Source organism: Arachis hypogaea, chromosome 20 (assembly GCF_003086295.3).
Source record: "Arachis hypogaea cultivar Tifrunner chromosome 20, arahy.Tifrunner.gnm2.J5K5, whole genome shotgun sequence".
Classification (NCBI taxonomy): Eukaryota; Viridiplantae; Streptophyta; class Magnoliopsida; order Fabales; family Fabaceae; genus Arachis; species Arachis hypogaea.
Genome location: NC_092055.1, coordinates 1,414,154 through 1,475,101, shown reverse-complemented (window position 1 = coordinate 1,475,101; position 60,948 = coordinate 1,414,154). Strand labels below are relative to the sequence as shown.

At 33.9% G+C, this 60,948-nt stretch overlaps 6 protein-coding genes across 13 annotated transcripts; 3 read left to right on the top strand and 3 right to left on the bottom strand.

Annotated features, from left to right (window-relative positions):
* Positions 1-6,376: 6,376 nt before the first annotated feature.
* LOC112784041 (uncharacterized) lies at positions 6,377-7,795 on the top strand. The gene has a single exon (XM_025827131.3). The coding sequence runs from the start codon at positions 6,734-6,736 to the stop codon at positions 7,793-7,795; it is 1,062 nt and encodes a 353-aa protein (XP_025682916.1). The 5' UTR covers positions 6,377-6,733.
* Positions 7,796-13,006: 5,211 nt separating this feature from the next.
* On the top strand, positions 13,007-19,225 carry LOC112784942 (anaphase-promoting complex subunit 7). 2 transcript variants are annotated; one of them, XM_025828314.3, is made up of 18 exons: positions 13,007-13,167; positions 13,286-13,354; positions 13,470-13,520; positions 13,927-14,061; positions 14,172-14,234; positions 14,512-14,627; positions 14,897-14,981; positions 15,778-15,837; positions 16,036-16,081; positions 16,381-16,454; positions 16,833-16,883; positions 17,013-17,213; positions 17,295-17,339; positions 17,454-17,547; positions 17,664-17,809; positions 17,888-18,117; positions 18,469-18,529; positions 18,857-19,225. In XM_025828314.3, the coding sequence occupies exons 1-18, from the start codon at positions 13,099-13,101 to the stop codon at positions 18,941-18,943; spliced, it is 1,683 nt and encodes a 560-aa protein (XP_025684099.1). In that variant the 5' UTR covers positions 13,007-13,098; the 3' UTR covers positions 18,944-19,225. The 2 variants fall into 2 exon arrangements, with proteins under 2 accessions (XP_025684099.1, XP_072086475.1); XM_072230374.1 differs by lacking the exon at positions 13,286-13,354.
* Positions 19,226-19,464: 239 nt separating this feature from the next.
* Positions 19,465-24,979, bottom strand: LOC112784941 (uncharacterized). Of its 6 annotated transcripts, none has more exons than XM_025828312.3 (17): positions 24,522-24,979; positions 24,193-24,266; positions 23,987-24,068; positions 23,603-23,752; positions 23,443-23,520; positions 23,239-23,343; positions 23,016-23,082; positions 22,871-22,932; positions 22,397-22,536; positions 22,184-22,310; positions 21,958-22,072; positions 21,649-21,737; positions 21,249-21,332; positions 20,824-21,177; positions 20,218-20,727; positions 20,063-20,122; positions 19,465-19,789 (listed from the first exon to the last, which is right to left on the bottom strand). In XM_025828312.3, exons 2-17 carry the CDS (start codon positions 24,228-24,230, stop codon positions 19,709-19,711), a joined length of 2,142 nt encoding a protein of 713 aa, XP_025684097.1. In that variant the 5' UTR covers positions 24,231-24,266; positions 24,522-24,979; the 3' UTR covers positions 19,465-19,708. The 6 variants fall into 6 exon arrangements, with proteins under 6 accessions (XP_025684097.1, XP_025684098.1, XP_029152542.1 ...); XM_025828313.3 differs by having other exon boundaries at positions 23,987-24,065; positions 24,522-24,944; XM_029296709.2 differs by having other exon boundaries at positions 23,987-24,065; positions 24,193-24,273; positions 24,522-24,921.
* A 14,104-nt stretch (positions 24,980-39,083) lies between these two features.
* LOC112783968 (monothiol glutaredoxin-S2-like) lies at positions 39,084-39,905 on the bottom strand. The gene has a single exon (XM_025827058.3). The coding sequence runs from the start codon at positions 39,587-39,589 to the stop codon at positions 39,281-39,283; it is 309 nt and encodes a 102-aa protein (XP_025682843.1). The 5' UTR covers positions 39,590-39,905; the 3' UTR covers positions 39,084-39,280.
* Positions 39,906-47,140: 7,235 nt separating this feature from the next.
* LOC112783453 (uncharacterized) lies at positions 47,141-49,500 on the top strand. Its single transcript, XM_025826410.1, has 2 exons — positions 47,141-47,501; positions 47,678-49,500. Exons 1-2 carry the CDS (start codon positions 47,141-47,143, stop codon positions 49,498-49,500), a joined length of 2,184 nt encoding a protein of 727 aa, XP_025682195.1.
* Positions 49,501-49,700: 200 nt separating this feature from the next.
* On the bottom strand, positions 49,701-53,960 carry LOC112782393 (uncharacterized). Of its 2 annotated transcripts, XM_072230208.1 has the most exons (7): positions 53,273-53,960; positions 52,364-52,447; positions 51,492-52,204; positions 51,323-51,413; positions 51,012-51,231; positions 50,055-50,930; positions 49,701-49,950 (listed from the first exon to the last, which is right to left on the bottom strand). In XM_072230208.1, exons 2-7 carry the CDS (start codon positions 52,427-52,429, stop codon positions 49,802-49,804), a joined length of 2,115 nt encoding a protein of 704 aa, XP_072086309.1. In that variant the 5' UTR covers positions 52,430-52,447; positions 53,273-53,960; the 3' UTR covers positions 49,701-49,801. The 2 variants fall into 2 exon arrangements, with proteins under 2 accessions (XP_072086309.1, XP_072086308.1); XM_072230207.1 differs by having other exon boundaries at positions 50,055-51,231.
* Positions 53,961-60,948: the final 6,988 nt, after the last annotated feature.

Genomic DNA, 60,948 nt, shown 5'->3' with positions numbered 1-60,948 from the left:
GCTTCGATCATTAATTAACAAACAAAGAAAAAGCTTTTGGGTTGCCTTTTCTTGACTACGTTTTTTGTCTAGTGGCATTTGAAGATAAGTAATATATAACTATATCTCTGATTATCATATTGTTGAAAATTGCTCAAAGGTGATTGAATACCTACATGCCAACTTGCAGGGAGTGAGAGCATCTATGCCACGGTTTTTTTTTTTTTAATCTATTTATTGAGTACATTCAATGTCTTTCTAAGTCTAGAATTATAAATGTAATTCTAGACTACTAGGTTGCGTTTGTTTTTAGAGATAGAACAGAACATGACACTGAAACGGAGACAATAGGACAGAGACACTAAAAGATAAAAGATAATTTTTAGTGTCTCCGTCCTATTGTCTCTGTTTCAGTGTCATGTTCTGTCCTGTCTTTAAAAACAAACACAGCCCTATAGAATCGAAGACACAAGTCCTAAATGAGATTATGTAACACCCTAATACTTTTAAACTGAGATTAACTTTATCTGGATTATATTTAGTAGGTGATATTCTGAAATCTATGTGAAATTTTGTTTCTTTTTAAAACAAATATGAAATAATTTATATAAAAAAATTTGAATAACTAGTCTTTATTAGAAGAGTTACTAGTTGAAAAATATACGTGAATCTAAGAATACTAACATGAAAAACCAGTGTGCTAAACTATGAAGGCACAACAATGACAAGCTTTACTCATACCAAATAAAAAAGAAAACATCATAGTTACAATTGCAATCAGTCAAAAAGGATAAAACAAAACACATACCTAATTCTCTTATTTTGTTTAACTATGGCTAAAACAATCGCATATTCTTCCTTCTTAAAGTAAACGTTTAATGTTTTGTATCTACATCCTCGGTAGCTTGCTCCTACTAGTGCACCTGTCTTTTCACCTCAACTGTATTGCTTCGTACTGCATCGTTCCTGAAGATGGTACGGATAGAGGGGTGAGAAACAAAAGTTTCTCAGTAGTTTTTATCTATATGGTGTCATCGTATCCATCCCCAGCCACTCCGAGTTTTTAAAATAAAAACAGTGATGATGCAATGTTGTTCAATTATTATTTTCAAAAGTCTTGATTAGTCAGAGTGGTGTGACTTTTAGATGCTTCTCATTTACTTATGTTATGACATGTGTAATGCATACAAAATGCCTATAGCGTCAAAACATATAAATGTAAACTCACAAACCTTGGTATGATGTTCTCATAGACCATAAAGCAAGGCAAAATAAATAATAAACAAGAGAACAATAGTAACATTGGCATAGAAAGTCAAATAGAATAGATCTTAATAAAATAAAGACATTAACGAATATCATAGATTTCAAAAAGGAACTTTGGATAAAAGAATGATCTTTGAATGCATTAATAAACATAATCATAAATCAAAAAAAGATAAAAGAAGAACAATCATGATCACACTTTTCATTGTACTTTTCATTACTTTTTCTCGTAGCTTTTATGGAAGGTATTGAGCTCAAACCGGTATAAAAAGTGGGAGTCCCCTTCCCTTACCGAAGGTTCTTATCCCAAACGTTTTGGCGATCACCTTCCCTTACCGAAGGATCATCTCGATCGATCACCTTCCCTTACCGAAGGATCATATCGATATCTTGTCTTTGGGGGTCACCTTCCCTTACCGAAGGATCATTCCCTCAGTTCAATTTACAATCAATATTATTTAGACATACACAAGAAAAGAGTTATATCAACAAATATATCTTATTATATAAAATTGATGGGAGTCCCCTTCCCTTACCGAAGGTTCCCAAAAGTTTGCCGATCACCTTCCCTTACCGAAGGATCATCTCGATTCGATCACCTTCCCTTATCGAAGGATCATCTCGATTATCTTGTCTTTGGGGGTCACCTTCCCTTACCGAAGGATCATTCCCTCAGTTCTTTAATGCACATAAGATTGTTATTATAATACATAATGCATATGAAGGAAAGAGACATTCTACCATGACATGCAAATAAAGCTAACATCTATGTTCGAAAACATTTAAAACATGACATATAAAAATTAGCACAAAAACCCCCTACCTCGAGTGAAGTTCCGCTAGGTATTCCGATGCAAATAGATGCGCTTTGTTAGTGAAGAGAGACTTGTTTCATGGCTATACTTTGTGTATACTAGAATGTTTTGTATAGAAAAAGGGTATAGAATGAGAAAGGAAGGATCAAATAGCTCTCGGGCATGTGCAGATTATGTTAGGAGGCATATAGGTGAAATCTTCAATCTAGATCGTCACTTTGTGAGCCCTATAACTTTTTCTACGTTTGGAATTTGGAATTAGCTATTAGAGACAAATTTATAGAGAATTGAATGAGCTTTAAAAAGAATCTTAAACGAAGTAAATCGGATAACCACAGCTTGAAATATTCCCGAAATACTGTTAGTATATCAGGCTGGCTGATAAGAGCGCGATTTTCTACTCTGAACTCGTAACCGATTTATCTATCTAATTTAATTTGAATTTGATTTTATACTGAACTTAAGGAATAGAGCTAGTATTCTTATCTTTTCATATAACTAAATATCATTCAAATCTAATAAATGTAGAATTAGTTACGACTACGTTTAAAAAGGTTGTTTACTGTCAGTTAGAGATTTACTACTAGTGCTTTCATATCTTTAAATTTGAAATTCAAATTTTAAATCATTACCATTTTAATTAATTAATTAGTTATTAAATAATAATTTGATTCAAAAATTTGGGATGTTACAGATTAGGCTTGCCTGAGATAAATTAAAGGTGCTTATAAATTATAATAGATTGAATGAAGAATTCACATCTTTGGCACTCTTATGACTGAACCAGCATCGATCAGACTATGATCATTTATGCACAACATAAAAGATAAAACCCAGCCATATAGTGCTATACATAGCCTTCTAGCTAGAATTAACATTATTCTATATGATTGACATGTGAAAAAACACACACACACATGTATAGTAGTGAAATTTATATTTTATGGTGATTATCACATTACAATGAACATATAAGTGTTAAAATTAATTTCATATTTTTTATATATTTTATAGTATTTTTTAAATAAAAAAAGTATTGTTAAATAAATATTAAAAAATATTATTTTAGTTTTAATAATAAATTTTAAAATATCATAATCACTATAATTATCCTACCATCATAATTAATATATTGTGTGTGTTGATTACTATAGTGTTTAAAAGTATTGTCTAAGTTATTAAAAAATTTAAAAAATAATATTTAATTTTAAAAGTATAAAAATAAATAATTTTTAAATATTTAAAATTTATCCCAAAAAATAAGTTAGGCTGTGAGAGAGAGAAACAAAATAAAAAATTTGACAAAAGGTGCTCTTCATGAGAACGAAGATAAGATTTTTATTATTTTTAATTTCTTTGCGTTAGTATATTTGAGAGGTTTGTTTCCGTGACACAAGACAGGGAGAGATTCATGTAATTCATGGAAAATTTTGTGTGTGGTCAGAGACAAAAGCAAACTGCTCCCTTTGAAATTTATGAAGCAAACAAAGAGCTCACAATGTAAACGGTTGATTATTTTGCATAAGAGGATTCACATGTGTGCATTCTATATGAATTGAATGGCATGTATATGTTAAAGATAATGAGTTGTTCTTCCAAATTCAATGGTTTAGACAAACCCATGCACTTGCTTTCCTCTTATATATGGTCTTCCCTGCAATTAATAATAACTTCAACTTCTCATTAACAACAAGTGTTGCATCACATTAGTTATACAGGCCATTTTATACGAAATAATGAAATATAATATTGTATGTAAATCCATTCAAGAGTTATATAGATATGGCCAATGACTTATAGCTTAAATGGCATAGTCTTCTCATACTCAATTAAGAGGTTGTGGGTTCGAATCTCCTATCTTTGATAAAAAAAAAAAAAAAGAGTTATATAGATATGAACTTTATAAAAATTCTATTCAACAATGGATAATAAATAGATCAATGTGATATCTCCTAAAAATAAATATAGAATATATATATATATTTTACTTGTATTTGTACTATTATCCATGACGAAACATATTAGACATATTTATTCATTTCCACTATGATAAGTAGCCAAATTAACTCACCCAAAAAAAAAAAAAAAAACAAGAATAGGGAATTTTTTTTCAATAAAATAAAATAATAAAGTGGGTAAATTTTTTTTTTTTTTTTACGAGAAAGAAACGATATGTATAAGATCGAAAATGTCAAAAGAAGATTTAAGAGTAAGAAAATTCTATCTGAACATTAAAAATTAATCATAATATATTTATATATATGTATATTATTTTATATTTTTAATATTTATTTCGTATTTTAGTATGAATTTTATTACAATTGATTGATTTAATAACTGAATTTTAATATATTTATATCATCAATAACGAATCTTTGTAGTAGAGACAATAAGAGATCGTAGTTCCCAAAAATATTTTATAAAATTATTAGTGTAGTTGTTAATTAATTGATGTGATTGGTTCAATAATTGGACCTAGAATTTTTTTTATATATAAATTAAAATGTTATGTGTTCAAGTCTTACTTTTTTTATTTACTCAATATATTTTTTTTATTTCAAATAAATAACAACTAGTTAATTGAAGATCAACAAAGCCAACTGTCAATGAAATAATTATTTTAAAGCTAATGTAGACAAGTTTCAATTATGAAAAAATGGTGTATTTTTTATGAATATGGAAATATTTTTTTTTTTAAAATTGAAATTCATAAATCGAAAGCTCAAATTTATTTTTGGAAACAAAACTTAAGGTTAAATTTGCGATAATAGAAAAATCTGAGCCTCAGAATTTGTGTGCGTTGAAGTTTTTTTTAAGGGATAAGCAAATCGGTAAGTTTTATAAAAAAAAAAATTTTAAATGACAAATCTAACCCTTAGATTTGTATTTTTTATTTGATTCTCAGATTTATAGTTTCAAAATAAAAAAAAAAAATTAAAATCCACAAAATTGTGCCTCAAATTTGTGATCATCTATACAAAAAAAATACACCAATTTTTTATATTATTTAAAAACACCACCACAATTTCAATAATAAAAATAAAAAGTGGTCTTTTAACGTTTATATACTTTTAAAGTAATTCTAATATTTTATTTGATTAAATTTTATTTTTAATATTTTTTATTTATATCAAAATTATTCTTAAATATTTTTAATTTTGTCTTTAATATTTTAGATAAAATTAATATTCTGTAATAATTTTGACACAAATTAAACGTATTAAACATAAAATTAAATATTAAGATATTTTAGAAAAAAAAAAGGACATAGAATAGTAAGCTCGCTCTACTATAAGTTGATCTAATTTACCATTTTCAGAAGAAATATGATAGAATCAAAGTAATTATAAAGTGAAGTGAATCATTATTTCTTCGCTGCTGCTCATTTGTTAGTCTTTAACGGTGATGATGATTTCTGTTATTTGAACACTACTCCTTTTTGACAATTTGTAGTTACTCTTCTTTAATCTAGATACTGACCTAACATATATATATATATATATATATATATATTTTCTATTATTAAATTAGAGTATGTGTTTTTACTCGTATAATATAGCAAAAACAGTATATTTATTTAGATAATATTTTTAAGAATGTCCAAAAAGAATTCACAAGTATACATTAGACCGGCATGCTTTTCACTAAATGGATGAAGGATGATTAGGACTTTTGAGATTTAATAATAAATTAATATATAGAAACAACCCAAAAAACAAAACAAAAGTGGGTGGAAAGGAAAGAACAGTCTATATACTACATATAGTGTTTGAAAGCTAAGAATGAATGACATCTGTAGAATAATGTCCAAGTCCCTTTAATTTATTTATAAACAGTTGGTATTTAATTGTAAAAAAAGTTAAATAATTAATATTTAATTTAAAAATATAAAAAATTAATAATTTTTAAGTATTTAAAATTTGTCAATTAAACAAAAGATAGATAACAGATAGAGGTAGGGGTGAGCACGGGTGGATTTGGTTCGGGTTTATGGTAAAATTAGAATTGAACCATCAAAATATAATTGGTTCGGTTTGGTTCAGATTTGCATTTTTTTGTACATGTACCCGAACCAAACCAAATTGATTAACAACGGATTGGTTTGGTTCGAGTAATTGGGTACCCAATGACTTTGAAATTCATAAAAAAAAACCAAATTTTTATCTTAAAAATTCAACAAGTACAATAAACATATAATATCAATAGAAATAATTCAAACATATTACACACTAAATACATTAAAAATTAAACTCATTAAAATCCAAACATATTAATAATAAATAATCATTGTCTAATAGAAAAGCCATATATATTTTTTATTTTTTTTATTTAATTAATATATGATCGGGTTTGCGGATTGGTTCAGATTCCGTACCCCCAAAACCGATACCCAAACCAATCACTAACAAAAGCCATCAGTTTGGTTCGAATTGAACTTGATTACCCATTAATTTCAGAACCAATTTAATTAGTTCGGTTCGGATTCGGACGAATAATTGGGTACCCGCTACCCGTGCTCTCCCTAGGTAGAAGAAACATAAAATCAGCCTTTATAAATAGCCCTCACAACTTCAATTCGATCATAATCGTTAACCTTATTATACACTCAATACTTCACTTGTGTCAATATTCAACACACATATTTTGTGTTGCCACTTGTCTTTCCTATAGCCATGTCCACCTCCTCTGGAACCTCACAGACTTACCTCAAAGGACATGAAGAACACATGAATAATTCTTCATCATCAACTCTTATTATTCTACAACGCAACACTTCATCTTCTTGTGGCACTGAGAGAAGAGGCAGAAGAAAGCAGCAATCAGCAGAACCAGGAAGATTTCTTGGTGTGAGAAGACGGCCATGGGGAAGATATGCTGCTGAGATCAGAGACCCTACAACCAAAGAGAGACACTGGCTTGGAACCTTTGACACTGCTCATGAAGCTGCTCTTGCTTATGATAGAGCTGCTCTTTCCATCAAAGGTGGCTTAGCAAGAACAAACTTCATCTACACAACCACACAAAACAACACCATCAATGGTAATAATCTTCTCAACTCTATGGATAATAATCCTCATCATCATCATCAACAAGTTATTTTGCCACCTTCACAAGATTATTTCCTCAACAACACTCATCAGAATTGCATCATGTCTCACCAACTTGATGATGATATTACTTCCCTTGTCCACGATGAGAACCCTTCAAAGTTGGTGATGAAGGGCGATGAGAATTTGTTCTTCTTCTCAGCCACTGATTCCACAAATTCTGGCTATCTGGAATGCATTGTTCCAGAGAACTGTTTCAGACCTATTTCTTCTAGTACTCCCACCAACAACAATAATACCTCAAACTCCTCCATGAGTGCTGCTTCAGCTCCTAGTGACCAAAATGTTGTTAGCAGCATTAACACAAACACCATGGAGGCATTGAAGCATTACTATGGTGGTGAAGAACTTGACGGTCAAGGAATATTCTGGAACAATCAGGATGAGCAACAATCATCTTGGGATTGCAATAATAAGAGTAATAATTATGGTGAACTTTCAGCTATATTTGACAAACAAGAAGGTTGCATGATGAATGCATTGTGTCCCATCATGAATGAGACTAGTCCAAGCTATGGAGTAGTAGTGACTACTCGTGAGGCTGCTATTCCTATTCCTTCAACTACTTCTCCATCAATTCCTTCTTTGGGGGATGTCTACTTAGGAATGACCTACTCGCTCTTCTAGTTCTTTTATTTTTCCTTCTATATCTATTTATTATGTATTCATTGTTTTATTATTATAGAATAAAATGTTATTCTTAGTTAAACTAAGAATTTAACTTTATTCTATATAATAATAAATATGAATACACAATAGATACAAAAAATTCAAGTCAATTATTAGTTTATTTTTACTACAGCGTTGAGGTGTCCTTATGATGATTGACCAAGGGCGGTAAGCTACACTTTATGTACTTTGCATGTACCTTGTACGTTTCGTAGCGCCCCTCATCTCCTTTTTTTTTTTCTATTTTTTTTTTCTTGTTAATGTAATCTCAAAATTATGATGTGTGCTCCTTTTGTTCTAAAATTTCCCCAAAATAATGATAATAATAGGTTAAATTGTCAGTACTTTGTTGCGACAAAAATATTATTTGTACACCAAAATCAGCCACTAAAATCAACCACTAATATATTTATATATAAATATATGTGTAATTTAATTTATTTTTAATATATAATTATATTCTAACATATATTTTATAATAATGACTGATTTTGGTGTCTATTAGCATTACTCTTTGTTGTGACGTTCACAACTTCACATCAACTAAAAGTCATTGGAGTTGCACTTTAGAATAAGGAGAAAGCTTTAAGAAAATTTAATGCATTGAAAGAAGAGTGCTTTAATTTGCAATTAATATTTTTAATTAAAAATTAATATATATGTATTCATATCCTGACTTAAAATATAAGAGTGGTTCAATCAAAATAAGAGGCCTAATCTAAAAGATTGGCCTCTGCCACTCGTTCGACTTCTTTAAAGAAGTCATCGGGATTAACGCAAGTAAGCAATTATCACTTATCCAAGTGAGTAACTACCTCCTTAAATTTCTCACCACTTTTAGAAGAAAGATCTCAATAACCCTAAGATAAAGGGACGATTATCCACTATCAGAAGCAGAACTACTGTAACGGTGGTTATTAGTTCATCTCCTATAAATACATTGACACACTCAAGTAAATTTAAGTCCAATATACTTCAACCTGCTTAACCTCTTTCCTAATTTAGGCATCAGAATGTCTTGCAGATACCACTTTCATCCATTCAAACATACAACTCAAACGGCAGTTCCTTGACATAGGACAAGTCGGAGACCTCATCCTTAAACGTTTGGACCTCCCATTTAAGCCTAAGAATATGATTTCAGGTAAACCCCGAAACGATACACATTAAAGTTAATTATTATATATATTTTAATATATATTTTATATTAATAATTAATAATTAATTTAATATTAATTTTTAGTGTACACTTGATATAATTATTTTAATTTAAGCTCAGGTGGTAGGGCTCGGATAATTTAACTGGAAATACTAGATTCAAGCTCTATATAGGTAGTCTAACTTAGCATAACAAATTTGGAAATTCAGAAATGAGCAAATCTTCAAATTTGTCTTTCCATTTTTTCTTCTTAAAGAATATCTATTTCTTTTTAAATTTTGCTAGGAAATCAATAAAAAAAACTTGTCAATGTATATAATGGGTTGATTATTTAGCCCAATAGAGATAAATAATAAAAATAATTTCACAGATTATCTAAATTCAAAACCTCTCCTTTAATTATTTCATATCAAATTTCAAATTTTAAATTTCAAACTTTTAAAAAATTCAGTTAGTTATTTCAAAAAAATGACCATCTGAAATTCTAATTTATTAAAACATTTCACTCTAATACTCTCTTCTTTTTCAACCGACGGCCACCCCCACCTTCATCAATAATCATCTCATTTCACCGTCGCTGCTTAGTTTGCCACACGCCACTCACCCATAGTAAAAATAATCATCCACTTAAGGATAAAAATAATTATCTGCATACCTAATGAATTGAACATCTTACATAATTTAATTATATATAATTAAACCCAATCCAAGCAAAATAATCATCTACATAAAATTAAAATAACCATCCACATACCTACTAAAATGAACATCCTAAATTGACCATTAAAATAAAAGAAGATGAATAAACAGAAGAAACAACCATAATCATCCAACAATTTAATTTTTATTAATATATATATATATATATATATATATATATATATATATATAATTTGACACATGAGTCTTATGATTTGATGTAACCATAAAATTGGAGAACCAAAAAATAGGAAAAAAAAAAGTTTGAACAGATGAGGAGACATGAGTGAGAATCAAAAGTGAGCAATTGAGTATTTGATTTGATATTGTCTTCAAGCACGTGTATGTTACATCTACCATACTCACATGGTTAATTCAAACAGCGGTGTCGTTGAACTTTTGGCGGCGTATGCAGGAACCCGTGGCGGTGTCGGCTGGAGTCTGCGGCAATGTCGGCGACATGATTACGTGAGGGGAAGGAAAGAGTTATATTCGCAGTGAGGCTCCGATGACAGAGGCGGCAGCGCGGCGCTGGGAGGACGGGACATCGCTGACCAGTCCCCCCTTCCTCTTTTAAACATGGCATTCACCAACATAAAAGGGAGGTCAATGTAAAGCATGACAAGTCAATATGTGTAATTTGTGATATCATCTAAACCCTGGGGAGGTAAATATAGTTTACCATTACAACAACGAGTTGATGCCAATGTCCAAATTACAGGATAAATTTGAACAAAATGGCAATGGTATGAATACAGAAGCATAGAGCCCTCTCGCTTTGAATGTTATAGGTACCATTATGTTTATGTATGAATGTTCTAGAAAAAGATTATCCACTTCATAACAGAGGAAACTAGGGTATTCAACAAGATTACTGAGGAGCAAATGAAAACAGCAAGGATACTTTCTCTTTACCTAAGGCACCATTGCAGCACACATCATAAAAGCAACAAGTATTCGCACACCATGTCAATTTATTCGTACAAATATTCATTTTTTGAAACTCATGATGAATGTTCTGGTGACTTAATTTACTGTAACATTTTTTGATAGCCAAAACTAATATTTTTATAGAGTATAATTCGATAATTTTTTAAAGATTAAAACTAATTGCTACCTTAAAATTTATTTCTATGCAAACATTCACGTATTCAAGATTTAGAGTCAAATTTAAATTCAATAAAATATTCTAAAATTTTACCAAAATCATTCTATAGCTATCTAAACTTGTACTATAACAAACTAAAACTTTATTTTTATGGTCTCTTAACCTACTTTTCTAAGTCATCTAACCATTATTCTTTGTAACAGAACCATCGAAATTAAACTTAATAAAAAATTTGGAGGATCTAATTGATCTATTTTTTAGCAAAACATCCCATCTTTTTTTTCATTCGAGCTATCTTCTCATGTGCTGAATTAAATTCTTTATCTTCATCTAATGCATTGTCCTTTTAAAATATATGTTTATTACGATGATATTAAAGAAAGAATAGCATAGTAGTAACACAATATAGGCCAAGAAACATTTTGATAATGTAATTGAGATGATAAGTATTTTAACTGCTAAAGAAGTAGGAGTTGATTAAAGAAAATACTTGAATTCAGTCCTGATAGGGAGTGGATTATTTGTACAATGTATACCATGGGCAGCCACTTATCCTAAAAGTTTAACCTGGAGTTTACCAAATATTGAACTCTTAACCTTTCGAATCTCAAGCTCTAATACCATGTCATGATACCACTCATCCCAAAAGCTTCAGCTGATAGAAAAAGGTAACACTAATGGTTATATTTCTAATACTCTCTAAACCTTCATTATACACATTGTACAAATATTCCATTGCCTCTCTATACTTTCTCAACTATAAATATAAGTAACCTTTTGAATAATGTGTCTATTGACTTTAACCTCATTTGTCAAGAGGGTTTCATTAACAACTATCATATATTAGTAGTTGAGTAAAATTATATAGAGTAAAGTATCGTTTTTGTCCCAACGTTTGGGGTAAGTTCTATTTGTGTCTCTAACGTTTAAATCGTCTTATTTGTATCCTTAACGTTTATAAAAGTGATTCAATGTTATCCTACTATCAATTATACTAACAAATCAGATTATATTTTTCAATTATTCTAATTTGGATGTATTCATTCTCAATTAGGTCTCACTTGGATGTGTTCGATTTTAATATTATACCCACTATTTATGTTTAGATTCAATGATGTCCCTAGAAAAGTGAATTATGTAAATGTTTTAGGAATTAGTTTCAACATTTGATGAGCTATTTTTCGGAGTAGATAATCGATTTTATCCCAAATATTTGTATTCTAACTTAAAGAAGAGATTTTTAAAACTCAAACTAAAGCACTCATGATGTGTAATTGATGGCAGGATAACATTGAATCACTTTTACAAACGTTAGGGACACAAATAGGATTTACCCCAAACGTTGGGAACAAAAATGATACTTTACTCAATTATATAATAATATCTCAGAAATACTTGTGAATATTTTTTACAATAATACGCATATTTCATTTACACTATAAACGAGATATATTTTTTTCAAATTCTATATATCTTGTTTGTAAACGAGATAAAATCAAATAAGATAACGGAATATATTTTTTTTAATTTTATATATCTCGTTTGTAAACGAGATAAAATCAAATAAAATCGTAACGTATCTCGTTTAAACGATAAATAAGATACATTCATAATTATTTTATTTGAAGTATAAATAAGATAAATAATATTACATAAATTAATAAATATTTCTCAAATTAAAATTATATATATTAATAAATAAAACATTTAATTTATTTATATAAAAAAATTAGTCATAAAATAAAATATACAATAAATATTTTTAAAATTTTAAAAAATTAGAAAATTAAAGATATATTTATAAAATAAATAAAAAATTTTGCTAATTTATGTCTTAATAGCATAAGTTAAAAATACCATAACAATATTTTATAAAAATTATTAAAAAATAAATATTTTTATATTTTTAATATATTAAATGCATAAAAAATTATTATTATATTTTTAAAATACACTTTTAGAGATATAATTAACTAAATTCAAAAATAAAATAAAAAAAAATTATACGACAAATTAATATCGAGTCGGATATTGATTTTTAATTAATTATTTTATAATAACACAAAATTAAATATGAGAAATATTTAAAAGTTAATAAAATTATTATTTTTAATTAACTATTTTTTTTTGTTTAATAATTTAACAGCATATTTTTAATCAATATTTTAAAATATTATTTAGTTATTTACATTGAATCAAACCCTTTAGCGAGTAAAAGAAAAAGAGACTTCAAAAACAAGAGCGCGTTGAGTTGAGGCTCGCTACCACTGACGAAATCGAGCTCAGATCACAACAATGGAAGTTCCGAAGGATCAAATCGCCACTCTCCTCGACTATGGCCTCCATAACTCTGCTCAGATGCTTGTAAAATTTCTTTCCCGTCGTCCTCCCCCCCTTAGAAATTTGCATATAAAAGTGGTTACTTTTTTCATATTTTGATTTCTGTCTCGACGTTGTAATCCGAAGTTGGTGTTTTGAACAGAGTTGTTTTCTTGTTTCTTCACCCGCTGCAAATACTGAATCCGCCCCCCACCTCAAAGCTGAGAGCTTGGTCTCTGCAAATTTCAAGTTTTCTAATTTTTTTTTCTCTCCATATAGTTATTAAGTTTTCAATCTTCTAAAACGTTTATTGAAGTTGTTTACTTGCTTTCTTATCCATTTTTCAGGTGCTACTTGGTGATTCATTCTTCCGTGAGAGGGAGTATCGTAGAGCTATTGTAAGAGACGCTTTCCTATATCAATCCCGCCACTTTACCAACAGCATTTCTACCAACATCTGCCAACTTTTATTTATAACTGTTTAATGGAAGTGTCTTTGTGGATGTGTCTAATAAAAATATCTTTTTATGGGTGTGTTTAATAGAAGTGTTTTTATAGATATATTCTCTGGATGTGTCTCTTTATATATGTGTTTAAAATATAATAATTAATTATTGTTGGCAATAAGTTGGTAAATAATATGTTGGTACCCTATCCTTTTCTTTCCTATATATATCTTTCTTCGTTTTTTGTGTGTGGTTAGATGTTGGAAGTTGAAACCATTTCTTGTTGATTGTTTCTATTCAAAGCATTTTAGAAATGGAGGGAAGTTGTGAACTCAAAATCTATTATGTTGATGAACAGCATAGCTACAAGCAAGCTTTGCAATACAACAAGATGGTTCCCAAACAGAACGTGCAACTATCCCGGAGTTCAATACCATCAAACAGGTCGCCGTCTCCAAATTCTTGCAATGCATCAGGAATCAACGAGAATGAGGTGAGGCAGAGTGCAAAAACCACCCCCCCCCCCCCGGCCTGTGGCCATGCATGTTGATTTTGCTTTTGACTTTTGCATGTAGATTATTTATGGAGTTTTATTTTCAACAGGTGAAATTCAAAATTGCATCTTGCCACTGTTTCCTGAATGAGAACAAAGCAGCTCTAGTTGAGGTTTGTTTGTTCTCTAACTCTGTCCTTTCTACAAACTTTGTGTATGAGTTGCTCACTAAAAAATCCTGTTTGAGGTGAAGGAATGTCTGTTTTCAATTTATGGAGGGATTTACTACGTAGATAATGTCCGTTAAATTACTATACTACTTTGTATATTTTGTCGTCTCTGAATCTGGCATTTTTCATTCAGAAACAAGGCATATGAAATTCTGCATTAGATAATAGTTTGTTTTCAATTTTTTTGAATCCTTATTATTGGTTTTGTCACACATTACAGATGGAAGGAATTCCGTGCAAAGCTAGAAATCTGCCAATGAATTTGTTATTAGGGAAGCTTTATCGAGTATCTAGACATAGTAGAGCTGCTGTTGCTATTTACAAAGAATGTCTAAGGTCTGTAAATTAAGTTCCATACAGAATGAATGGGACGAGGTTTGTGTGTTCTCTTAAAGCTCATGTATCATTTGCGTTTCGAATCTCCTTTGTAATTTGTGTTTTAACATGAAGTAAGCTAGTGATTGAAAGCATTTGTGATATTGTAGCATTTCCTACTTTTTAAAAATTTTTGCTTCCTCTATGAGCATTTTCATCTTTTATATGATGTATAATTAATTCAATACTGCATATTAGATTGATCTTCTTTGTTATTGTCCTTTTGACAGACATTGCCCTTATATGCTTGAGGCTATTACAGCTTTGTCAGAATTGGGATCTTCTGCAAAGGACATCATTTCATTGTTTCCTCAGGTTTGTTTATGAAAGAAGAAAGTTCATGTAGCTTAAGCTAAATACAGATTTAGCACTTGACCATATTGTTTTTATATTTATTTTGTGGTAAAGAGATGGGAAAACTGCTAATCTAAATTTGAGCAATATCCTATGTATTCCAGTAAGTGCTCTTTGATTGTTAATTTTATGTCATGGTGACCTTTATAGATTCTTATTTTTGTGCATCTAAGAATGAGTTACTTGGAGCTAACTACTCTCATTTGACTACCTTAACTAGCAGGATGACATTTCTTCTGTATGTTTACTTGTAGCAGATTTATTGATTAAGTAATACTATATGTTGTTTTACCATACGAAATTATGGCATTAAACTTACAGCTTCCTTGCTGGTAGACAAAGCTGATTTGGAATTATCTTTCATTCCACGGCATAACTTGTATCTATGCTTCATATTCATCTAGAGTTTGCTCCCTTGGTTGGATCCTGTCCAATTTTTTCGGTTGCTAGACCCATTGTTAAAAAAGCCTACTTTCTTATGATTACGAGATTTATTCGAATATGAAATCCAATCCGCTGATCCAACTTGATTGTTATTCATTGTTGTTACCATATACCTTATGGTCTCTTTTAAAATATGAAAAGATGTTGGTCGATCTATAAAATTTCATTTTATTTACAATTTGAGAACCTTCAAATATTATGATTAATTTGGAAACATTTTTCAGAATCTTAGTAGAAGTGGAAGAATGCCATTTCATTTTATTTACAATTTGAGAACCTTCAAATATTATGATTAATTTGGAACATTTTTCAGAATCTTAATAGAAGTGGAAGAATGCCATTTGATCATATTGACTCAACTCGTTGGCTTCAAGTAAGTTGTACAATGTTAGCTCAAATCCTTATTTGGTACTGCACTTCAATGTTCTTGCTGCCATGTAACAGTATATAGGGATTCCATTTTATTATAAGCCTCTAAATTTAATAAAAGGAGTTCTTGTTGACTAACGAGATGAATGCTAGTGAGTCTAGACCAAATTAAATTTGTTTTCTTCTCTATTCATTCTTGCAGCGGTATGTTGAAGCTCAGTGTTGCATGGCTTCAAACGATTACAAAGGTGTGCTATTTTATTTTATCCTTTTATGAAATTTTGATTCATGCTTCCATGTTGGAGCTGAAGGGTCTCATGTTTCACAATATAAACTTTGGCCCAGTTTATGTAACCCAAAATAATAAACTTGTGTCTATACTGTTTTCTTGTATAGAAACTCAATGCAATGGCTTTTATGTTTTCTTGTCTTGATCAAACCTGTTATACAAAAGGGAAAATTCATATATGTTTATAGTTTAGTTCTCGGCTTTTACATGTGATTTCTGTCTCATGCTTGCAGTTTTACTTTGTTCCCAATGTTGCAGGTGGCTTGGAAATCTTTGCAGATCTTTTACAGCGTTTCCCAAATAATACACACTTACTGCTTGAGATGGCAAAGGTTAGATTTGCTGCATTCTATAGCCTTTCTACCCTGCAGATTATGCATCTTTTTTCACTTTTTTACTTTTTAGGTTCTATTTTTGGAAAGAGTGGCTTTCCAAAATGACATGTAAAGACAGTTCTTCCTTTAATAACTTGACAAAAAGAAAAAAAAGGCCACTGTGGTGCACAAGCATCTAACATTGTCTAGGAAAAGGCCACACCCAACGGGTGTACAGCCTAACCCTCACAGCTTGAACCTATGATGTTGAGTTCACATAAAGGCAACTCAACTATTACTCCAAGGCTCTGCTTCCCTTCCTTAACTTAATTTTACGTAATATATACTTGAATTGATCACTTGACATGTAAATTCTAATGTATATTGTATATGAAGGTTGAAGCTATTATTGGAAAGAATGAAGAGGCCATTTTGAATTTTGAGAAGGTGAATATCGAATTGTAGTTTATGATCCTGATTTAACACCACTGATTTTTTCCTTGCTTCCCAACCTCCTTATTACATGCATTTTCTAGCTGTAATTATTAATTTATATTGACTATTTTGTGATCACAGGCCCGCTCAATTGATCCATACATCGTAACATACATGGATGAGTATGCAATGCTTCTAAAGCTAAGGTCTGATTATTCAAAGTTGAACAAGTTAGTACATGATTTATTGAATATTGATCCTGCAAGACCAGAGGTTTTTGTAGCTCTATCTGTTTTATGGGAAAGGAAAGATGAGAAAAAAGCTTTATCATATGCTGAGCAGGTGAGTAGTTCTTTCCAAGTGCGGAGGACTGAATTTATCTATTACAATATTGCTTACAATCCACTGGTTTTTTGTAATCAGAGTATTCGGATTGATGAGAGGCACATAACAGGGTATATAATGAAGGTACTAAAATGGTTCTGCATTAGATCAGTTGGGGATCTATTGACCTTATCTATGCTTGTAGAACTTAATTACATCAATTTTACCAATTTGAGTTAACACACTGAGTTTATGCAGGGGAATCTATTATTAACAATGAAACGGGCAGAAGCAGCTGTGTCTGCCTTCCGGGGAGCTCAAGAATTAAGACCTGATATTCGCTCATATCAAGGTTTATTTTATAATCTGAAATATTAAAAGCTGCATGATGCATTTCTTGCCTGCAATGAGACTGCAAAGTGCCAATTATGGAAATACAAACTTTACATGCTTTGACTTGATTTCTAGGTTTGGTTCACACATATTTGGCTCTGTCTAAAATCAAAGAGGCTTTATATGCTTCCAGAGAAGCAATGAAGGCAATGCCTCAATCAGCAAAGGCTTTAAAGTTAGTAGGCGATGTGCATGCCAGTAACACTGGTGGCAGAGAAAAAGTAAGTTATCAGCTCTTTTAATTTAAAGTCTCTGGATACTACTATATCAATATCTTTGTGACATTTAATGTGATATAGGCAAAAAAGTTCTACGAGTCTGCTTTAAGGCTGGAACCTGGTTACCTTGGAGCTGCACTAGCATTGGCTGAACTCCATGTTATTGAGGGCCGGAATGGAGATGCCGTATCTCTGCTTGAGCGATACCTTAAAGACTGGGCAGATGACTCTCTTCACGTGAAACTGGCTCAAGTTTTTGCTGCCACTAATATGCTGCAGGAGGCGTTGTCACATTATCAGGCTGCATTAAGGTTTGTTTCGTCCTAAATGCATAGGTCAATATGTAAATTCTGCATTTTATTTCTTGTTTTTTCTTTTTAGATGGCGCTTTAATGTTGTAACAACGGTGGGATAACTGGGAGAAGTGTGCTGTGATTTTTCTTAATGATATATGGATTTGGATTGTGATGTTCCTTGATACATAAATTTGGCATTTTAACAAACTCTTCCTCCCCATGCTTAACATTGCAGGTTCTCTATAGTTGACAATTGATGCTATGACGCTATTTTCGGATATTTATAATGATTGATTGTGATGCATGCCTTTTTCATCATGATTAAATTTGATTAAATTGTTCTTCTTACCTTCACATATTTGGCAGGTTAAACCCTCAGAACGAAGCAGCAAAACGAGGTTTAGAGCGTTTAGAGAAGCAGATGAAGGTTTTCTTTTATTATTATTATTATTATTATTATTATCTGTAAATAGTCTCACTAATCACTATTAACATGATATATAATAGGACACAGTGGTTTTGTTTGGTCCATGTAACTGACTTTATTTAGTGAGATAAGACTTTTTTGTTGTTGATTCTTTTGTTCATTATATATCTCTACTAATTACACACAGCTTTGAAAATCATTCCTGCTGCATTGTGTTAGTTTTTATATCTGAAATAGATGCATGTTCTAATCCAGAATTATATTAATCTGAAGATATTTTAAGGGTCTGAATGAAGTTAAAATTTGTAATTCTGCATCCTTTTGTAGGGAGTAGATCCCGATGCACCAGAAGATGATGAAGACAATGATGTCGAAGATGCAGATGGAGATCAAGATGATGCTGAACTTCTGTGAGGACCAGTGTCCAAAGGAAGTCAATTATGGTGAGAAAAAGTACCCTTGGAAATATAGTTTAATGTAGAGAGTTGCATGGAACCAAGTCTTTCACATCAGAACACACAGCATGAATACACTCTAAATTATGTGGTGCAATTCTATGTCAATGATGTCTCTGATGGAAGCTTATTGTGTTATACCTCATTGTAAAATCATTTCTGTCCCGTCGCATTATTCTGTATCTATATTGTTTTATTCACAAATCATAGTGAGAGTAACATCTTTATTCATTGGTGCCCATTATTGTCTCCTCTCCTCTATACTCTTAGTATTAAATTAAACACTTCAATCTTATTTTTTAATGTTTTTAGCTGAATAAAAAAAATAGAATATAATCCATGAAAATTAAATTCCCTCTTCAACGTAGTTATCAATGACTTATTTAATTTTTCCGATTAACTTTTTTCTCCACCTTCTAGAAGTTAAATATTCCTAATAATGATTAAAGTAAATAAAATAGCCAGAAATAAAAGAAGAGATGACACATGCAACTTTTCCATGATATTTTTTCTTCGGCTCTAGTGTTAACAAAAATCTGTTCCTATAAAGGACTGTGGAAGATGAATTCACCAAGTCAAACATGTACAAATCCAATCTTAGGAGCCGAATTCTAATTCTTCCATTAACTGCGCCTTTGCTGGGGCTCAAGTCTCATGCATACCTTTATAAGATGCACCTTTCCTGAAATTCATTACCAACATTAAACACCAAATTACCTTTTCACTACACATGGAAAGGTTTCCTAGGAGTCGGTGCTCGATTTTCCATTGATTGCAGTCTCTGCTTGAGATGAAAAACTTCAACCTGTGTAGTTCGAAACAAGGTGGTGACATGTTTGAACAAGACCAAGGAAGAATGATGAAATATTTTAAAGCATAATGGCACTGGGAACTTCAGTACCATCAGCAGCTTAACTCCCTAAATTATACTTTCTCCACTCATTTTTATCTGTTATTGTAACATTTTGCATCCAGATATGCTAATTTGATGTACCAAAAAGAGATGGAATATTTCTGAAAACAGAATAATAAGTTTATCAAATGAAAGTGGTAGTGCTAATCAGTTGCAAGGATGTACCTGTAATTGGAATGCCCTGGCTCTTTCTCCTTGAAGAACTCCTCTTGTTGAGTGCAACTCCTAATAAAAATAAATAATAAAACAAAATAAAAATTCAAAAAATAAAAGACAGTTGCATACAGCACTTCCATCAAATAAAGCTCTTCCATATATACCTTCTGTGTATCATCTAAAACAGCTTTGAGGAAAGCTACATCATGCTCAAGCCTTACATTATCAGAGTGAACAATGTTGGAGAGGCTATTAGCCTCTTCATGGGCTAACTCTACACTAGCCAGCTTCTCTCTCAGTAATTCCATCTCCTTCAGTGTATCAGATAATTTCTTATCCATCTCCTGCCGGCTTTTGAGAGCTGATGCTAAACTTTTATCAATAGCTTCTTTGCTCGCCAATGCAGCTGCTAATTGTCCCTCTAGAATACCATTTTTCCTTATTAAGGTGGCCACTTTAGCTTCGTAATAATTATAGATGTTTGGAGGAGTGCACAGCGATCCGGATTTGCTGTTTTCAGTGACCGACACATCATCACTTTCTAAGATAAGGTTCCCAAAGATTTGATTCGGTTGATTTGAACTTCCAGATACCATCACATGTTCATCCATATTGACCTTCATGCCACTTATCTGATTTCCATGGTCATTTTGATTTTTCCTGTGTTCTGCTGCCTTTAAGTGTATAACAAAATTGAAATTGAAATAGTTATTATACAAGCTGCATTATACAAGCTAAAATATTCTCCAAGTCAAAATATCTTTTTTCACCTGAGGAAATGGACTTTCATCTTCAGAATTCTTGTCAATCCTAACATCTGCATTGTATTCTTCGTCATGATCGAATTGCCTGCGAAGGGAAATGTTGGTTGGGATAGAATTTGAATCTTGTACAAGCAAGGATTCTGAAAGGGATTTCCTTCCAGAACCATGTTCAATTGCAGATGCCAGATTTTGTCGAGCAACAGAATCAATCAGAAGATGAGAAGGATCATTCTTATGCTGTGAGGCCAATCCGATGGATGATGACCGCTTTCCCGGTAGTATAGAACCTGGACCTTTAGCAGGAACAGAGCGTTTTGCCAAGGTAGTTGCTTCATTCTTTTCTGTTATCAGCACTTCCACCTGTCGTAATCATGGATAAGTTAGTTGAACCACAATTAACTTGACAGTAAACATTCGCGTTTTTGTCATACCTGATTTGATGGCTCTTTTTTAGATCCTCCAAATGCAACAAGAAAATCCTTTTCCTTATGCTGCACCAGTACCAGGCTAAAACCCTGATAATGTAACATATATCATAAACACTCTTTCATATTTAATCACTATATCTCAGGATATGCACTATATTCCACCACATTGAAACAAATTTGTTATAGCCACAAATAGCTAAATTTAACAAATTAAGCAAAACCACAGTTAAATCACTAGTCAAACAAAAAAAAACAGTAAATTTAAACTCAAAGGTTATAGTTGAAAATCATGGATGTTTTTCCTATCTATACATAGTTACCAGTGATCAATGTACTCATACAAATAAATAATTCAAAAATTATACAGAGAAATACGACTGTGACAAGAAAAAAGAAAGCTCGCCTTATTGATAGTGATAGAAGATGGCGGTGATGCAATTGCCACAGACCATTCAGATTTTATAACATCATATATCAGAGTCTCACCATGCCCTACAGAATATAAAGGGAAAATAGAAATTTGACATGAAATAGAATAAGAGAATTTTCTACAGCAAATATAAAGCAGGAAAAGAAGTAGTATGAGCAATGAAGTAAAACTAATTGCAGAAAGCAAATATGCCGTGATATCTAAATCTACTCAGAATGCAGTGATATATAAATCAACTGAGAATGCTTACTTCCCAGAGTGACCTAAAAGATTAAAACTTACGTTTCTTCCTGCTTCCACCCCCTGTGATATACCATTTACTGCCACAAAGAACGCCACAGCAACCAGCTCTAGGTGTTGGATGGAAACCACGTATCTTTATTCTTGACCATGCCATCTGAGGGAAGAAGAAGAACATATATTTTCATCAAACTGTATGAATATTATAAACATCCCAGGAATCAGGAAGTTCGGCTACATAATAATGCCATATAGAAAGCTCACGTACTGTTTCGAAGTCAAGTGAATATAAGTCATTCAATGTCCTGGATTTTGATGTTCCTCCAAATACCAAAAGATTTTTTCCATCATGAAGAGCTGCAACATGGTTGAATCTCGGAGAAGGTGCTGTTCCCCTGGAAGTAGTCACATTAGTCTAAATTTTCTTTTCAAACTGCATTGTTACCAGAAGAAACTCATAATGAAGCCTAAACACACTTACGTGCAATGAAGTGGAAGCCATGTCAAGGACTTGAGATCAAACATATGTAGATCATTCAGTTTCCTCCTTTTTGTATCTTCTCCTCCAAACAATATTAAGGCACCGCTTGCCCTGACAACAGTGTGGCCACTGCGAGCACACTGCAAAAAGTTGAATTAATCAGTACTTCACTACTTCCTAGAGATATTTCAGTGTAAGAAAAATTATTTTTACATACTTTCATTAAATTTTATTTCTAAACTTTAATGTGAAATTGTTTAATCTCATGTTTTCCCATACAATTTTGTGTAAACCTGATAATTAAACAAAGGCATTCTTCCACTAAGTTGCAATTCAAAATTAGAATGATTTTCATAACAGATTTAATTGATACAGATGTATTATCACGATTCATTATGTGGTAATGTGATGAGCAAGATTTTTAGATTGTAATTTGGTAGCAAGACCAAACAAAGACCAAGTGTAACTTTCTACCGGTATGTCTCCCTTTGCTTCCATGAGCGACCAGCACTCCGTCTCGGTATCAAATGCCCATACTACAAAAAGTAAAAGAATAATCAGAAAATTTCCACAACATGAACCAGGAGAAAGGTATACAAGTTAAAAGGATATGCTGTACCGGAAATTTTGTCACTTCCAGGGTCAGTTTTCCCTCCAATGAGGAGTGCCTTTTTCCCCCAAGAAACCTGATCAAATTATCATCAACCACAAAAAAGGTGAGAGAATAACCAAATCATTGTCAATCATTTTTAAAAGACTTAAAAGTGAAGCATTAATATAAAAACAAAGTGAAGCTCAACCAGAAAAGCATAAAGCAGTAATAACAGGTTAGAGTAAAGTACCAAACTATGACCCTTGCATGCTGGAATCTTCAGTGGGAGACTACTTGGTGACAAGTAGAGCTTTGATGATGCTGTTGTCCATGAAAATCTATCAAAATTTAGCACCTGAAAATAAAATGAACTTTGCACGATGAACTAACCAACAATTGATTTATGCCAACACTGATCCTATCCATTTCCAAAACAAGAAAAAATTTCCCGTACCTGCACATCATCTAACAATCCGCTTCCAGATTCACCACCAACCACTATCATCTTATTCTCAATCACAGCTGCCGCATGCTATTCACAAGAAAAAGAACATTTCAATTGTTTGCTACAAAATAGAAGTCATAAAATTGAAACAAGAAACAAAATTACATACATAAGATCTAGGAGTGGGCTTATCCCCTGCAATTGACAACACCATCCAGTTCTCTGAACTGGCTGATGTACAAGTACTCATCTCGGGTGCAGCAGATGGCGAAAACTCAGTTTCCTCAGCATGACCAAGTGTCCCTGCAACCCCATCACCCTGAAAAGAAGCTGACAACTTTAAGGCGTGTTTGGCAACACATTATTTCAGGAAAACAACCGTTTTTTCTTCAAATATCGTTTCAAAAGCTTTTGACTATTTTAAAAACCTAAAATAAGCTACCCCACTTCAAACATAATCCATAGTGGCCACATTCACTTCCTCAAACTCAATCCTACACAAGAAATGAAACTGAGCTCAATCCTACACAAGAAATGAAACTGAGAAACCTACATTGGAGTTTCCATTTCTCTTGGGGTGTCTTATGGGACTTCTAGTTCCCTGGGGAGTATCAGAAAGCTGCACCTTCAATCTGCTGAAAAGAACACCCACATATCGCAAACCTCAAAATCAGAAAGGACTAGTTGTTCCCTTCAATGGAATGCAACGGAAAAAAGATCATACTTTAGAAGGGGAAAAAACAAAGAATGAATATTCACCTGCCAAGTTTCATGCGCCTGCGAGAGAACCCAAACATCTTCAAAGCTCAAAGCACGGATGAGGAACCAGGCACCTGAACACTGAGTGAATCAGAAACACAAAATGAAGAACAAACCCTAAGGGGGAAAAAATCCACAAATGGGGTAATCACATTATCCTGAGTGTCAGAGAGTAAAAGCCAAAAGGAACCAAGCTTGTTCCTTTACACTTTCCCATAAAACAAGTACTATTCAGCTTGCAGAATCAGAGTCAACCCTCAACTTTTTTGAGTTATTATTGCTAAGAAAGAACAGTAAACTTATTAGTTATTACTGATAAGAAAGCTCACCGAAATCCAGAGACAAGAGCAAGAGTAAAACCAGAAACAGCTCTTTGGTTCCCGGAAAAGAGAAAAGGGAAACTCCAAAATAGTTCAGAAAATGATGGTCCTGTTAGTAATATGGAAACTCCAACCGAAATAAAATCAAACAAAAACAGAGTTATATGTCGTAACAGGAAATGGAAGCGGTAAAGTAAAAAGGGCAGAGAAAAAACAAAAACATCACAAAGAAGGCATGAGTAGGACAGAGGATATGATGCGCATGTTAGCAAGCAACACTTTGGAGCAACTTCTTGTCTTTTTGTGAGTGTGTTGAGGTCATTGTATCGTACCGTAGGATCTGCTATTTGGTACGGTGGTCGATTCTAGGATACGCCTCAGCGTAAACACTAGAAATGACCGTTGGTTTGAATGAAGTAATAATGGATGCACAAAGATGAGTGGTGAAGTGCTTAATCATTAAATCTGGTTTTCTCTTTGATTGGAGATCGAAAGGAAATAGATCCTCTCCAATACTTGAGGAAATGAGTGTGATATTTTACCATTAATTTTATAAGTGGGGTCAAAATTAAATATAAGAGAGAGTGTAATGAAGGGTGAGAGATCATAATTGACACTATCCAATTTTTTTTACTGGAGAGAATTCACTCCCGAAATTGAACTCTCGTCGTGGGTGGTTCAAATTTCAAAATGTTAAAATAAATAGTGGGATTAATTTACCTATATGTTGTAAAATAAATAAATAATAAAGAGAAATAAATATAAAATAGAGAAATATAAATATACTTTTATTTCACTATAATATAAGTAGTTTATCTATTTACTAATATTATAATATTATAGTTTGAAATTACAGAAAAATAAAAGAGAGAATTTATTAGAATGTATAAAGAGAAGAATATTATAGTAAAAGAGAGAGAAGGAAATGTTTTTATTGTTGTTGTATCTTCCTTCTGCATCAGGTCATGCCTATTTATAGGCGTATAAAAGTATTGATATTTGGTTTCATTAATTTTATTTTATATTGAGAAACTGAATTCTCATCCTGGGAAGAGTAAACCGTTCATTAAATGGGCATCCACATCACCAGGTTTATCTTAACACTCCTCCTTGGATGACCATTTAGGAATATGCCTCGTTAAAACCTTACTAAAGAAAAATCCAGTGGAAAAAAACTTTAGTGAAGGAAAAAGAGTACAATATCCTTTGTGATGGAACTGCCTCATTAAAAACCTTGTCAAGAAAAATCCAATGGAAAAAATTTGACCCAGAGAAAAAGAGTACAGTCTTCCCCTCTTGCCGACATCATTTAATGTCTCAAAATCGGCGCATCCCAATCTCATGTACCAAATCTTTCAAAGGAGGATTTTGGGAGTGACTTTGTAAATAAATCTGCCAAATTATCACTTGAGCGGATCTGTTGGATATCAATTGTCCCTTGATTTTGAAGATCATGAGTGAAAAAAAGAAATTGGGAGAAATATGTTTTGTTCTATCACCTTTGATATATCCGCCTTTAAGTTGAGCAATACATGCTATATTATCTTCAAACAGGACAGTTGGAGCTATCTTATGATCAATCAGTCCAAATGATGACAGAATATATTGGATCAAACTCTGGAGCCAAAAACACTCGCGACTTGCTTCATGAATCGCTAGTATTTCGGCATGATTAGAGGATGTTGCAGCAATCGTCTGTTTCGTGGACCTCCATGATATAGCTGTTCCACCATATGTAAACAGGTATCCTGTTTGAGATCTCCCTTTATGTGGATCAGACAAGTAGCCAACATCTGCATAGCCAACTAGTTGTGACTTGGATCCATAGGGATAAAACAATCCCATATCAACCGTTCCATGAAGATATCGAAAGATTTGCTTGATTTCGCTCCAATGTCTTCTGGTTGGAGAGGAAATATACCTTGCTAGTAAGTTCACAGTAAATGATATATCGGGTCATGTATTATTAGCAAGATATATTAGCGCTCCAATGGCACTAAGATATGGTACTTTTGGACTAAGGATATCTTCATTTTTTTTCTTTAGGACGGAATTGATCCTTCTCCACATCCAAATATCTTACGATTATAGGGATACTCAAGGGATGTGACTTATCCATATAAAATCTTTTCAAGATCTTTTCTGTGTATGTTGTTTGATGAATAAAGATCCCATTTTTTATATGCTCGATCTGCAGGTTGAGATAAAATTTAGTCCTTCCAAGATCTTTCATCTCAAACTCTTCTTTTAAAGTTTTTATAATTGTTGGAATCTCTTCAGGAGTCCCAATGATATTTAAATCATCAACATACACAGTAATTATAATGAACCCAAATGCAGATTTCTTTATGAAAACACATGGACAGATATCATCGTTCTTGCAATTTAATTGAGTATAACCCTTGCGAATATTCATTGGATGGTTTAGATATCTTTAGTCCTTCAGGGACTTTCATATAGATATCCCGATCTAATGAGCCGTATAAATAGGCTGTTACCACATCCATTAAATGCATATGCAGTTTATGATATGCAGATAAACTGACCAAATAACGCAATGTTATCGTATCCACTACAGGGGAATACGTTTCTTCATAATCTATATCGGGCCTCTGTGAAAAACCTTGTGCTACAAGTCGAGCTTTGTAGCGTACAACTTCATTTTTCTCATTTCGTTTTCTCAAAAATACTCATCGGTATCCAACAGGTTTTACATCTTCTGGTGTATGGACTACAGGTCCAAAGACTTCACGTTTTGCAAGTGAGTCTAACTCAGCCTTCATGGCTTCTTTCCATTTTGGACAATCATTCCTTTGTCGACATTCTTCGACTGATCTTGGCTCAAGATCCTTACTTTCATGCATGATATTTAATGCCACGTTATATGCAAATATTTCATTGACAATTGTCTTATTTCGGTCCCATTTTTCTCCTGTAAAGACAAATTATCGTGATCTCATCATTTTCACAATTTTCAGGTACCTGAACGTCTTCTGGCGTTAAAACTATATCAGAATTTTGGACAATTACAAGTGTCTCTACTATGTCTTTTTCAACAGGAATAGTATTTACCTCTTTTCTCTTTCGAGGATTTTTGTCTTTGGAACCGACAGGCCTGCCACGCTTTTGGCGTGTATTTGCTTCGGTGGCAATTTATCCAACTGGGACATCAATTCAAATTGGGGCATTTTTCGCTGGTATATACGACTTGGTTATCCTCTTTGTATCAGAAAATGCATCAGAAAATTCATTTGCTATTCTTTGCAAATGTATAATCTTTTGAACTTCTAGTTCACATTGCCCTGATCGAGGATCTAAATGCATCAAGGATGATGCATTCCAATTAAGTTCCTTTTCAGGAAACTTATTCTCTCCCCCTAATGCTGGAAATTTTGATTCATCAAAATGATAATCCACAAACCGGGCTTTAAATACATCTCCAGTTTGTATCTCAAGATACCTAACTATAGAGGGAGAATCATATCCAACATATATCCCCAATTTCCTTTGGGGTCCCATTTTGGTACGATTAGGTGGTGCAATGGGAACATATATCGCACACCCGAATATTCTTAAATGGGAAACATTTGGCTGTTGGCCAAATGCTAATTGCATAGGAGAGAACTGATGGTAACTCGTTGGCCTCAAACGAATAAGTGCTGCGGCATGTAAAATAGCATGCCCCCAACCGAGGTTGGGAGATTTGTTCTCATAAGTAAGGGTCTAGCAATTAATTGGAGGCTTTAATAAGTGATTCTGCTAACCCATTTTGTGTGTGAACATAAGCTACTGGATGTTCAACACTTATTCCATTAGCCATACAATAAGCGTCAAATGCTTGGGAAGTAAATTCACCAGCATTATCAAGACGAATTGCTTTGATTGGATTTTCTGCAAATTGTGCTTTTAATCGAATAATCTGAGCCAGTAATATCGCAAACGCCAAGTTACGAGAAGATAATAAGCACACCTATGACCATCTCGAAGATGCGTCTATTATGACCATAAAATATCTAAAAGATCCACATGGTGGATGAATAGGTCCACATATATCACCTTGAATCCTTTCTAGGAATGCAGGAGACTCAAATCCAATCTTTACTGGTGATTGCCTTAAAATTAACTTTTCCTGAGAACATGCAGCACAACAAAATTCACTAGATTTAAGAATCTTCTGGTTCTTTAGTGAATGTCCATGGGAGTTTTCAATAATTCTCCTCATCATGGTTGTTCCCGGATGACCTAATCTATCATGCCAAGTTATGAATTCATTTGGGTTAGTAAACTTCTGATTTACAATGACATGTGATTCAATTGCACTAATCTTGGTATAATACAACCCAGATGAAAGTGAGGGTAACTTTTCTAATATAACCTTTTTTTTTAAATCATGAGTTGTGATACATAAATACTCATGATTTTCCTCATCCATTGTTTCAATATGATATCCATTTCGGCGAATATCTTTGAAACTCAACAAGTTCCTCAGAGACTTGGTAGATAATAGTGTATTTTTTATTATAAATTTTGTTCCTCCAGAAAACAAAATTATAGCTCTTTCGGAGCCTTCTATCACATTGCCTGAGCAAATAATAGTATTAACACATTATTCTTTTGGCACAAGATGGGTAAAATATATATCACTTTTGAGAATGGCGTGCGAACTTGCACTATCCGCAAGGCAAATATCTTCACTATATGTCCTTTCCATTCTCTTCAAAGACAAATAATAATAAAATGAGTAGTAATACATGCACAGTCAAATTGAATTCTCGATTAGAATTATTTTTCTAAGAAACACTGTACATAATATTATGTACATAATGTCATATACTGAAATTTTATTTTAAAACTTGACACATTTAATGATTTCAAAATTCATGAACATTAATATTTCATTATTTATATACATCATATCTGAAACTCAAATACATAGAAAATAAAACTTAACAATAAGTTTCATACATGATTTATTTACATGAATACTTAACAATCTCACATATTAAACTATTCCATCATTGATCAAATGACCAATATTTCCTTCAGGATCCTCAAAGAAATCAGATACATCATAATGAGTGGTGAAATTTTCAGCATCATTTGAAACGAAATTTGTTTCCTTTCCTTTGTCGTCTTTTTTCAAAGATGCTTAATAAAGATTGACTAGGTACCTTGGGGTACGACAGGTACGTGACCAATGGCCCTTTCCACTACAACGGAAACACTTATCCTCTGTTGATTTATTTTGCCCAGAGGTTCTTTCTTTATCCCACTTCTGGTGAGATCCTCTCTTGTGAACATAATTCCTTTTCCTTCCATAATTTTTCTTGTTACTAAAACCTCGCCATTTACCTCTTCTGGAGTAATTTGTCGTATTTACTTCAAGAAATGGGACGGCGCCAGCTGGGCGCGCTTCATGATTCTTTAAAAGCAACTCATTGTTGCGTTCAACAATAAGAAGGCAAGAAATTAACTCAAAATATTTTTTAAACCCTTTTTCTCGATACTGCTGCTGCAGGAGCACATTCGAGGTATGGAAGGTTGAGAAAGTTTTCTCCAACATATCATGATCAGTTATTTTTTCCCCACATAATTTTATTCGTGAGGTGATTCGAAACATTGCAAAATTATATTCATTTATGGATTTAAAATCCTGCTGATGCAAGTGCGTCAATTCATATCGGGCTTGAGGAAGTATCACCGTTTTTTATGATTGTACCTTTCTTCAAGGTCTTTCCAAAGATCTGCAGGATCTTTTAATGTGAGATATTCATTTTTCAATCTTTCGTCAAGATGACAACGAAGAAAAATCATGGCTTTGGCTTTATCCTTCTGGAATGCATTATTTTCAGCCTTAATGGTATCTCTAAGATCCATTGAATCAAGATGGATTTCAGCATCTAATATCCATGATAAATAATTGTTTCCAGATATATCAAGAGCATTGAATTCAAGATGAGAGAGTTTTGACATAATAAAAATTTGTTACTTGAGTCTTCCTAAAAATTTGATCAGAGTCTCGTGCTGATAACGTGTTGTAAAATAAATAAATAATAAAGAGAAATAAATATAAAATAGAGAAATATAAATATGCTCTTATCTCACTATAATATAAGTAGTTTATCTATTTACTAGTATTATAATATTATAGTTTGAAATCACAGAGAGATAAAAGAGAGATAAAAGAGAGAATTTATTAGAGTGTATAAAGAGAAGAATATTATAGTAAAAGAGAGAGAAGGGAATGTTTTTATTACTGTTGTATCTTCCTTCTGTATCAGGTCATGCCTATTTATAGGCGTACAAAACCATTGATATTTGGTTTCATTAATTTCATTTTATATTGAGAAACTGAATTCTCATCCTGGGAAGAGTGAACCGCCCATTAAATGGGCATCCACATCACCAGGCTTATCTTAACACTATAAATATAATAATAAAATTCTACATTCAAGTCATTTAACCAATAAAATTACTATAACTTAATTTAACTTCATGTGCCACTATTTTTAATAACCTTTTGACTTAACGCACGACTATATATAACTGTCTTTTTTATACGAATTTTTTTTTCAAATTTTTCTGCATTTTTTGCGTACTCTTTTTTTCCTTGGTGTTCTCTGCATTCTCTTCTTTCTCTGTATTCTCTTCATTCTTTGCGTTTTCTTCGTTTACGATCAATACTCTTGATCTGATTTGAAATTTTGAATCAAAATTTTTTAAATCAAACTGTAAAATCAAGTTTGAACAGGTATTTTGTTTTCGAAGACAATGAATGATGCAAGTTCACACTGTCCGTTGAAATAAGACAAATTAGATTATTGTTTTGAAACGAAGTAAGTGAATGAGGTTTGGTTCGAACATTGTTAATGTAGTTCGTTAGTAGTTGATGCTGGTGTAGTTGTTTTGTGTACGAGTTGAATAATTTTGTTTTTCTTTATAAAAATCAGTGTTCATGATTGAAGGTTTGAATTTGAATAGAATGTTAGAGTTTTGAATTGTTTTTCGATAAATCTATTTATGTTACATTTAACGGTAGTTTTGGTGCATTTTAAAACACAATTTGGTGTAATATAGAATTGTTTTTCAGTGCCGTGCTTATAAGTTTTTGGTATTTTTTGTGTCTGTTTATCCTAAAGGTTGGGATGACTTTTAACACACTTGAAGAAGAAGTTGTTGCTGCTTTTTCTTCTCCTTCTCCTTTTTTTTTTATTTTTCTCTTTCATTATCATTATTGTCATCGTTGTCTTCTTTTTTTATGTATAAGAGTTTAAATTCAGAATGCACTGAAATTTCTTAACGATGACGACACACAAACAAACTCAGTTTAAAATAAGTTCAGACTATAAGTACACCTTATTTAAATCTAAAATGCACCGCAATTACTTAATCATGACGACACAAACAAACTCAATTCAAAATAAGTACATACCAAAAGTTTACCTTATTTATATCCGGAATGTACCAAAATTACTTAATGATAATTCAGAGCTCCTCCTCTTCCTTCATCATTATCATCATCATCTTCTTTTTCTTTTCTTATTCATTTTTTTCTTGTTTTATCTTCTCATTTACTCATTTAACAAGAATAAAAAAATCAAACAAAGAAGAAAAGGAACTTATAATGATGCAACATTACTAGGAAGAAGAGGAGGAAAAGAAAAAAACTTAACAACAATAAAAGAACGACGATGAGAAGGAAACACACGAAAAAAAAGAAGGAATGCGAAGAAGAAGAAGGAACCCAAAAAAAAAAGGAGGAGAAACGCGAAGAATAAGGAAAAAGAGAGGAATGCAGGAACTGTTTCATGTAATCAGAGTGTGTATTCACGCTTCATTAATAAAACTTATTTTAATGAGTTTGGACCAACTTGATTAAATTTGATTACCAAAAAGACTTAAATATATAATATAAGTATATAACTGTAAATATAAAAATATTGGAAGACAATAATATCCAATTGTCATAAAGCAAGTTGCATTGTATATTTGTCCCTTTTTTTTATTTGTAAATCATAGTATATACATGGGTTTTATATTTAATTTATACATAATTAAAGTGAGACTCGCGCAATGTGTGGGGTGATAAATTAATAATAGTATATAGTATATTTTAATACGTATTATATTATTTAAAAATTAATTAAAATATATACAAAGCAATATTAAATTTGATGTGTTTTTTTATTTAAAATATCTTGTAATATAAAAATCTTTTATATTGAAGTTGTACAAAGCTGCATCTTTATTTGTTGTTTTTATTTTTGCATTTGTTATAATTGACAAACTTAATCTTTTTTATATGGTGTTTGTACTCCTTTTTATTTTTTATTGTTGTTGAAATTATTTCTTTCTTCTTCCTGTCATATATTCTTGTAGATGCATGATGTTTCTAAAAGGTTGACTCATATACATTTTCTGATCTATTGTCCTTTTTTTATTCCATATCTGTATATATGTTTTTCATCTGAAGATGTGTCTTAGATTTAGTTGCTTTTCTTTCTCATTGATCTCTTAATTTGTATGTTATCATCTAGGTCTGATGACATTAGTGTTGGTGAAGTTGGTTCCTATAATCAATAAAGAATATAAATGAGCAATAAAAATGATGTTTTGGAAAAAAAATAAAATTTTGTTGTATTACCTATTTTATTTGTTGTAATAGTAATTCAGTTTCAGTACTTTTTGTCGAAACAAATGCCTCGGTAATAATGTATCGTTGAGAGGATAGTTAAAATCATTTACTTTGACTTCAAATATAAATATGAGGTTGTATAAATTTTTCAATTGAGATGATGGAGTGTAATTAGATTTAAGGTAGTTGTACCCAATAAATTTTTTTGCTTCTATATCAAACAGTACAAAAATTGTTGTGCCACTTTGATCTAAAACTTTTAATTTAATTTTTAATCTAGAATAATTATTGAACTAGTAATTTATAGGGTTAAGTACGATTTTGGTCCCTAAGGTAGGAGTTAAAAAAATTTTTCTTCCCTGACCTTTTTTTGCCTACAAAATAGTCCCAAAAGTTTAACTTAGTTCAACTTCATGTCAGACATGCAGAAGGTAATGAATGAATTCTTATTCTTTGTGTATGTCTTCATTATTAGTGATTTTACAATGTATTGTGCATAGTTCCTGCTGTCATGTTTGGTACTGTGAATATGATGAATAGTTATTGTCCTTCATAGGGGTATAATCATGTAGTTGCTTTACTTTTCTCCACCAGGGCCTCATCCCTGCTATGCGTGAAGTAAATCCAAGAGCACATCATAGATTTTGTACTATGCACATATGGCAGAACTTTAGAAAACAGTGGGGGGATACAGAATTGAAAATGGCAATGTGGAGATGTGCCAAGGCCACAACCTCTCAAGATTTTAATGCTGTACTGGATAGGATCAAACGGGTTAATCCCCATACTTGGGAGTATCTGAACAGGATCCCTCTAAGTCAATGGAGTAGGTCTGGTTTTAGCGAATACCCAAAGTCTGACAATTACACGAACAACAACTGCAAATTATTCAATTATAGGATCAAGAAAATGAGAGGGAAGCCTATTATAACTATGCTGGAAGAGGTGAGGTGTTATATGATGAGCATCATTGCTAGAAACAAGAAAGTGTTGGTGGGATATAACCGAGTCATCACTCCTGTGTAGCAGAGTAGGCTGGAAAAAGAGAAAAGGGAGAGCAACAAGTGGCGGCCATTTCCCACCGGAGATGATTCTGGAAATGTGTACGAAGTTTAGTGCTTGCCACATAAGGTTATGGTGGATATAGGAAAGAGGACTTGCAGTTGCAGATTTTGGAAACTTATTGGCTTGCCGTGCAGGCATGCATGTGATCCCCTTGCATACCAGAATAGGAGACCAGAGGAACATGCACACAATTGGCTCTCTATGGGGGCATATAATAGCACATACCAGTTCGTCATCCAGCCTGTTCCAAGTCAAGAATACTGGCAGCATGTTGATCTACCTCCTATACTGCACCCAGTGTACAAGAAGCAGATTGGGAGACCAAAGTTGAAAAGAGACAAAAAGAACGACGTCCCAAAAGAACCCACCTCAGATCCTCATAGGGCCCCTAGAAAGTATGGCCCATCACCTGCAAGTATTGCCTAAAGGTAAACCATAGTTCATATGCTTACATTACTTGTGATTTGAATATCCACGTTTATTTTCATGATATATGTATTGTAGACTGGACACAACAGTCGTAGCTGTTCCAAGAAGAAGGAGGCAATGGCTGGGAGTGCTGGAGGACAAAGTTCAAGTCAACACCCAGCTGTGGATGATGAAGAGGAGGCGGCAAGACTAGAGGAGATGTTCTGAGAGAAAACTCTGGAAGCTGTTGAAGCAGTTGAAGCAGCAGCATCTCAGCCCCCGACTGTAAGTCTAGTGATGTATTTTAGAACTTCATTTTACAAGTTGTGTTCAATTATGTCAGTCATATGTGTCTACTGTTGCAGGAGACCACTCTAGTTCCTCAACCCTTTCCTAATCCAGTCATGTCTCCTTCACTTAGGCCACCAACTGCAAAAAGGCCACAAAAGAAAAAGAAGAATCTGAGAAGACCACCGCCAACTAGTCAGCAACCACCATCTGCTCTGGCTAGTGTCAGGCCAACAACACCAATTACTACTAGTCCATCACCCCCGGCTTCTGATGTGCCACCCACTGTGACACCTCAAACCATGCAAACTGCCTCTCAGAGCACTACTTCAAGGTTCATGGACTTCATGCCAACTCCCGCAGTTAGAGGATCAAGCTCAAGTAGGTGGCCGCAGCCAGCCTTCCGTCCACCAGCCAAAAAGGGGTCAACAACTGCACACTTGAAAGAAGGATCAAGCGGAAGCAGCAACTCCACTCCAAATCCATGAAGCAAGCGTCTTTATGTTATGTTTTTTTGTACTGTCGATGGCAGTTTATTTTACAATTGTTGGATATGTCATATACTATACCTTATTTTGATTATATTTTGATTTTCAGTATGGGTGCATAATCGTAGTTGATAACTTATACCTATAACTTGAACATTTCAGTAAGTCAATTACTAAGTACTTATTAGGTTATTTTGCCTGTCTTTCATGTTATTTTGGAGCAGAAACTAAACAAGAATTACAATTGGTAATAGATAATTTTTGCAAGTTACATATCTTATAACACTCCATTTGACATTTCTTGGATTCCATATGTGCACAAATGACCAATTCAGAATCGAGCATGTATATTTTTGTCCTGATCTTACACTAACAACTACTTAGGCTCAAAACCTCCTGAGAATCAGATACACAGTGCACACAACGTTACAAACCACCACCATTGACATAATCACAAGCCAAAACCTAAGTTTACTAACTTCAGCTTCAAACCTCCCTAACCTCATGAGCATCTTCACTTCAGCCTCAGCCTCATTAAAATCTTCCTGCATTTTTCTTTTTGACAGTGCTCTCCTCAAACTCTCCACTGTCCATCGATTTCGTCTACCCAATTTTATATCATACATCAGACTCCTTCAATTGCCATTGAAGTGATCGGATCTCGTCTTGCAAAGTACCAGTTTCGTTCTCTATATCCTTCATCCTTTTTGTCAAGTCCATAATAACTCCGTCCCTCTCAGCAATTGATTTCTCAAGTTTATTAACTTTATCCACCTCCCTCTTTTCTTCAATCCCCAGTACCTCCGTACTGCGACCAATGCAAAGTAACTAGTAGCCATAACCTGCAAACAGAGCAAATCTAATTATTGGACCTGAACGGCAAAGAAATAACAAACGCAAAGGCTGAACTCACCTACATGTATTGACCAAGGGTCTCTTTACCGATATCTTTCAATAACTGAACATCCTGGAATCCTGCGCAACCCTATTTGCCAAGGCACCAAACGGGAACCGGTTACTCTAAACGGATTCTGAACTACCATCTGCTGCAAACCCATGTAAGTGCATCTGTCTTTTCACCCCACTCTTAACCCCTGAAGTAAAAACCAAATCAATATAAGAGAGAACCTCAACCGACCCTTCCAGCGCAGGGATCTTTCTCTTTTTGCCACGACGATGCGCACCAGACTGAGTGGCATCAGCATTGGTCACCTTTTCAATCTTATTCACCGAGACCTCTTTTCCCTCCTTTTTCTTTTCCAAGAATGTCCTCATTTTTGCCGAAGATAAGCTTGGCATTCTTCCACCTACAACAATATAAACACAACAGAAATGTTCAGACAAGAAACAACACAACAGACCAAAATAAAAACCACCAAAACCCTTACCAACATATCCTTTGAAACCTTCAGGGTCATTCTCATATTTTAGAACGTCATCAATACATAAAAACTTCCCAAAAGAGAAACAATCAATCAAATAATCTAATAACAAATCTTCTGCATCGGATCTATTTAACGTTTCCAAAACCTGGATAGGCTCAGGACACCAATACAGAGGAAAATGCTCCCCTAATTCTGAGTCCAAGAAGAACGAATACTCCATCTCACAGGAACAAAGCTTTGCAAATATTTTCTTAAAACTCTTGAAAGAAGATTTATACAACATGAACATAGAACGGCTAGGATAACTACTTAAATTTATCCAGAGGCCCTTGCGGACCCTTTTTGCCTGGAACAGAGAAAAGAAAATATGCAATGTGGGGGCGGTCTCCAGAAAATACATTATACATTCAAAGGTACGAAAGGAATGCCCAGAAATTCGGATGCAACTGTGATGGAGCACAGTTGAGCTGTGTCAACACTGAACACTCAAAATCCATAAAAGGCAGTTTCACACCTAATTCAGTAAATAGATAGGTATATACATAGAAGTAAGCCCAGTCCCCCTTTTTTCACAAACCCTATCCTCTGCTTTACAGGGAAGCAACTCAATCTCAATTCCAGAACCTCCACGAACCCATTTTGCAACATTGAAGATACACAAGCTCTTCTCACTTTGGAGAAGAGAAACACGACATTTAACGTTAGTGTGCACCTATTCGTACAAATCGTCTTTCACTTCTACTATCTCATCCTCTAGTTTTTTCATAGCTAACAACTTGACAGAAGTACAGAAAAAAGAAAGAATCAAAAAAGGACTAACCTTTTGTCACCATCCTCTGCACCTTAGTATATGTCTCCAACACAAACAAAACTAAAGATTGCTAAGGTAAACACCAAAAATAAAAAACAAGATAACAAGCCCTGACCATTAGATCAAAGAAATTGTTCACATGACCAAAGGAACTTAGCAGTCATGATTTCCTCAAAACAATATCCCACTAACATTTATTGCAAACATGCCTTGTTGGTTCCCAGGGACATTAAATGCGCACTAAAAAAATTACAAAAAGATGAGTGGTTGTTGACAAGTCAGCAAGTTGGCATCATGTTGAGCTTGGGGGCTGGGACGCAAGGAAAATGGGTATAACGTTGGATACTTAGACAAAAGCCCAACTTACTACCGACATCTGCAAGTCAAGTTTAGGGGCTATGATTCGTACCTCAGTACTCGGATCGATGTTATACCTCAAACAGGCCAAGTCAAACGTCAGTTGCACTAAGCATGAGAGATCCTAGTCATACCTCGGTTCCTATCCCAGGAATTTTGAGATCATGCGCACTCGCCCAAACATAAATAAGATGTTGCGATTAACTGATAAGGGGACAAATACACACACAAAAAACATAGCTAGGAAAATCACTAATATAGCTAATTCTTGATCACGAACTGACTTAAGCATTGGAGTCATTTTTGCAGGTTTTTCATATTGCTCGGACGAGGAAAGAATTCGCGGTGCAGCATATTGGAGAAGGCCATCATCAGCACTCTTCCAGCTGCCGCCGACTTATACCTCAGAGCCAAGTCCCAGACAAGAACACTAACTATATATTAATTATTTGAATGAGAGAGAGGAACCAAGTTACAGATGTCATCACATTCAACTACTAGTAGCCGTAGGTTTATTCCATTCTATGCATTTGTCCCCTCATCAACTAAGTGAATAACGAACAATGACATATGCAAAAGTTTTGTGGCCTCCTGACATCGTGTGAGTCATCTATTTTTTCTTCAAATGCTACAGGCACTTAGTCACCAAAAAAAAAAAAAATGCTAGAGGCACTTCATTAATTTACCTGGCTAATATGATTTGGATTTCTTGTTTTATTGAATTCGGAATGCCCACTTGCCCAGGATGATGAGCACTTATAACTAATTTGGACAATTTAGCATGTACCATGATACTCACGAATGCAACTAAAGATATATATGTACTTTTTCCATGCATGATGTTATTAATTATGTTAAAATTAAATGGCAATAGAAATATAATAAACAAAATATTGAATATCGTACTGGAATTTCATCCAATATATTATTATTATTCTCCGTCGTGAAATTAAAAGTACAACCCTAGACCGTTAATATAGAAAAAGAAAAAAGGAAGAAGGCTTAAAAAACTACACGTCGATCAGTCAAGTTAATTATTAGCCTTATTATTATTTTTAGTACCATATATAGACCATATAATGCTAATATACATGCACTTTATAGTATATATCCGAACCCAGCCATATAATAATATAAGGGAAACTCTAGCGGCAGTAGATTTATTAAAATTTGGCCAGTAAAAAGAAAATGAGTGATTTTCCATCATTAAATAAAATCTCACACCATTAAATACACTATTAATGACTAATTGATGGCTACAACTCACGAAATCTGCTGGTCCCTAGTACTCCTCCTCATGGTGATTAGTTTATTTGTTTAATTTCTAGCTCTCAAACCCAAAGAGCACCGGCTCTCTTAAGCATTGGGATCAAGGAGCGGTTAAGGTGAAGGCTCATGACTTCATTGGCTCCACCAACAAGCTCGCCACCAATGAAGACTGCCGGCACAGAAGGGTTGCACCCTAGCCTTGAAAGAGCTTGCTCAACGTCTCTCCCTCTTGGTATCTCATCAAGTTCATGAACAGCCGGGTTCACACCGAACTCGCACAAGAGGGTCTTGATGGTGTGGCACATGCAGCATGAGCTCTTGCTGAAGATCACCACTGCCCTCTCTGATGCCATCTTCGTCACCCTATCCATTCTACTACTGATTCTTAATTATTAATGCAACTTGCCTGATCGAGAAAATAATTAAGGTTATATATATATATAACAATGCCAAATAATGAGTTGCCACGGAATTTGGGATAAAAGGTTTTGGTTTAAGGAGGACTACTTTAGCGTATATATATGGTTGGTACTTATGATTTTTGTATGAGGTGTGGTTGAAGGATTATGGCCAAATGGGTTTATTTATATAGGGTTTTTGAGGGAGGTATACGGTGTTGCTTATCTGGCATGGCAAAGAGATCAGAGCAGTGTGGCTCAGGACAAAAGGCCGGAGGAGAAAAAGATGAGATATTTGGGTCGGTTTTCCAAATTTCCTTTGATCATTTGATTGAAAGTGATTCATCCAATATTTTTTCTTACTCTATATCGAATCAACATCTATGCATGCATACGGAGAACAAAGACATGTCCTTGGTACGGCTTGAGAAAAAAAAAATTGTGCATGCGTATTCCTTTGTAACAAAAATATTATTTGTACACTAAAATTAATTATTGTATATTTGTACACTAAAATTAATCATTGTAACAAAAATATTTTTTTCTAAAACATATGTTTTTAAAGATCTAGTTATTAGATTCTTAATTATAGATATCTTTAATTTATGTAAAAATATTCAATTAATTTTAATATGTTTTACACTAAGAAAAATTAAATTACAAAATTAAAAGTAGTATAAAAATTTAATTAAAAAAATATATAAAAACATAATTAAAAATTTGATAAAATTATAAAAATTAATAAAATAATTAAACTTATTAAATATTAACTATGACAACTTTTTTTTAAGAAAAAATGACATTTTATTTTATTTATAAAATTTTTTATTTTTTATTAAAAATTTAAAATAATCTATTTTTGGTCCAGTTAACTAAAACATTCTTCAACAATTATCATAATAAAATTATGAATATAAATTAGTAATAAATGATTAGTCAATTCAAATAATAGTAATATATTTTTTATAACTAATGTAATAAATTTTATTTATTTTTAATATTTTATCATTAGTCATAGAATATATAAAAATTCAAATGAAATATTTTTGTATCAACTAAAAATATTTTTATATTATGTAATAAAATATTATAATTATTATTTTAGATAAATAATATATTAAAGAATATATATTATTTTAATCTTAAAGAAAGTATATATTTTATAAATAAAAAATAAAGAAAATATCATACTTTTATATTATTATTATAACAATATATATATATATTAGAGTTTTTTTGTGCCTTATCTATCTATTGGAGGCATCTGCTCCGTTGTGAGAAAAGTTGAATTTATCCGATTGGGACCTCTTTTTTTGCAATTAAGATTCGCATCCAATTCTAGAAAGGGAAATATGATTATAGTTAAGGAAGTACTAGAAGTTCTACGAAAAGGGTCAGTATTCTATAGTCTATACCAACAAAATAAATGGAGAGTTAATCAATTATTTGCTACAAGTAATAATGTATAATCATTTAAGGCACTAAGAATTACTTCATACAGACATGCTTTTACTAAATATTAAAAGAATATATATCACAATAAATTGATGATATCACAGTACTTACGACGACGACTTAAATACTATCTTATAACTCTTGAAGATTAATTTAATGTAAAGTTTCTAAAATGTTCTACTGTATATATAATTATATATAAGTGATTAAATTCTTCTTGAAATGATTCAGTGGCGCCTTAATAAATGTTGTCTATTAATAAGTCCTTATAAAATCTTCCAGCTAGCACAATTTGGCTTGAACATTATAAATTCTATAATACCTTCCAATTAACTCTTTTTGGGAGTAAAATATATATGAGAAATTTTTTTTATGTGTTATGGAGACAAAGAGTAATTCTTTTTCACATTAATTGACAAAATAATACAAAAATAATTAAAGAATAGTGTAAAAAAATGAATGAGTGATTAACTGATTATAATTAAATGTTGAGTAAGAATTTTATACTGTATAAAAAGAAATCTCTGGTAAAATATTTTTCAACTAAGAAAAAGATGGAGTACTACTGTTTAGCAAGTAATTACATACCCCTTCCCCACTACCCATCAGCAATTATTGACCAAGTTTTAGTTATTTATTTAGAAGACCATTTTAATAAAGACACTAAAAATATTTTTTTTAAAAACGTTCACACATGTCATGTTATTATTGGACATTCTTATTAAATCGGTTAATAATTTATTTTTTATTATAAATCAGAACAAAATCAGTTTATTATAGCAACAATAATAAACCTAATTGTGTGTATTATAATTATTAGACCTAATTTGATTTGATCGAATCATACCATTTAAACCGAACATCTTTAATTTTTTTATAAAAAGATAATTATATTCCTGACTTTTTGTTTTTTGGACATTTAAATCTCTAAAAATTAAAAAATACAATTAAATCTCTAAAAAAAATTGGGTTTATTGTTATTTTATAAAAAAAATCGATTTTATTCTAATTTTTTTGGTTTGCACCAGGGTATCCATCAGACTGGAAGCCCAATAACTAATCCCTCGAGTACTGCAGAGGCACATAAAGTGAGCGACCCTCAAGTATCGGACTCCAGAGAGATGGTTAAGGGACACAGACCCTCATCGATCTGTGCCAACTTGCGCTGGTTCCCATTTATTTATTATTTAATAGATGATGAACAAAGAGCTTGAGTCCAGAAAGAGAAGCAAAGTCAAGTCTGATGGAATGCATGGGTGTAACAGAGAGACAAAAAGACTAACGACATATAAGACTATCATATCACAAAATTATAAAATATTCAATTTATTTTATATTTATATTAGTCATTAAAGCTTATTTAAAGAAGCCAATACATAATAAAACGACAGAATTTTTTTTCCTTCCTCTTTCAGTTCGTGGAATTGATTAATTGAATACAATTTTGAGATCAGTATAGAATTGAAAGTTCTGATCAATCATTCAAGTAACTGAAAAAGATTGTTTCTTAATATTTCGATCGTCGTTGTCCTTATGAAATCTCCCTTAAAGAAAGCGAAATTAAACTATCATCAGATACCCTAACAGGTCCGATTGCTCCTTTCTAGCTCTTTTGTCGTCTCATATTCATCATTTCATACCTTCACTCAGAAGATCGATCAGATTTTTGGCAAAACGTACACATATATATAGATTTAATAATTCTTCAATTATATTGACATAGATCTTTCTATTATTAGTAGGATGGCCGATACATGAAACAATGCACACAAGTTTATTATTTCGGTACCGCTACGTTACTAACAGTATTTCTGCTAACTGTATTTAATGGAAGTGTTTTCATGGATGTGTCTAATAAAAATATTTTTTTTATGACTGTGTTTAATAGAAGTGTCTTTATAGATATATTTTCTGGATGTGTCTTTTTATATATGTCAATATGTGTTTAAAATATAATAATTAATTGTTATTGACAATAAATTAGCAAATAATATGTTGGTACCATATACTTTTCCTTATTATTTTGAGCTAAATCAAATTTGGCTTGATAATGCAGCTAATTATTTATAGATTTAGTTAATATATGTCTTAAAAATATGTAATAAAATTATTATTAATGAAAAATTTAAATATTTTTAATAAAAAAAATTATGTATAATTTTAATATGTACTCTTAGACTTAAAATTTAGTTAAATCTATCATTTATAAAACAAAATTTCATTGTTAGGAGAAAAATATTCTACATAAGGTCAATAATACAAGAGATGGGTCTGATCCTCCCAATAAAACAATAAATGAATCAAAAGCTGTTTGCCTTTTCTTTCCGATTCCTGTTTGGTTGTCACTAATCGAATAATAAGTAATAACTTGATGGTACAATATATTGATGTTCACGTCCAAATTAAAACTACGCATTTTTGGTATAATATTAATCTTGTATATGTGTGTAAAGTATATTTCAGCAGCGACATGCCGACATCAACTTTTTTTCAAAAGAAAAATAATTACAAAAAAAAGCATCTGAAAATGCGCACAGCAGAGACAGAAGTAAAGTTCCTCCCTACAGATTTAAGGTATGTATTCAACCTGTGAAGGGCCAAAGGGTATTACTTCTAAATGGTTTATTTAGTTATTTATTTATGAAAAATGTTAGGAGCCATTAAAATTTATTATTTTTAGTCATTACTTAATTATTAATTCAACTTTTATAGTTTAGTTTCTTTCACTATAAAAAAACGCTCAGTCAGATTTACCGTCGAACATTAGCGGCAAATTTTTCGTCAAATTTATCGTCCGATTTGACAATAAATTATTTGTCACTCTAAAATATTACCGTCGGAATTGATGTTTCAACGGTGATTTTTGAAAAGAAAAAAAGAAATTTTGGCGCTCTCACTACTGTTGAATTTACTGGTAGGTAAATCCAACAATAATTTTGTTTAGTGAAACGTTGTGTTTTGAGAACACGAAGAACGTTTCCATCGAATTAATCCGACGGTAATAAATTTGGGGCTGAATTCAAACGCGAAGTTCTTCCCTCTCACTCGTCCGACGCCTTCTCTCTCTCTCTCTCTTCTCTCTCTCTCCTAGTCTGTTCACACTGCCAAGAGTAACACTCACTGTGGCCAGCGCCGGAGCTTGCCGCCGACGTCGCCATTGCGCTTGGAACACCTGCTGTGATTGCCGCTACACGTGCTTGTCAAATCTGCAGCTGCTGCTGTCTCCGTCGCATCCTCCGGCGAGGTTGTTGTTCATATCGTCGTCACTACCGTCTCTATCACCACGATATTAAAAAGAGACAGTAGCCATTATCATGAGATTGGTTTGTTATTGGTATAGCTATTATATTTTTTTATAGAAAAAGTATGGGGAGACAATGATATTAGTGTACAATGTGTACAATAAATTTGAAAAGGAAGAAAAATAAAAAATTAAATATAAGATTCTTAATTAATTATTTAATTTCAAAATTTAAAATTTAAAAATTTAGGATTAGCATTTAAATACATGGTTACTTTCAATTTCAACATAATTTCTCAACCTCCGTTCCATCCCCAAAACTCGCCGGTGTCTCCCAGGTCCCGGAGACCGTGCCAACACGCTCATGACCATCAATAACGATGATGATCTCAGAAAAGCTTTTGAGATGTTCTAGAACACGAAAGTTTCATCGCCATCGTCAGGTATCATCCCGAAGGGTTTACAACGAATGCTGCAACGGCTTAGTCTTGAAAGCTCATATGATGACTGCATTGCTATGATTGCTGCCTTCAACACTGATCCTAATTAATTATTTTTTCGTCTTACATCATCATTGAATGTTCAATTCACTAGGTATGTAAATGGTTATTTTAATTCTTAATTGGATGGTTATTTTGTTCGATTCAGTTTAAGTATATACAATTAACAAATGTTAGATAGTCATTTCACTAGGTAGTCGGATGATTATTTTAATAACTACGTCGATGGTTGTTTGATAGCGGTGAGGGAGCTTCTAACGCTAGAGAGGTGGGATGATTGATGAGGATGGGGTAGCAGACGGTTGGGAGGAAGAGGGTGTTTGGGTAAATTCTATTGGTAAATTAGGGTTGAGATGGTTAATTTTTTAAAATAACTGTTTGGATTTTTTTCCGTGTATTGGGCTAAATTTAAAATCCATTATACCCATTGTCAAGATTTCTCATTGTCTCCCTAACGGAATTTTTTTTCATATTATTTTGTGAGTTTAACATATATATTGTTAGGGTTGTTGTTAAATCAATGGTTAAATTTGTTTAATTAAGTATGTTATTAGGAGTTGTGTTAGTTTAAGGGTAAAACACTTAATTAAACCAAATACGAACTCATATTACACATGTATGTCTCTATTCATATTTCTATATAAATCGAATTGATCGACTTCGATTTAGTAAGATTTTATGTAAATTGATGTTAATAGATTCGATTTATCTAAGAATAAAATTTAAAATATAGTAAATCAATAGTAAATTCAATCAAATTGATTCTTTCTATAATGTTTAGGATCAAATTTTTTATATGCTGTGTATCACTTTTTCTTTTTATAGGAAATGCCCATAAATTTTAAGTGTTACAAGTATTTTTTGTTTATAATTCGTTTTTATCTTGTTTGCAAACTTGTATAATTATTAATGAAAGAGGCTATGGAGATTTTATTTTATTTATTTTTTAGTAATTAATTTTAATATATTTATATTATGTACAAATAATAATAATTATATAATTATAAAATTTAAAAAAATAGATAGAATATTATCTCTAAAAAATAGTATAATATAATTTAAAAAAATTAGATTTTTAGTTATAATAATAATGACAATTAAAAATGAATAACGTTAAAATTTTAAAATTATTTTTATTAGGCATATATATTGTCGATAAAATAAATTTTAGCGACAATAGTAATCACAACTAAAAATAAATAATATTAAATTTTAGAATTATTTTTATTAATTATATAAATTATTAAAAAAATATTTGTTAAAAATTATATATTTCTTACGGTCATTAAAAATTTTGTTATATATTGACAATTGTTATAATTATTATTAAAAGTTTTTAGCGATAAAATATAAGATAATTAATATCTAATTACTAACAAATATATTAATAACTATTTTTATTATTATTAAAAATAAAATAAGTAACCGTTAAAAAGTAATTTTTCTAACAATAATACCATGGTCGTCATCATATAACGGCTCAGTTATTTGTATATTAGAAACCAACGTGTGTTATTCAATGATATTTGGAGAGCATTGTGTATTACTCTACTATGGGATTGCTTTAAATTTTTGAAAGAAACAAAACGTTGAAGACGTTTTGTAGCATAGTGATTTTTCTTTTATAATAAACTAGGCAAAACGGCATCGACGACTTGATTAAATTACTTTTAAAATTTTTTAGGAAGAAAACGTCAGTGACGTAATGTGTAAACTTTTTTTTTTTAAATTTTATTTTAAGCAAAACGTCAACGACGTGTTGTATATTAATTTTTTTTTAAATGAAAACGTCAGTGACGTTTAGTTAGAATATATATTTTTAAATTATTTTTTGGTGAAAACGTCGTTGACGTATTGCAAAAAAGAAAAAACGTTAGTAACGTTTTGTGAAAACGGCAGTGACGTTTTGTGCTGGAGGAAATCAAAAAATATAAAAGTAACTATAAAAGAAGTTCTGGATTGTGTTAAAACGCAAAAATGGAGTATGAGAGTAAAGTTTAAGTGAAGTAATGAGAGCTTTGTTCTACAAAATGTGCTCAGTTTGAGAGAATGAAAAAAATTTGTGAGTGAGTGTGATGAGTGTATGAAATGGAGGGTTATATTAGTTTAAAAATATATTATAATGGTCAGATTTTATCTTATACACCTGAAGGTGTGAGTTTTTTATGTGAGAATCCATGTGTTATTGTTGTTCCTCTGTCAATAACATATGAAGGACTTAAGAGTATACTTTCTCAAAGTGTAGATCATCAAGTGCAAAAAAGAGTCATAAATATTCTGTATAGGCAGCCTGTGCTAGTATTTGGTGGTTTTGGCCAATTTCAAATAATGCATGTGACTGATGAAGATAGTATGCAAAGAATGTTTTTTACCTATCATCAAACTAGAGCACAGACCTCACTTATCGAGTTGTATGTTGAGTTCGAAGAAATCGATGATGTTGACTTTCCAGAACCCAACATAGACTGGGTGGGTTATAATACTGAAAGCGATGAAGAGTTTGAAGGTAATTATGAAGTTGTTGGTCCAACTGAAGATGTAGAGGAAGATGAGATAATGGTTGAAAGAGATGTGGCTGATGTTGCAAATGCACTAACCGGACAACATCCATATGGAGAGCCATCTTTTATGCATGCTTTGAATCTGGATGCCATGCATGCACCAGAATTTCCTGAGTACGTCAATACAGGTAATTTTGTTGTTGTTGTTATTTACTTTTTTAATATTAGTAATATTATTATTTGTTTTGCTTTTATGTTAGTATTATTTTTAATTTTTAGATTGTTGTTACTATTTATTGTTCTCATTATTATTAATAATAATAGAATATTATTTAGATTTATTTTTGTTTTATTATTGGTACAGCCCCAGCTGTTGTAGCTACCGGTGAATTTGCTGTTGGAATGGAATTTAACTCTAGAGAGGCTGTTACTAAATCAGTTAAAGAGTATACCATTCGAAGAGGAGTTGATTATAGGGTATATGAATCAGAACCAACAACATTCTATGCTAAATGTGTACAGTATGGAATAAGTTGTGATTGGCTTATCAGAGTTAGTCTTATGAAAAGACAGTATTGTTGGGTGATAAGGAGGTACAATGGTAGTCACACGTGCACCAGAAGTACCATATCTCAGGATCATGCTAAACTGGACTCTGAAACAATTGCAGAAGCAATAAAGCCATTAGTTGAGGCTGACCCGTCCATAAAAGTAAAATCTGTCATTGCTGAAGTACAATCGAAGTTCAACTACACGATAAGTTATCGCAAAGCATGGTTGGCCAAGCAAAAGGCAGTGGAAAAAATATTTGGTGGGTGGGAATCTTCATATGAAGCTTTGCCCACATGGTTTGAAGCAATGGTTGCAAAAGAACCATCAGCAGCTGTTGAGTATGAAACTGCATATGGCTATCGAGGGGATGAGTTAGTTGAAGATCTCCGGATTCTGACACGAGTCTTCTGGGCTTTCTACCCATGCATTAAAGCATTCAGAAGTTGCAAGCCAGTGGTTCAGATTGACGGCACACATTTGTATGGAAAGTATAAAGGAGCTCTTTTAGTTGCAGTATCACAAGATGGCAATGGAAATATCGTGCCGCTTGCATTTGCCATAGTCGAAGGTGAGACTGCCGATGCCTGGCACTTTTTTCTTAGCCATTTGCGAACACATGTAGTTAATCGGGATGGTGTTGCCCTTATCTCTGATCGACACGAGTCAATCATCTCAGCTGTGGGTCGTAGTAATGGAGCATGGGAATATCCGAGAGCTATTCATATGTTTTGCATCCGACATATAGCATCCAACTTTTTGAGGAGTTTCAAGGCACCACACCTGCAGAGGCTAATTGTCAACATTGGCTATTCTAGAACAATGCGTGAATTTGATATGCGTTACCAGAGATTATGTGAGCGGGGGGAGGCTTACAAGCAGTGGTTAGACCGGATCCCTCGACAGCAGTATGCCTTGGCGTATGATGGTGGACATCGTTGGGGGCATATGACAACTAACCTAGTGGAGTGCATTAATGGAGTATTGAAAGGGGCACGCAATCTTCCGGTCACATCCCTTGTTAAGGCAACTTTTTACAGGCTAAATGCATTGTTCACAAGGAAGAGAGCTGAGGCTGAGGCTCGTATAAGTGCAGGACAACTATTCTCTGAATATGCAACTCAGAAAATTCTGTCAAATCAGCGCTCAGCGGGGAACATTCAAGTTAACCTATTTGATAGGCAGAACGAGGTATTTGAAGTGCGCGAGATGCCAAGTGGGTTGGAGTTTGCAGTAAACTTGCGCCTTCAGCATTGTGATTGTGGTGAGTTTCAGGTGGATCGAATTCCATGTCGCCATGTATTTGCCTGCTGTGCAAACCAGCGCCTGGATTGGAAACAGTATGTGCACGAGGTTTATACGATGGGTGAGATCCGAAAGGTATACAAGACCCGATTCAGGCCACTAGGAAACCCAACAACATGGCCTGTGCATCAAGGACCAAGACTCGTACCCAATCCCCACCTCAAGCGAGTGGCCAAAGGTCGTCCTAAGAAAACTCGCTTCTTGAATGAGATGGATATTCGTGATCTACGTGGTCCTAGGCGTTGTAGGCTTTGTGGCGGTGAGGGTCATAGTCGAAGCAGATGCCCGCGCCGTGGTGAAACCAGTGCTAGTGGATCGGCTCCAAACTCGTAGTCTGTGACCTTAGTTGTTTCCAACATCTTAGTTAGTATGATATTCAGTTGTATTTGGGATCTTAGTGATTTCTGTCATTATCTGTAGTATTATGTTCAATTATAGTTTGTCATTTGCGGTGCATCCAATACTTTATCTAGCCTTATGTTTGTATTGAGTCATGTGACATTTACTTTGCGTAAGTTAATTTACAAGTTTGCTTTGACTAGAGAATTAAATAAAAGAACACAATGGGTACATAATTAAAACAATAACATAAAATTACATTCCCTGAACGTAAACCATAAACAACCGAGCTAACTCATTTAAATATACTTTTCTTAACGGTTTCGGCCACCTTAGAGCATCCCTTTTTTACCCTCTTCTTGATCAATGACGGGCTCCATCTAGATCGACTCTTACGGACCGGATCAATCCTAAGGTTGTAACCTTTACTTTGACCTTGGACATCTGTAGGATAACACAAATATAGTCATGCTCAATACAAACCAACACATATATTGATATAGATCAATGATAAATACAATTCTAGTCAACAATAACAATTAAATTACCTGAACCAGAATCGTCATCCATAACATCATCACCTGTACCAGGTTGATCAACCTCATCCTCATCTGCAAGAGTCTCATCAACCATATCCTCACCTCTAGGAGTCTCATCAACTGCATCCTCATTCTCCGCCTCGTCACCCTCAGACATAGAAATTCGTGCCGGACTTTGGCGACATCCAATGCCTCTGTGGACACTCCTAACTGAATCAATAGAAGTTCTTGCCCTAGAATGCTCAGAATAGGCCCGCGGTTGATGCCTCGCATCCAAAGACAATCGTCCGGAAACAACGTCAGCCACTGGCACCTGTATAGGGTCTTGGATAGAGTATAAATCATTAACCCACTGAGATGACTCGGGACCCTGTACCCAATCAATAATGTGTCTATATTGATCCTCATCCTGTGCCACTGCGCCTAGTAACTGTGTCAATGAACCTTGCGGTACCTGTGTCGGCCTGTATGCCTCACAAATGGTAGATGGCTGACCATATGGTGGATGGGTGAAAGGTTGTGTATATTCTTGTGTGTATGGTGGGGGTGGATAATATGGATATGGTTGTGAGTATGGTGGTTGTATGAAGGGTTGGGTGAAAGGGTTTGCATATTCCTGTAAGTACTGTGGGTGTGGATGTTGTGGTGGGTATGGATATGGCTGTTGATATGGTAGGTATGGGTATGGTGGTCCTTGTTGTTGAGGTGGTCCTTGTTGTTGAGGTGGTTGTTCTTGCTGAGTATGTTGTTCTTGCTGATGTGGTTGCTCTTGTTGACCTTCTTCCTCATGCTCAGCAAGCTCGGATACCCGCAAGTGATCACCAAATTTACCAATATACCAGTCCATGTACCGGTCAGATGGTTGATAGTTGTCCACATATTCACCTGTTAAGACACACATAGAACTATTTAACCATTGTGAGATCCATACTGCATGTTCTATGCCCCAGTTTTTATTCTTTGGACCTGTTAGCACTATGTTATGGGACGCTCCAAGTTTCATAGCTTCGACTGGGGGGTCTTGATGAAAGCCAAACTGTCTTCTAATCCTGTCAGTCGGATGCCACTCCACAGCCTCAAAACATATTAAAGGTACAGTTGCACTCCAAAGATTTGCACCACTGTTAATATCAAATGGAATAACTTGAGGCGCAACCCGATTAGGACTGTATGCGTCCCACACAAACTGAAAAAACAGATCAAATAGTAGAGGTATAAGTGCACCAATAATCAATTTAATTCAACATAATGAAAGGTCTTTGCAACAAAACACTTACCCCATCCAGAGGAAGATCATCCAACCTTCTCCTGACGTCAGAGGTTGTCCAATTTTTATAGTGCTCAGTGGTGGGTTGATAATCATTCCACCTGCCATATCATGTTCATATTAGAAACTAATTAATACAGAAAAAAAAAACCAAAATCGACAACTTAGTTAAATATTACCTGCGAGCGAGTGGAAAGCTGGTATCCACCGGCAGAGGCCCTATTGTCGGCATTCGTATCCAGGCCCACACAAGGAGCAACGCCAAAGGACCATCCATGTCCTTGCAATCATATCTCGATGCCCGACATAATGATCGATACATGTGCGCAAGGCAAGCAGAACCCCAACTAAACTTATGAATTTGAGAAAAGTCACGAAGTAACGGCAAATACTTCCAGTGCACAGAGGTTCCAGACTTGTCACTAAATAACGTCGTACCAAATAGACACATTATGTGACATTTCACATAAATTTCCTTACTTACTTGATCAGTCAAATGTTGGCGCCGCTTTAGGGTGCGGAACCATGCCAGCTTGATTCCACTTCCTTTGTGGTCGTTCGGCCCAGGAGCAACACCAAATTGGGCCAAGCACTCGTTTTCTAACCCACTTGTACTATGATCAGTTGATCCAGTCACTGGCAAACCATCAGTTCGGAGTCCAAGAATCATTGCGACGTCCTCCAAAGTGATCGTGCACTCACCATATGGAAGATGAAACGTGTGCGTTTCCGGGCGCCACCTTTCAACCAGTGCATCTACAGTCGGCCTATGAGACACGATCCTCCCAATTTGAGAAACATAATAGAACCCGCTCGCCTTCAGTTGTTCTTCCACTCTATTATCATATGAGTCTATTTGGTGTAAGTGTCTCATGTGCAAATTTCTTGAACCCTGAAAACAAAATTTAATCATTAATAGTAAATTACTATAACCAGTTCATGACTACTATTATATTCAACACTTACTAAATCACTACACATTCTACTAATTGATTATTACTAAATAAACTACTAATTATTAACTACTACAGTAAACATAAAAATCACTTACATATACAGGATGTCGAAGATATTTTACAATATGATCTTCCGCACGTGTGATGTCACGTTTTCCCATCTTCCTCTTTTTTAAACTCTGGATTAGAAAGGATATTTAAATAATTAAAAAAATTTTTTAAAATATATTTGAAATATATGAAAATTTATTATTAATATATCTTTAATAATTCTATTTTTTTATTAAAAACACATTCCAAAATTAATAGTAATAAAAGTAACATAACTATATAATTAATTCTATTTTCTAATAATAATTCAAATTTAACTAAAGAATATTTCAACCAAAACTAAACTAAACTAACATCACTAAAAGCATGAATTAATAATAACTGAAACTAATGTTTTATGTAAATTAAAAAAATTAAAATAATTTTTAAATTATTCTACTTTAAATACTTTTTTATAATAATTCAGAATTAATTAAATATTTCAACCAAAACTAAAATATAAATTAATAATTACTGAAACTAATATTTTACGTAAGTTTAAAAAAATTCTGAAAATTATTAACTAATTCTTTTTTAATTCTGTTTTTTAAATTAACAAAGTTATAAATCAATTATAAAATAAAAAAATTTCTTAGATGATTCTGTTTTTCCAAAACAGCTATTTCAAATTTTAAATAACAATAACCTAAATTAACGCTAACAGCTTAACAGTAACTAAGTCACTAACTAACAATAATTAATTTACTAAAACTAATCCTAACACTAACTAACACCTATAATGCTATACTAACGCCGATAATACTACTACTAAGTACTAATAATTAATTAACTTACTATTAATTAATAGTAAAATAACCTAAAAAATTACAAAGTCTTAGTCTATAGTTCAAAAAAATTTTGTTCATAGTTTCAGTTCAAAAAAAAAAAAAAAAAGCAATCACTAAATCATTTACCTCAATGGAAGGCTTCGGTTTAGTTGTGGTGAATGGTCCCCAGTATGAAAGCTGCCGTTTTGCTTTGTGGGTTTCTTTATTTTAGGTGGGGTAAGACTGATAAAGATGGAAGGAGACGTTTTGTGGTAGAACTGAAGAGAAGATGAAGAAATGGGAAAGAGAAGGAGTTAAAAATCTTCACGCCGGTGAGAAGGAGATATTTTCTCCCACGTGTTAACCATGCATACACAAAACGTCACTAACGTTTTGTACAAAACGTCGCCGACGTTTTGTTGAAGAATGAAACTGACGTCGCTGAGAAAACGGCAACGACGTTTTCCTGTATCCCCACAACGGCGTTAAATATGTATTTTTGGCCATTTCAGTGGATAACACTAACAGAGGCCCAATATTAAAAATAAAAAACTCTCATATAACTGGCTTAATACGCATACATGAATATAATAATAGAAGTGAAGGGAAAAAAGATAAAGATTACATGATGATAAGGTTCGTGTATGTGGTGTGAGTGTGCGTGAAAGATAGAGGAGATCAACATAGTGGGGCGAGTTGGGAGAGAAAGAATGGCAGCTTTATTTATAAGCTGCAAAAAGAAAAAGAAAAGATAGAGAGAGAAATGCTTTGCAATGCAATGGCGGATCCTCGCATCACAAGTCACAATATTGTTAGGGTTGGTGAAGTACACAACGAACTGTACAAATTCAATTCCAACCATATATATATATATATATATATATATATATATATATTATATGAAAATTTATAATATAATATATTCTAAAGAAAAGAAAGGATAGCCAGCCATATAATAAGGTATAAGGGTATAGCCATTTTAATTTTGAGCATATAACTTTGTTTTAGGTAATAATGTAAGAAAAAGTTTTAGAATAGAAAAGAATAAGAGAGATTTTGACAAGAATTAAAGGAGAGAGATAATTTTATTGAATAAATTTTTAAGAAGAAAAGATACAATTACTAATTTTTTGATTGTCAATTACATTTTTATTAAAATTAGTAGTATCAAAAAATATTTTAAATTTAATATTATAAAAAAAAATAAAAAAAATTTATATGAGGACTAATTTGATTAATTTTTAAAATTTTAGAAATGAAAATGACTTACGTCTGAACTTTCAAGGACTATTTTAATTATAAATAACTTTTTTACATGTCAAGTGCAACGTAGGATGCCACGTGTTACTGACCTGACACGTGGTATGTCAGGTGTCACCGATCTTATATGTCAACCAATCATCTTGTGACACGTGGCATTAGCCCTCCACGTCATCATCCAACTGATGGAAAGACTAACGTGACCAATTGTGTATCTTTCGGAGACGATTTTGATTATCTTTATCTTTCGATGACCAAAATAGAAATCGAAGTATCTTTCAGAGATGATTTTGGCTATTTACTCAAAATAAAATTTTAAAACTTTCTCGGTGAACAAATATTGCTGTATATATTTATGTAAATGTGAATATATCACATAATTATAATACCATTACCGGTCAAATAACTGAATAAGTATATGTCTCTTATAAAAATTAATATATAAGCATGAAAAATTAATTATTATATATTTGTATATAAATATTTATATTATTTTATTTATTTTTAATATATATTTTGATATTAAAATTATATAAGTAATCAATTTTTTTATTAATTTTATGTACAACGAATAGATTGATATCTTATAACCTACCCATGAGATTTTGGCATATTTGCTAATGCTGATTATTGTTCCCCAATAATTGTGAAGAAATATATTCTGAGATTGTATTAGTTAAGATTTGCAATCTATCCAATGATTCCCATTAGCATTAGTACTTCCTCTTTTACGGAAGATTATTTTTATGGGTTAATAGTGAAATTAATTTTTAAAAAATAAAATAATTTTTAAATTTATTTTTGAAATTTTTTTTAATTAATTGACCCATTAAAAATTAAAAATTAATCATATTTGATTTTCAATTCTTTTATTAATAATTTTCGTCAACAATAATGTTGTAAAACGTTAATTGACAATATACATAATATCTAACACATGTCTAATTGAATATTAATAAAATATATTTATAAAAATCTATTTTTTCTAATTACATAAATTATATTCCTAATATGATATAGCGACTAGATTAATAGATTTTTAAAATATATTTTATCAACATCAAATTGGATATGTTAGGTATCATATATGTTATTAATTAGCATTATACATCATCAATCGATGACGAAAATTGTTAATTGAGTAACTGAAGGACAAATATGATTAATTCGTAATAATGACCAATTTAATTGATAACATTTTGGTTTAATTACTCTGCAGGTCTCTATAGTTTCACCGAATTTTCAATTAGGTCTTTATACTTTTTTTCATTTCAATTGGTCCCTATATGTTAATTTTTTTTTCAATTAAGTCCCTGCCGTGAGAATAACGTTTAAGATAACATAATATTCTTGGTAAAAAACGAATATTCTTATCATTTGGTTGGAGTAGCTAGCTGAACAAAAATTAATTTTTCTAAAATATCAAAAGCACCCCTTGCATTTTATCCCAAAGAAAAAAAAAACCCTAAGTTGCTCTCTAGAGATCGCATCCACTGCCGTCTCTTGCATCGGTCCATCGTCGTCATCCGTCTCTGGCGTCATCTACAACGGACGCTTGGTGGTCTGCTGTCCGTCGCCTCCTTCCCTGCACTGGTCTGCTCTGCTTTGTTCTGTTCGAAGGTCTTCTGCGCCGTTTGCCCGTCCAAGCCGTTGTCGTCCCTCGCGGTGCTTCGCCTCGCCTGACGTCGCTGCGCCGCATGGAGCCGAGCCTCATAGCACCTGGCCTCCCATCCCCGCATTGTGCTTCTGCTCAATTTCTCTGTACTCGAACTGTCTGTAAACAAGTGACAAAAAAAAGCCTCTTTTTCAGCTTTAAAACTTGATGTTTATACTAATTTTTTTTTTTTTTTTAAATATGGCATTGGTTGAGTATCTATTTGTTGAATTGATTTTTGGATTGTTTTGATATAATGGTTTATTTAGAGTTTACAACATGGATATTTATGTACGAGAATTTTGTTAATTGGTGAATTGACATATAAATTAATTTTGCTGATGATGAATTTGGTTTATTCTTGATTGTTGATTGTTGTTGCTGTGATGATGCTGTTTTATTAGGATTCTGTTTCTCTTTTTTTTAATGTAGTGATGGGATTTGGATTTTACCATAGACATATATCATGGTCGCAAGTTTCATGATATAGGGCATGGGCTATAATATTTGGGGGAAGGGAAGTGGAAGAACATTCTCAAAAATCTCCAATTCGCATCCTTTCTCACTTCGCGTTACAAAATTCTCTTAAGTAGCCTTTTCAATTTCGAATCTTTAGGGTTATAAATTTCACTGCAATGTGCCTAATTCTCCTTCGTGTATTCTGTTTTTTGGATAAATGGTAAAATTTGAGCATGAGAAAACTGAATCAAGGGTTTAGGGTTTTTAATTTTTGTTCTTTTGTGGTAATTCCCCTGCTGGTGCTACCGCAGTTGCTGCTGGCTATGCCATTGTTGTTTTTAGGAAAGATGCTACTTTTGTCACCACTATGATTCATCAACCTGATTTTTCTGTTACTGTTGGTGATTCCTCTCAAAATGATGAAGATGACAAGAATCCTCCAGGGTATGCGAATTAATGTCACTAATTCTATATGAATTATTGCAATTAAATGATGTGGATTAAGATTGTAGTTGTAGTTAAAACTGTTGTATGCCTCAATAAGATAAAAAAGATATTTTGTTACTTTTGAATTGTTTCGAGACTTGGTTACTTTTGTTTATCTTCTCCCCAGGTACAATGTAATGGTTTTAGAAGCGTTGTCAGCTCTGGAATCTAACTTGAATGCCATTGTTAACTTCATTGAAGTAAGACTATTCATTGTTTTTTTATCATAATGGTTTCAATACATCCATGGTTGATAATTGAAATGTTGTATATCTTAGATTATATGTTATAGAGGTGTTGCATGTAAAAGCTGCGAAAAGAAATGTGTTAAATATAGTTATGCATTTCTTATTTTTAGTGATGCGTATATGGAGGTGTATATGGAAGTGCCCGAAGAACCCCAAAGAGATGAATGGATCTTACAAAGATGATTTTACTCCGACTTCTTTTGTTTCGAAAGCAGGATACCATGCTTTGATTGAAGTTTTTGGTGAAAAGGACTATCTTGTTGGGACACCGGATGAACTCAAGTTTGCTCTTTCAGAATCTTTCTCGGCTTGGAAATTGGCCGTTATTAATGTTATTGTTAATCTTATACAAGTTTAGAGTGTGGGAGGCTACAACATAAGAACTGATTTCTATATTATCTGTATTGCACTAAAAACTATGTTTTCTATGGTTTTCGTTTTTAGATTTTGTTCCGGCCTGGCCTACATAAGGCAGCGCCCCGGCCCAACAAACCGACCCGGCGAAGCGCTAGCAAGCGATCCGACAAGCACGCCCGGATTACGACCCGGACACCTATTCCCTGGCAGCTAGCCATGCGACAGCTGTGGACAGAAAACTTCCAGGAAAGAGACCTCTCCTGTGGGACCCGCCCTACTGACAGGGTATATATGGGGAGGGTCCTATCCCTCCCCCACGGTACGTCCCTATCTCACTGCTCCCATTGCCATATGTACAAACTCTGACTTGATCGTCGGAGTGTCATTGCAGGTGGCGTCCCCCTCTTTCCTCACCATCACTGCTCGGTAGGTCGCTTCGTTACAACTCTCCTCCACCAGATCCAGATCCAAGCCAATCCCAACCACCACGCTCTGAAAGCACCACCAACCCATCCGAAATCCAAGGTTCCGAACATTGGCGCCGTCTGTGGGGACTGGCTTGAATGGACTTTCTGTTGGGTCCGGTGGAGGCAGGGTTTCGAAGGGGTGGGTGATGAAGTAAGATGTCGCGCTTTCCCCGTAACATTAGCGGGGCCGGCAATCCGCTGGTTCAATGCTCTCCCCCTGGACTCCGTGACAACCTTTGCAGACATAACCCGCGCCTTCCTGGCTCAGTTTACCACGCGCATCGCCAAAGCGAAGCACCCGATCAACTTGATAGGGGTGACGCAGAGGAGTGGGGAACCGACCAGAAAATATCTGGATAGGTTCAATGATGAATGCTTGGAGATTGACGGCCTAACCGACTCGGTGGCCAGTTTATGCTTGACGAACGGGTTACTGAACGAAGATTTCAAAAAGCACCTTACCACCAAGCTCGTATGGACGATGAAAGAAATCCAAAATGTGGCTAGGGAGTATATCAACGATGAGGAGGTTAGTCAAGTCGTGGCTGCAACAAACGGCAGCCCGCCTACAGTCCTGCTCGTCAGCTCGGAGGTGGAGGAAGAACTAGGGAGCACTCCAAGGACGGAGCACCAGCTAAAGCTTTCAAGCCTTTCCCCCGGGTAGGGAAGTTCACCAACTACACCCCCCTGGCAGCCCCAATTGTCGAAGTCTACCAGCAGATTGCCGACAAAGGCACCCTGTCGAAGCCCCGACAACTCAAGGATAGAACTGGAGGGAACAAAAACCTCTACTGCGACTACCATAAGGGCTTCGGCCACAAGACCCAAGATTGTTTCGATCTGAAAGATGCTCTGGAATAGGCAATCCGGGAAGGCAAGTTGGCAGAATTCTCTCACCTCATAAGAGAACGGAGGAGGCGGGATCGTGACCGATCTGGCAACATCAAGGGCCGCGCCATAAGACCGAGGTAGGAACCCAAGGAGGATAGTGAACGCGGTTTAGCAATTGTAAACGTTGTAGTCGGTAGGGAGTTGCCCCCAAATTGAAGTCGGCATGTAAGAAAGATGCCAAGGTTTTGGCCGTGTCATCGTCGGGCCCCACGCCCTGCCCCAGGAGGATCCCATCGATATTGTTTGGACCAGAGGATCAATGGTTCGACGATCTACCAGAGAACCCTCCTATGGTGATCACCGCAAGAGTGGGAACCGGCCTAGTCAGGCGAATCCTCGTTGACACCGGAGCCGATTCGAACATGATGTTCCGTAATGTGTTTGAAGCTCTGGGCCTCCGAGACACCGACCTGAGAACCCACCAGCACGGTGTGGTCGGCTTAGGCGATAACTTTATCAAGCCTGATGAGGTAGTCTCCCTACCGGTCTCCATAGGAGGAGGTCGATGGAAGAGGTCAGTAATGGCGGAATTCGTGGTCTTGAGAGACTCCACGGCCTACAACCTCATCTTGGGAAGAAAAACTATCAATGAGTTCGGAGCAGTGATTTGTACAAAGCTATTGATGATGAAGTTTGTTGCTGAAGATGGGTCGGTTGGATCCATCAGGGGAGATTTGGAAATGGCGGTCACGTGCGACAACGCCAGTCTCTCCCTAAGAAAGAAATCCAAAGAGGCATTCGGGGTCTTCCTAGCCGATCTAGATGCCAGGGTCGACGACAAGCCCAGGCCAGAACCCGAAGGGGACCTCGAGAAGTTCAGGGTCGGCGATTCGGAAGAAAAGTTCACCTTCAAGAACAGAAACCTCCCTCATAACCTGAAAGAACCTTTGGAAGAAATTATCAGAGCCAATGGCGATCTGTTCGCCTGGACACCGGCCGACATGCCAGGGATTGACCCCCAGTTCATGTCACACCACCTAGCTGTGAGAGCAGAAGCCAAGCCGGTGTCACAAAGAAGAAGAAAAATGTCCCAGGAAAGAGTTGACGAGGTGGCCAGGCAAACGGCCAGCCTGCTAGAAGCTGGGTTCATTCGAGAACTGGACCACTCAACCTGGTTGTCTAACGTGGTCCTGGTAAAAAAAGCAAATGGGAAGTGGAGAATGTGCATGGACTATTCTAATCTTAACAAGGCGTGCCCCAAAGATTCCTTCCCCCTCCCTAACATTGATTCCCTAGTGGACGCGGCGGCAGGGTATCGGTTTCTGAGTTTCATGGACGCATACTCCAGCTACAACCAGATACCGATGCATCGGCTAGACGAGGAGAAAACGGCGTTCATAACGCCAGGGGGCACGTACTGCTACAAGGTGATACCGTTTAGGCTAAAAAACACGGGAGATACCTATCAAAGGCTGATGAATAAGGTGTTTAGCAATCTTATCGGCAAGACGGTGGAAGTGTACGTAGATAACATCTTGGTGAAGACCACCCAGGTCGAAGACCTCATTAGCGATCTAGAAACCGTGTTCGCATTTCTTCGGCGGCACAACATGAGGCTCAACCCTCTCAAGTGCGCTTTTTCGCCATGGAAGCAGGGAAGTTCTTAGGCTTCATGATAACCCAAAGAGGGGTGGAAGCTAACCCGGAGAAGTGTGAAACAATCCTGCGGATGAAAAGCCCGGGATGTGTAAAGGACGTGCAGAGGTTGACAGGAAGGCTCAATGCCCTATCCAGGTTCCTCGGTGCGTCGGCCGCAAAGGCTCTCCCATTCTTCAACTTGATGAAAAAAGGGATAGTGTTCTAATGGACCCCAGCGTGCGAGGAAGCCTTCAATCACTTCAAGAACATAATCTCAGCACCACCTGTACTCGACAAACCCAGAAACAGAGAGGCACTATATTTGTACTTAGCAGTAACTGAGGAGGCTTCGACAACCGTCCTGGTACGGGAAGAAGGGAAGATCCAGCAGCCGGTCAACTTCGTGAGCAAGGCGCTGCAAGG

What these genes read in the sequence shown, in the direction of transcription:
- LOC112784041 (XM_025827131.3), top strand. Translation starts at nt 6,734, where the DNA reads ATGTCCACCTCCTCTGGAACCTCACAGACTTACCTCAAAGGACATGAA.
- LOC112784942 (XM_025828314.3), top strand. Translation starts at nt 13,099, where the DNA reads ATGGAAGTTCCGAAGGATCAAATCGCCACTCTCCTCGACTATGGCCTC. An exon ending in TACTGCTTGAGATGGCAAAG is followed by an intron (nt 16,455 to 16,832) that starts GTTAGATTTGCT and finishes TTGTATATGAAG; the next exon opens with GTTGAAGCTATTATTGGAAA. An exon ending in CCATTTTGAATTTTGAGAAG is followed by an intron (nt 16,884 to 17,012) that starts GTGAATATCGAA and finishes TTGTGATCACAG; the next exon opens with GCCCGCTCAATTGATCCATA.
- LOC112784941 (XM_025828312.3), bottom strand. Translation starts at nt 24,230, where the DNA reads ATGTTTGGGTTCTCTCGCAGGCGCATGAAACTTGGCAG. An exon ending in AAAAAGAGCCATCAAATCAG is followed by an intron (nt 21,178 to 21,248) that starts GTATGACAAAAA and finishes TGATTACGACAG; the next exon opens with GTGGAAGTGCTGATAACAGA. An exon ending in TTTTAGATGATACACAGAAG is followed by an intron (nt 20,123 to 20,217) that starts GTATATATGGAA and finishes TATTTTTATTAG; the next exon opens with GAGTTGCACTCAACAAGAGG.
- LOC112783968 (XM_025827058.3), bottom strand. Translation starts at nt 39,589, where the DNA reads ATGGATAGGGTGACGAAGATGGCATCAGAGAGGGCAGTGGTGATCTTC.
- LOC112783453 (XM_025826410.1), top strand. Translation starts at nt 47,141, where the DNA reads ATGCATGTGACTGATGAAGATAGTATGCAAAGAATGTTTTTTACCTAT. An exon ending in TCCTGAGTACGTCAATACAG is followed by an intron (nt 47,502 to 47,677) that starts GTAATTTTGTTG and finishes TTATTGGTACAG; the next exon opens with CCCCAGCTGTTGTAGCTACC.
- LOC112782393 (XM_072230207.1), bottom strand. Translation starts at nt 52,429, where the DNA reads ATGGGAAAACGTGACATCACACGTGCGGAAGATCATATTGTAAAATAT. An exon ending in ATCTTCGACATCCTGTATAT is followed by an intron (nt 52,205 to 52,363) that starts GTAAGTGATTTT and finishes TTTTGTTTTCAG; the next exon opens with GGTTCAAGAAATTTGCACAT. An exon ending in GGATGACGATTCTGGTTCAG is followed by an intron (nt 49,951 to 50,054) that starts GTAATTTAATTG and finishes GTTATCCTACAG; the next exon opens with ATGTCCAAGGTCAAAGTAAA.